The sequence below is a fragment of the Theobroma cacao genome, chromosome 1 (assembly GCF_053813885.1).
Source record: "Theobroma cacao isolate CCN51 chromosome 1, ASM5381388v1, whole genome shotgun sequence".
In the NCBI taxonomy this organism is placed as follows: domain Eukaryota; kingdom Viridiplantae; phylum Streptophyta; class Magnoliopsida; order Malvales; family Malvaceae; genus Theobroma; species Theobroma cacao.
Genome location: NC_142639.1, coordinates 32,086,142 through 32,156,234, shown reverse-complemented (window position 1 = coordinate 32,156,234; position 70,093 = coordinate 32,086,142). Strand labels below are relative to the sequence as shown.

The window sequence follows — 70,093 nt, the reverse complement described above, 5'->3', positions numbered from 1 at the left end:
TTATTCATTGTTTTTTCTTAAAACGAAAATTGATTTTGTAAACGTGCTTCTTAATTTGTGAAAAAAAAAGTCAGTCGTCCTAGACAATGTTTCCATATCCAGTATGTTCAGCTTTGCATGGTTTGTCCTTTAAGTATAAATGGATAGAACATTTGTTATTGCACTCATTTCCATTCTGATAAGAAGAAAAGGTGTTTTTAAACAAATGAGAAATTTAAACCATGCTTCTTTGAGAAAAGGTGTTGCAAGTTAATGCTTAAGTGTAATTTTGGAACACAATTTTATCAAGTTTTGTTTCTAACTTGCACTTCTCTTTTTTTTCTTTGAAATGAAGATGTGATGGTGCTCATTACATGTAAGAATGTGTCATTGTAAAATTGGTGTGAAAAAATTGCTAATCATGGCATTGAATAAGTGATAGGCAGAAACCATTTTTTATTTATTGGACATTTTATATTTTCTAATTTCAAAAGCAATGACCTTGACCTAATTTTTTTTTTCTGCTCCAAATCTCAGGAATCTGTGAAGACCAAGCATCCACAGCTTCATTATGAGTCAAAATTGTATATGCTTCTTCAAGGAGGAAGTAAGTCTCTGTCTCTCCTTTCTCCCCCCTCTGTCTTTCCATAAAAATTATTTTTACTACATCATAATTTGACTAAGTGTAGCCTTTTCCACTGCACTATCACCGTACAAGAAAAAAAGAAGAAGAGAAAAACATGGAAGTTCTGGCCTGACAGAAGCCAGTAATTTTCTTTGATTTATAATTTTATAAATCAGACTTCATTAAATTTGCTATTGGACTTGGTAGCTGCTGGTTTAGAAAGAGAATATCAGGTCTTCCTTTCCTTTCCATAAATCAACTAAGTCTTTAAACAATTTGTTCAATACACAGTGCAAACCTTTCTCTGAACATGTTGGCTGGCAGGTTGATGTTTTATCTTGAATATTCTATCTCTCTTTTTTTGTATAAATTTAATAAAGCACATTATTTTTATCTTTAAATAATGTGATGTGGGTTCTCTTTGATATAGCGGGTATTCCCCACCTCAAGTGGTTTGGAGTTGAGGCAGATTACAATGTCATGGTAATCGACCTTCTTGGACCTAGTCTGGAAGATTTGTTCAACTACTGCAACAGGAAACTCTCATTAAAAACAGTGTTGATGCTTGCTGATCAATTGGTAAGTGTATCTGACTTTTTTGTGGTAAATAATAAGTTTCAGGTTTTTTTTTATTTTTAATTTTCCCCCTTTTCAACTTTTCTTTTCCAGATTAATAGAGTAGAATATATGCATTCAAGAGGTTTCCTTCACCGTGATATAAAGCCTGACAACTTCTTGATGGGCCTAGGACACAAGGCTAATCAGGTACTAGTTATCATGTTGCTTTTGTATTTTATGTTGGTGACTATAATATGTGCAATCTCATTAGACTTTCAATTTTGACTTTTTGTTTAAAATAATATTCCATTTCTGTGAATGACTCCGTTACAACTTTAAGAGTATGAAATATTGCAGTATCATTCTTTCTTTTTAATTTGTTATAACAGGTATATATCATTGACTATGGTCTTGCAAAGAAGTATAGGGATCTTCAGACACATAAGCACATCCCATACAGGTGATTTTTGTCTTGTTGACTTCTTAATACATAAATTCAAACTTGAAGATTTCAATATTGTATAGTTCTCATCATAATAGATGACTGTTGGGTTTAGAAACTAGATAAGAAAGTTACTTTATAGTCCATATACTTCTTTGCAGCTGGGTGTTTGCCTTACTCATGGAGGCAAGGCATGTTGCCTTAGCATTTTGCACAGTGAAGAAAATTATAGTGTTCATTAGCCTTTTGAACTCTTATAAATAAGAAAAACTGCAAAATGTGAGACAATGCTCATATGTCATGCTATCTTTTCTTCTGCAACCATTTTGTTAGTCATTCCACATGCACTGCTGCCTCTGTGGGGTGAGATCTGTCTGACTTGATGGAATAGAATTTGATGCAGATAAAGGTCTCTTTTATTTTGGGTGAATTTCAAATGTGGGTGATTTCTTATTTCTTCATCTTTAAACTTGCTGGCTTTTTATAGATGCTGCATTGCTAGTCAAATTTACTCCTTTTCAATATGCTAATATTTAATTGTTGTTTATGTCATCCTACTTTGCTCTATGATTTAACACATCCAGTCTGATTCTCTCTTGTGTTCTAGTTTCTTTCTTTAATTATTATCTACTCTCTTTGTATCCTATTTTTGTATGTCCACCTATGCAGTAAAGATGTACTGGGTATTTGGTGTCAGCCTACTCCTGGATGCATTTGCTTGCTAAAACTCATCAAATTCTTTGCTGCAGAGAAAACAAGAACCTCACAGGCACAGCTCGTTATGCAAGTGTGAACACTCACCTAGGAGTTGGTGAGTTAATTTACTCTGACACATTTCGAACTAGTAACAGTATATCATTTTTCCTAGATGTAAGTGTATATTTTGTTTTTTCTCTTAACATACATTCTTCTATTTTACTCGCAGAGCAAAGCCGAAGAGATGATTTGGAATCTCTTGGTTATGTGCTTATGTATTTCCTGAGAGGAAGGTTTGGCTGCATGCTTATTTCATTCAATGTTTTGTGCATTTTGAGATAATGTTTGATTTTTACTTGTTAGAATGTTCGTTTTTAGTTTTTTTCTCCCCATTGAATTTGACTCGATTTGCACAAATTTTTTGCTCTAGCCTTCCCTGGCAGGGGTTAAAAGCTGGCACAAAAAAGCAAAAATATGATAAGATTAGTGAAAAGAAGGTATCAACTCCTATAGAGGTATGATCACTTCTGCAATCTTTAGTTCACAAATTGGTTTCCAATAAGAAATGTGGTTGAATTATTAATTTGACTGACATAGGGATTGCCAGTGCTTGCACATGGGCTTGCTCTTCATCTGTGTGCAGGCATGGGTTAGGAGTCAATAGGATGGGCCAGGCCTGCTCCTTGTACTCCCTCCCATATTATGGCATGTTTCGTCAAATGCTATAAATTTTTTATGCAATTTGAATTCTACAATGGCACATTATTCCATGAATTGTTTATTCCAAAATGTTCTTGAAAGGAAAAGACTTCCTATATGTTTGAAGTAAGTGTAATATCAAAAAGGAAGGATTTAGTTCCTTTATTTTTGTTATAATGAAATTTAATGTGGCTTAACAAACAAATGGAGAGTATGACATCAAAGTTTGACAAAGGGAATAAATCTATCAAGGCTAAGCTAGGGTCAAGCATTTCATCCCAAAATTAGTGTTAATTGAACTTATGGTTTTCTGTTTGGGCAAAAAAATAAAAAATAAAAACTTATGGTTATTATTCTTGTTTCCTTGTTCAGTAATAGTGGTGTATGTGTGTTCAACAGGTGCTCTGTAAGTCATATCCATCTGAGTTTGTATCATACTTTCACTACTGTCGATCTTTGCGGTTTGAAGATAAACCAGATTATTCATATTTGAAGAGGCTTTTCCGAGACTTGTTTATAAGAGAAGGTTGGTTATCATCATTATGGCTGCCTTAGTAATGATATATTTATATGTTCTGTTACTTTTACTCTCTTTCTCTATCTCTCACACACACAATGCAACCTGTCTAGTTTATTACTCCATGGAATGTCTAGTCAATTTCTTTTTTTTTTATTTGGTTCTGAAATTGGCATTGCTGCAGGTTATCAGTTTGACTATGTCTTTGACTGGACTGTTTTGAAGTACCCACAGCTTGGTGGCAGCTCGAGAGGGCGGGTGAGTACTTAGAAACTTCTAGCTCTAGGTTACTGTCATGTTGGAAATGTTACTTATCTTTTCCATCTATTGCTCAGCATACCAGTGGAAGAGCAGGTTTAGCTGCAGGACCAGCTATAGAAAGACCAGAAAGAATCTCAGGTCTGCTTTCTTTTAACTGAACTAGATTTCTACTTAGGGTAGTGTAACCATACCCAATTGTTGGAACTTTAATAATTGATCCTTTCAACTATTTGATTTAGAAAATGGTAGTTTAGTAACTTTAATTTAGTCCAACAAACAGGAAAAAAAGACAGGTCATTTATGTAATGCCAAAAATTATATAATTTGGATGAGGACAAATTTTTGCTGTCTTTAAAAAAAAATTTTTATGCCTTTCCAAAGTATGATGTTCTACTAACCTCTCTGCTCTCTATATTTGAAATCCCTTAATAATCAGTGGGTAGAGAGATTCGGGATAGATTCTCTGGTGCAGTTGAAGCATTTTCCAAAAGAAATGTTTCGAATACTAGTCCTCGTCGTGATCATTCTAGACACAAGACTGCTGAGGATGTAACTTTGTCAAAGCATGTGGTGAGTGTTAATTTCCAGCCAAAAATGTTCTTTTGTCTAGCCTATATTTTGTGTGAAAATCTTTCTGAAAATTTGTTGCTTCTATTCTCTAAAAATGATATCTTAATAACCATAAAGGCTATTGGCCACCAATTTGCTTTTCAGCTATGTTATGGCAAAGCTTAGACCCACTCTTTCTCCAATTTTATAAATTTGGAGTTAATTATCACATCATATATCTGCTTTGCCATCCCTCTGATTGTTGATTTCAAGTTCATTTTTCATATCCTTCCATTTCTGTTTTATTTCATATGACGGCCAAGGTTAAGTTGCAAACCCAGTAGCTTTTGCCTGGATTATGTTCAGGTGATCCTGATGGAGTCATGCCAAATACCTTTCCAATCTTTACTGCAATTTCAGTACTATTTGTGATATAACCAAACGACCACCTCTCATTTGCTTGCGGTTGTCACATCTCTGATCTGACAAGTATTTTTTCATCTTTTTGTTTAAATTTTTGTTTAAGTCATACATTTTGGTTAGCATGATACGTCGTATGACCTGTTCTGCCTATTTAACCTTTTCTTTGAGTTGTTTAATTCATCCTTATTCTAACTATTGGTTTTCACCTCATTTCCAACATTCTGATCATTTGTTGGTTTGCAATTTCAGCACCCTGATTCTGATAAAAGACGCAGTTCTTCTCGATATGGTAGCACTTCAAGAAGAGCTGTAGCAGCGAGTAGGCCTAGTTCATCAGGTGAACCCAGTGACATTCAACAGAACAGACTAGTATCGAGTGGTGGTCGCATGTCTACCACACAAAGAATCCAACTCGCCTTTGAGGCCAAAACATCTAGTCGTGCTGCCCCTGTTAGAGGAAGCCGTGATGATCATCCTCTTCGAAGTTTTGAGCTGCTCTCGATTAGGAAATAATGGAGTTTGTAGGCAGATGCTTTTAAGAAGTTCCAATGTCACTGTGTATAATGGGGATATCCACCAGATTGAATGGTGCTACAGCTCGTGACTTCCCTTACCACATTTGCCAATCTTTTTTCCAAGATTATTTGAGCCCCCGAGAGTTTATGGCCATTGTAACGTGTTAAAGGCAGCAGGGAAGAGAACTCATTATTGGGAATCGTATTTGTCAAATGCAACTTGAATAGCTGCAATAAAACACTCTTTTCATCCTTTTTCCCCTTATCCTGAATAATTAAATTTACTAGTTGAACACTTGATAAAGCATTAATATAAACCTTTTGAAGCGGAAGTGTTGGTCAAAGATCTCGGTTCCAACCCTGTTAGTTCCTCCGTTCGGTCCAATCTATGGTGTGAATGAGTCCAATGGACTTGTTGACTACGGAGCTGTTCCACTCGGAAGTGTTCATTCGAGGCTTTTATAGAAAGTCCAAAAAAGAAAAAACGGAAGAGGCTGCGGGCTGTCTAAGCCCAATTCAGCCCAAATCTATTTCACCCTTGGGCTGACTAATTCGACTAGGCCCAGACACCAATTGTGAGGTATAATTTTTTATCTGGCTTATTTTAATTAGTTATTATGCTTTTAATTTAGTTCAATAAAATTTCCTAATTTGTAAAATGAAATGAATAAAAAAATTAATAAATAATGGATAGCAGACATGGTCATTTGGAAAAAGGTTATAGGTTTTTAAGCCAGATTAAAATGACGTCGTTTTAGCCCTCTCGAGGGGAACGCGAAGCACAAAGAAAAAGGATGGAGAACGGGCCGCAAGTGTCTCCGACCCAATAAAATTCGTTCCCAAATTTTCCATCTTAACCCAATTCACTAAATCAAAGCCCATGTCCAATGCAAAAAGTTTATATATATATATATATAGCGAGTGTCATTTTCAACATATTATTATTATTATTATTATTTATATTTCCAATTAAAATTAAGAAAATTATTTACTTTGTTAGATGGATGGATCCATTAATAATTTAGGAATACATCGTAATACTTGCTTGAAACTCTTCAAATTATGGGTTTTAAAGAAATTTTTGATGATATTTTTCCAAGAAATAATTTAATGGGATGTATCCAAGTGTCGGGAGCACCTAACGAGATTGTTATTATTATTATAATGTGACATAATTTTTAATGATCATAAATAATAATGTACAATAAATATAATAGAAATGAAAATATAAATTATGAAATTAGGTAAAACAAATAGTACAAGAGTAAAAAATGTAAAATTAATTAATCAATTAAGTCTTAAAATAACTTTAAATTGCATGTTTACTTTCTAATTGTCTGTATCACACATTTACATTCTAATTACGCAAGTGAATGGAAGCTCACTAATGATTGAATTTTGAAATGTGATTTATGAGTAACTACTTTAATATATTTAAGTTTAATTTTATTTCAGTGTTATTATTATTATTATTAAAAAAATTAAAAAATGCATAAAAGAATATAACTATTTTCAATAATTAAATAATGCGAAGACTCTCCATCCTCCAGTTACCTTTTTCTGTAGCAAGTCCCGACAAAGCACCCAATATTTTCTATCTCTATTCATCACTTCCAACAATATTTGCAGAAATGAAAACCATCCAAAAGGGAATCAAAGTTACATCATGGTAGGGGTTATCTTCTGGAAACATGAATGATCACGTTAAATCTCTACAGCATAAAATTACAAACTGACATCACTCAAAATATTGACCAAGGAAAAAAAATCAGGGTTTCATGCATTTCTAAGAGCTGCCAACCGCTTCTCAAGCTCATCCACACCCGAACTGCAAGGACGACTCCAAAATTAGCAAACACAGATATTATTCATTATCTTTCAAGAAACAAATCAATGTGGTTTATAAGGAATAAATTTAGAATATTTGGGCTGAGTCCAAAAACAAAAACTGAGATTGCATGATAACAGCTTATGTACTATTATAAAAGGCAGAAAACCATAGCCATGCACAGATCCGATCCGATGCCATGGGCACACCTACTCTAAGGCCATACTAAAATAGATTACTACAGCACAAAGTTAAAATCTAAGATGAGGTTCATGCAATACATGGGTCTCATACAACTGCAAAAATCATTCCAATTGAGAATAAACATAGGATAAGAGACAGAAGAATACCTGCCAACACCTTCAGTATTCTTTCCTGCAATCCTACCTTTAGGAGCTGATGACAACTGCAAAAAGTTAGATAGAAATCAGACACTTGCACAATGTTTGATATTGGCTTACAAAAAATCCCAAAATGCAAGGGGGAAAAAAAACCAAAAACCAACCTGTGAGGCAACATCAACACCAATTTCATCTAGAACCTGAAGAAAGGAAAAATTTTTAAAAAAAAAGGTACTATTAGTTCTTTGTTTTGGGGGCATAAGAGTCAAAAAATGGAATAATAATTTATTATCCCACCCAAGAAGGATTGTGCACGCCCATAGAAGCACCCAAAGCCATCTATTCACCAGCATTGTAGTTTACCTCATCAGCCTTTCAACCCACCCCCCCTTTTTTTTTCTCAAAACAAGAAAGGGAATGGAATAAAGCATACCTGATTTGTTAGCTCCTCAGTCTCTTCTTCTGCCTCATCATTGTCAAGGGCACCATCTATGGCATCTGACATCATTTCAGTCTGCAAACATGAATGCTAGACTGTTAAATTCCATGCGTATATACTAAAGACTCAAAGATGAACTTTTCTCATTAATATTTTCTCAAAGCCAAGCATGATCTTACAGTCATATCCATCTGTGCCGACTGCCTCTGAAATTCCTGTATAATTTTTGCTTGTTTTGCAGGGGCCATTTGCTGCAAAGAAATCTCAGTCATAAGTTGCTTAAAAATCAAGGATTATTCTAAAAGTAGAACATAATTGTAAGATCTTACGTTCATACAGATGTGCATAATGCAAACATGTATATATTGTTATATGGATGGATGTCTATATAGGAGATATTTATCAACCAACAATTCACACTATAGGAAGGCTACTTTCCATTCTAAAGCAGAAGTGGTGCAATTTCATAACTTAGTTACTAAGGACAAAGCTAAATATGACTATATCATCATGCATGTTGAATGAAAATTAACATATATATTATGATATCATTACTGACCTTATTCATAGATGACATTGCCTTGGTGGCAGATTTCATGCCAACAGCAACGGAAGATTGAGCATGCATTGCCTATAAAAAGAAACAAGCATGACTAAGGGCACAATGTGACAAGGCCACCTGCAACGTCAAAACATAGATGCAATAGCAAAGAGCAAGAGCTGAGGGGGGGAGGGGGTGATGTGCACCTGTGTATGAGTTGCAATGCCTCTCATTTGAGCTTGACTACTTTGTAACTTAGCTATCTGCTGCCTAAGCCTCACTAGCTGTCGGGCTAGAGTTTTAGTTGCATTCTATTGATATAGAAAAAAAAAAAAAGGCAAAAGATAAGAAACATCAAACAGGTCTAAGCCTTCAAGGTAAATGAACCTGACACACTCAAGTCTCAAGGGACATACACAAATACAAAGAAATTAAGATACAAAAACTACCTCATTCCCGTTTTTAGCAGTTCTTTTGATTTCGGCAACAAGTTTCTTTTCCTGCCATTATGAAAATCACATTAGAACCATCTCAAAAATTCTCAGAAAGACAACCATCCGTTGGTACTTGGAAGTACCTCTAATTGCAGTGTTCCTATTTCCTTCTCTATACCTACACCAAAGGCAAAAGTATATTGAGTTCCAGATCAAAGTAATGTTACAACCCCCAGACAAAAAATGTATAATAATGCAAGAAAAATATCTAGACAAGACGACAGACCATTAACAAAATCCTGCTTTAAATCGACTGATACAGAAACATGATCATCAAATTTATGCTTTTGCAAATGCACGAAAATGAAAAAAGATTGTCAAGTTGTAGAGAAAATAGTCGAGTATTACCTCTAGTAGCATGCACCATTTCTCTCTTACTCTCACGAAGAGCCTCTGCAACACCCAAAAAGAACCAAAAAAAAAAAAAAAGGTTAACAAACTAACTAAGAAAGCATGATCGTTAAGCTTTGACAAGTCAACGCCAATTGTAACCGAAGAGGAAGAGGAAAATCGCCAGAAGCATGCAAAAAATGAAAATTTGATAGTTGCAAAACGTGAATATAATTCAATTAACACTGAAAACAAATTTGCAGGAAAAAAAAATGGGGATTGTGATTAGGGCACCGCATTCGGAATTAAATTACCTTTAGGATTGGGTTTTTTGCTGAAGATGCTCATTTTTATTTCCGGTTTGGTGCTTTCAAATGGCCCTTTCAGTCCTCTGAAGAGGAAGGTTTTGGAGATATCTCAACGGCAATGGTTGGAGAGTTGCAAGTTGGAATAACCAAAACGGCGTTTGCCTCGAATGTGGAGCGAAGTCACCCGGAAGTTTTTCGTCCTTTTCCTTCCTTGTTCATTTAAGTACTATTTTATTGTATTATTATAAATCCGTCAAAATATCTATATATATATATATATATATATATATATATTGTTCAATTTAATTTATGTATATAAAATTAAAATAAATTAATTTTTTTAATTTTAAAAATTACTTCAATTTAATCTCTCTTAATGATACTCAATTTTATCGTTAAAAGGGATTACATCAATGCTGACATCAGCACTAACATAATACCCATATAATGACATGACATGTCATGTGACATCGATATGATGACATGGTAGTACCACGTGGCACTAACATGATGTCGTGGTGATACTAACATGTTAACATATCAACATAATAATGTATAATGATGCAAGAAAAATATTTACACAAGACATAGACCATTAAAAAAATCCTATTTTAAATCGACTAATATAGAAATATGATCATCAAATTTATGTCTTTGCAAATGCACAAAAATGGAAAAAAATTGTCGACTTGTAGAGAAAATAAAGAAGGGAGATATGGAATTAGCAATGATTTTAAAAAAAATTCTTCGTTTTTCGTTATACATTATTATATTGACATTTCAACACGTCAGTGCCACGTTAACATTACCACGTCATCATATTAATGACATATGGTATTGTCACATCATCACGTTAATGCTCATGACATACCACGTCAACATTAATGTCAATGCTGACGTAATCTCTTTTAAAGGTAAAATTGAATATCGTTAGGAGAAAGGACTAAATTGAAACAATTATCTAAATTAAGAGACTAAATTACTTTAATTTTGAGTACAAAGATTAAATTGAACAAAATGCATAGGTACAAGGACTTTGTGGGTATTTTGACCACTATAATTTTAAATTATGCTATAATAGGCACTCACCGAAGCTGTTGTTGTGATGAAGAACCTCTTAATTTCTTCCATTCTAATTTAGGCTTGGTTTGAGTATAAAGCAATAGATTTGAGATTTTAATTACCAAAAGAAAATCAAATCGTTAGTTTAAGTGAAGAAATAAATTTGTTAAGAAGAAGAACAAGGATGCTTACAAGCAACACAAGAGAAAGTGGCATTCAAGAAAGCATCTAAGGTGTCAAAAAAAATTATAGCAAAAAAATCAAGATTAACATGGCAATGACAAGTGTTAGTCTTGCATGGTAAAAGAATCAAGATTAACATCTCAAATAAGATCAAGAATGGAAACAAAGCATGAGCTTTAATGTGGCAATGCATAGTTATAATGGCAACTAAGAATCCAAGAATTGAAGCAAATCGGATGGTAATATTGTGAGGTAAGCCAAGAATTATGGATGTGTTACCACACGGTAACAACGCAAAAAACAATACCTTTTCTTTTTGAAAAGTTGAAAGCGTTTCATTTCATTAGTAAATCAAACAAAGGAGAAATTCGAATCTCCATCCACCAAGAAACAAACCTACAAAAACACAAAAAATAAACTTTGGCAAGGACTAGATCATCTTGCAAACCCTAACAAAGTTTCATTTACAAACCCCCAAAATAATCACAGAGGTTAGCATAACCTCATTCAAACACTTAAAACATCTAGCCAACAAAACAAAACAAAATAAAAAACCCTATGCAGCAAAAATAATTCTTCACAAGTTATACTTAATTAACCCATAGACAAGAACAAGAAAACTCCCTTGTACCTGGAGCCGCCAAATAAAACAATTTTCAGATGCAGCCATCAGCCAAAAAACATATCCATCGAGAAAGCTAGGAAAGCCCCATAAAAAGACCTGCACATAAACACAAACAAGTAGCCACCACCACAACCTCAAAGGACAACCCAGAAGAAGCATGAAAGCATGAATTAGAAAACCTCCTCCTCTTGAGAACTTCCATCACCATCATTTACAAACCATATGAGGTCATCCTTTTTTTCCACACTAGTTTTAGCCAACTGCTCAGCAAACTCATTTGCGATTCTTGAAATTTTCTTGAAGCTCTAACTACATAACTTAGATTTTATATACTTCCTTTTGCATCAAAATACTTTTCATTTTCCACGGGGCTGTTGATAGTTCCTTTACCCACTTCACAGCATTTTTAAAATTGCTCTCAACAATAACACTATTACTGTTAGCCCATCTTGTTGTTGCCATAATTTGAAGGGCTTTTCTAATAGCCAAAATCTCGACCATGTTAACGTTCATAGATCCAACTAATAAAGAGAAACGAATTAGGACTCTACTAGCTTTATCTCTTAAAATTCCCCTGATCCTAGCTTCTTTCGAGTTACTTCTCAATGCCCCGTCCATATTAAACTTAACACGACCTCTTAGAGGGGAATACCAAGATTCAACAACCTTTGCTACTTTTAACTTTGGAGGGACAATAGCCATATTTAACATTCTCTTCAAGTCCATGATAGAAATATTAATGCTAAGCCCCTTTACTTTTGCCCACCAAGCCACTCGAAGTTTCACACTATCATAAACTTGATCATAACCCCGAACTTTGCCTTTAAAAAGGACATCATTCCTTGCCAACCAAATAGACCATACAATTGCCTAAAAAGATATACGCCAAATATCTTCATTACTTATCAATTTAGCAGTCATATTCCACAAAAGGAAACTACCAAGTGAATCATTATGAGTTACCCAATTGAGAATCCAATTTCTAACCAACTAATTTCGTAATTTACAGGTTTAGTCTCAAGAAAAAAATAAATGGCCCATTGATTCTAGCTTTTTTGTACACAACAAGCAATACGTGGAGTGCACTCTAAGCAGTCCTTTCTCAACAACATTTCTTTAACTACAATTTTCCCTTTGACCAACTACCATTCAAAAATCTCAACTTTAAGAAAAACTAAGCCCTTTCACAACTTCCTCCAATAATGATCCACCTCATGGTCATTTTCTAGCACACATCTACAAAAAGATTTGGTGGTGTGCAAACCACTATAAGTTTTCTTCCAAGTAAGTTTATCCTCAAAATTCCTCTTAATCACTTAATCATCCAATAGCTTGTTGAAGTTCAACCATTTCTCCCATTCTTATTCAAAGGGATTTATCCAAAACCCAATCCGCCATTTCCATTGATCCTCAACCCATTCCCCAAAGTTTTCAATATTTCCATTTTTGTTGGTTGCCACAGCAAACATTCTAAGGAAGTTTTCTTTAAAAATTACCCCATCAATCCATTCCTCATTTCAAAAATTAATCTTTTCCCATTCCTAACCAAAAAACTTATACCTTATCAAATCACATTTTCCATGCCATCCTCTAAGTACAAGGGTTTTGTAATATTTTTCCTAATGCTCAATGTCATCCTCTTATTCTCACTAATGGGCAACAAACATTCATTGCCACCTCGCATTTTCTCATCAACTATTCTTCTCCATAAACTCTCCCACTCTCAAACCTCCAAATATATTTGCTTAAAAACGTTTGATTCTTGAGACATAAATTAATAACTCCAAAACCCCCTTATCTTTGTATAAACAAATAGAGGTCCAATCAACATGATGGATTTTCCTCTTGTCTTCCGTTTCCCCCTAAAGCAATTGCCTTTGAATTCTATCTAATCTTTCTTTCACCTCCACCAGAATTTGAAAGATTGACATAAAAAAAATTGAGAGACTTACTAAAACCGACTTCAAAAGTGTTACCTTCCCACCCATAGATAAGGACCTAGCTTTCCACCTTGCAAGTCTTGCTTCAAATTTTTCAACAATTGGCTGCCACAATTTAATTGAATTGACCAAACCTCTTAAAGGCAACCCTAAATATGCAATTGGGAGACTTTCCATTTTACATGTTATTTATTTCTCGATTATATGTTGTTCCATTCCAATTCCAACCAACGAGTTCCTTTAAAAATTTATCTTAAGCCCTGATATAGCCTAAAAACATCTCAAAATCCTTTTAGTATTTAATAAATAAGAAAACTAAGGCTTACAGAGAATTACCATATCATCGGCATATTGTAATTGCGTAATGGAGAGTCCTCTTTTACCTATCTCAACTCCCTCAATCATCCATTCACTTGTTGCTTTATGCATCAACAAACTAAAGACTTTGACAACTAAATTAAAAAGGAATGGTGATAGTGAACAGCCTTGCCAAAACCCCTTCTCATCCAAAATTGTTAAGTAGGTGTCCCATTAACTAGAACCAAAAAAAACACTGTGGATATACATGACATAATCCAAGCTCTCTATTTAGTCCCGAAACCCATGTTCATTATCACCAACTCAAGGAACCCTCAATACATGTTATCATAATTCAAAATTGACATTAATATAATATCTTATTGGACACCTGCAACAGAGGAAAAAATTATAAATTAAAAGAAAGTAACTAATTGAAAAAAAGAAAGAAGATGAAGAGCAAAAGTAACTAAACAAGTGATGAAAACACTAAGTCGGTAGCAAGTAAAAGGTGGCATTTGAAGGCAACACCAAAGTAAAAAAAAAAAAAAAAGGAAAAAGTGCATTAAGATTCAGCATCCAAAATTCATGGGTACCCAAAGTCATTTTTTAAAAAGTTGCATAGCAAGTCACATAAGCAAAAAGGCAAAGGACTATGAAGTTTCTACCAAGGTGTTGATTTTGACACCAAGATGGATAGGTTAATTACTAAGCAACCCCACAAGATGCAATTGTGGTAATAAGAAAAAATGTCTAGAAAAATTTAGTAATGGCAAAAGAATCAAGGTTGAAAACATGTGCTACCATGCAGGAATTTTAACGTGACAAGATGCTTATTATTCTTTAAATAGCAACTAAGAATTAAGGAACCAAAAGGATTGTGATTAGCTAAGCTTTACATGACAAGAACCAAGCAATTTGCTAACAAAGACAATCACCATTCAAGAAATTATTGTTAGTCTTTTTATTTGAGTGTGCAAAAATTTGGCAAAAGGAACTCTTACTTTATAGAGCAAAAAAAAAAAAAAAAAAACAAAACCCTAGTCCTAATTGACTAAAGAGTTAACTACCTGATTTGGAAGAGAATTTTACTCATCAATCAATTAGCATGATTTAAGTTAAATTCAAAGTGCAAGATTGATTCATGGAAGAATTTTAATTAGATGAGACAAAGATATCTTATGGATGAATTCCAATTTTAATGGGTTTTTTTTTATAATTGGGAGAGAGGGGATTTGAGCCATGCTCTTTAGGCAGGGGGATTATGCACCAACTAGTGAGACAAATGCTCTGGTGCAATTTCAATTTTAATGGTTGTCGAAGTAAATCATGCCAAGATCGCATAACACAAAGTTGTCTCATAAATGGACTTTAATTTCAATTGGGGTCGAGACAAACAAAAAAAATGTCAAAATGGCGAGATAAATTATCCCATGGATGGATTGAAATTTCAATTGATACAGAGAAAAAACAATGCCAAGATTGGATGAGACAAAAAGTAATCTTAAGAATGAATTGTAATTTCAATGTGTGCCAAGATAAAATATGCCAAGCTTGTATTGTCTCATGGACGAATTGTAATTTCAATTGTTGTTGAGATTTGATGCGACAAAAGTATGGTTAAAAGGATAGCATATTTTTAGTTGTGTTGGTCCCAAATAAATGTGCTAGAGGGGGTGAATAGTATTTTTTGGCTCTTGGTAAGATGAGGAACTAATTTGATAAGCAATGAAAATAAAAGCAAAGTAGACAATGCACAGGAATTTAGAGTGGTTCAGTCCAAGACCTACATCCACTACCTTGATTATCCAACCAAAGATTTTTCAAACTAATCCACTATGAACCGATGAAATTCACAAGCTTTCACCAAGCTTTACAATGACTTTTACCAGGCTTAGCCAAAACCTTTCACAATGGTTTTTACCGAGATCAACCAAAACCCAAAGTGATTTTTCAAAGGCTCAACCACAACCTTTCATAATGGTTTTTCACAAGTTCAACCAAAACTCAAAGTGATTTTTCAAAGGCTCAACCACAACCTACAATAATGGTTTTTCTTGAGATCAACTAAAACCTAACAACTAACTTTTTTGGGCTAAGTTAGAACCTATACATTCAATCAAGCTAACCCAAACTTGAATAAACCCCTTAGAGTGACTCGCTCACTCTAAGTATTCAATAAGAAAAGAAACAAGAATGTAACATTACTCTTCCATTAACATTGGCAGCAATGAAATAATGCAATATTCTAATTTGTGGACTAGTGATCAAACTAGCATTACTCTTAGAAGAATATTTCTCTTTCTTTCCTGTAATCACTTCCCACAGGGATGAGGGATCATAGTTTTCTGAAAATTCAAACTCACCCTCTTCACATTCAATTTTAAGCAAACTGTCCAAATCAGTAGCAATCATAGTAAATTCTTTTCCAATTAAAAATACATTCAGACCCTCATCAGTATAATCATCTGGTTCCTCCAGTTCATCCTTGTCAACAACAATACTCGAATAAAATTCTTTAACTAAACTAGCATTGTATGATCGATTTCTGAATGTATTAAATTCCTTCAATTTTAATTCCTCAAAATAATCAAACAGGCTTGTCTGAATTTCTGAAATTTCATTAAAACTGTCCCAATCGATGTATTTCCACAAGTGATAGGTGCATTCTCTATTTTTCTAAATCTCTCTTCACGTACCTTATTTCTGAATTTAAAAGATGAGGTAGTATCTTTCTTGAGCGATTTGCCCTTGTCTTTCTTCTTTTCAGATTTGTGGCTTTTTTCTTTCTGCGATTTTCCAGATTTTTTACTCACAGATGCCAACATAATCTTTTTCTTTTTCTTCTGTATTTCTGCTTGCATGCTTTCTTCCAATGGCCGTTTGCCTTTCTTCTTCTCCAGAAGTTCTGGAGATTATATTTATTTCGCCATTTGGTTTGGAAGATTTTCAACACAGGGTTTCGAATGGTTGAGAGGTAAGGGTTTCAGTTTCAAGCGTCGATTTCAGCAGAGAGAAAATAGGTTGAGAGCAATTTAATTAATTTAAAAAAAAAACTGTCTGACTTCCCTTCTTTAAGGATAATTGGTAACTCCCCCTTCAAAATTCAAAACTTGCCTCTTAATTTTTATTTTTGGTTTGAGTGGTTTTCTCCTCTGTTTTATTTCTCAGTAGACATTTTTTATATTATTTTATTCCTTCTGCCTTTAACTTAACTGAGTCTTATTATTTAATGAGACAGAATGCTCTTAGTTGACTAAAACCTCTCTTAGTCGACTAAGTGTCTACTGTCCTTTGTGAAAATTTCATAATCGTTCTTTAAATCTCCTACAAACTAACCATCTCTAAATTTCTCCTAATCTCACAAAATATTTCCTCATTTAGGGGTTTTGTGAATATGTCAGCTAGTTGATGTAGAGTGTTGACAAAATCAATTTTAATGTCACCTTTCATTACATGATCTCTAACAAAGTGGTGTCTAATTTCAATGTGTTTAGTCCTTGAGTGCTGCACATGATTTTTTGAAATATTGATTGCACTTGTATTGTCATAATATACTGGTATGTTATTCATTGACATTCCATAGTCTTTTAGTTGTTGTTTAATCCATAAGATTTGAGCACAACAGCTGCCTAGAGATACATATTCTGTTTCTACTGTAGACAAAGTAACTGATTTTTCTTTTTGCTAGACCATGACACAAGTGTACTACCTAGAAACTAGCAGGCTCCACTGGTGCTATTCCTATCTATTTTGCTGCCAGCAAAATCGGCATCTGAATATCCAACTAAGCTAAAGGATGATTCTCTAGGGTACCATATGCCTAAAGTTTGTGTGTTTATGAGGTATCTAAAAATTCTTTTAACAGCAGTCATGTGTAATTCTTTGGGTTGAGATTGAAAACAAGCACACAAACACACACTGAATTGTATATCAGGCCTACTGGCTGTTAAATAAAGAAGTGATCTGATCATACATCTATAGAGCTTTTGATCAACATTTTTTCCTTTTTCATCTAAATCAAGTCTGGTGGATGGACTCATTGGTGTACAAATTGATTTTATCTTTAGCATATCAAACCTTTTGAGCATGTCTTGAGTGTATTTTTCTTGATTGATGAAGATTCCTTTCTCACTTTGTTTGATTTGAAGCCCAAGAAAATACTTCAGCTCACCCATCATACTCATCTCAAATTCTCCCTGCATTTCTTTAGCAAAATTCTTGCATAAAGCCTCATTAGTTCCACCAAACACAATGTCATCCACATAAATTTGAACAACAATTAAATCATTTAAGTATCTTTTGATAAATAATGTTGTATCAATACTACCTCTAACATAACCTTTTTCAACCAAAAATTTTGAAAGCCTCTCATACCAAGCTCTAGGAGCTTGTTTCAATCCATACAAGGCTTTGTGAAGTTTGAAAACATGATTTGGTTTTTCATAGTCCTCAAACCCAGGGGGTTGCTCAACATAAACTTCTTCTTGGATGAAACCATTTAAGAATGCACTTTTTACATCCATTTGGATTAACTTAAAGTTCATAAAGCAAGCAAATGCAAGCATTAATCTTATAGCTTCTATCCTAGCAACTGGTGCAAATGTTTCATCATAGTCTATTCCTTCCTCTTAGTTATATCCTTGGGCTACCAACCTAGCTTTATTTCTAATTACATTCCTTTGTTCATCTACCTTATTTCTAAACACCCATTTTGTTCCAACAATAGGGTGATTTATAGGCCTAAAGACTAATGACCACACATGATTTCTTTTGAATTGATCAAGTTCCTCTTGCATGGCCAATATCCAGCTCTCATCTTTTTCTGCTTCCTCAAATGTTTTAGGCTCAATTTGAGATATGAAAGCTGAGAACTCACAAGTCTCTCTTGCTGCTCTCCTAGTTTTAACTCCTTGAGAAATGTCACCTATGATTTGTTCTTATGGATGGTCTTTTGCATATCTCCAACTCCTTAAAAGATCAATATGCTGAATTTCTGTTCTTTGTAATTTTCTAGAGGTGGATTTTCATTTTCTCTTCTAGGTTAGCTTTCTTCATTATTCTTATTGTTCTCTAACCTCATTTCTTCCATTTGCTTTTCTAAGATCTCTACATCATCATCATCAGCAGCATGAATTTCCTTTTATAAGGCATTGGACTCATCAAAAACTACATGGATTGATTCTTCAACAGTTAAAGTTATTTTGTTGAAAACTATATAAGCCTTTGAGTTTAATGCATATCCTAAAAATATTACCTCATTACTCTTTGCATCAAACTTACCTAAGGACTGTTTTTCATTATTTAACATAAAACATTTACAACCAAAACTCCTAAGGTGTGAAATATTTGGTTTCCTACCCTTGTAAAGTTCATATGGAGTTTTTGATTTCATGGCTCTTATAGATACTCTATTAAGGATATAAGCTGCTGTATTAACAGCTTCTGCCCAAAAGTATTTTGGTAGATTATTCTCACATAGCATAGTTCGAACCATTTCCTTTAAGGTTCGATTTTTCTTCTCTACAACTCCATTTTGCTGAGGTGTTCTAGGTGCAAAAAAATTATGATCCAGCCCCTTTTCATTAAAAAAATTCTCAAATTCATCTCCTTCAAACTCACCTCCATGATCACTCCTAATACTAACTATAGCTAGTCCTTTTTCATTTTCAACCTTCCTACAATGACTTATAAATGCTAGTAGAGCATCACTTTTATGAGCAAGGAAGTAAACCCAAGTATACCTAGAGTAGTCATCAACTATTACAAAGCCATAAGATTTTTCTCCTATACTAGTTATACTTGTTGGACCAAATAGATCAATGTGCAGCAATTCAAGAAGTCTAGTTGTTGACACAATCTTCTTAGTCTTAAAGGATGTTCTAACTTGTTTTTCTAGTTGGCAAGCATCACATATTTTATTATTTTCAAATTTTATATCCGACAGTCCAACAACAAGATTTTTCTTAATTAATTTTGACATAATATGCATGCTCACATGTCCTAGTCTCCTATGCCATAGCCAGCTATCATTTTCAGCATTTGCCACTAAACACATTTCACAATTCATTTCAAGATCTTCAAGAAATACAACATACATATTCTTTAATCTTTTTTCTATAAATGAGCCTTTGTTAGTGCTTATATCATCACTTCACATTTATTTGAATCAAAGCATACTTTAAATCCTTTATCGCGCAATTGACTAATGCTCAATAAATTATGTTTCAAGTCTTTAAATAATAACACATAACTGATTTGAGTTTGGGAGTTCTTACCAACCATTCCTATACCATGAATTCTACCTTTTGAATTATCACCAAAGAATACGGTTCCTCCCTTTCTTTTGTCCAACTTAGCAAATAACATTTCATCTCCTGTTATGTGCCTTGAGTAGCCATTGTCCATATACCAAGATTGCTTCTTCTTGAGTTAAGCTCTTAAACATGTCTCCTTTACGTGCAGCTCAATCTACAAGACAAATTTTCAGTTTTTCTTGATTGGTACCCATATCTTGATGGGTCTTTGAGAGTTAATAGCAACATAAGATCCTTTTGGAACCCATATTTTTCTTATTTTCAGCACATTTCTTTTTCTATAGGAATCATAGGATAAATGGCCAATTCTATTACAAATATAACACCTAGATGCCGCCTTAACAGAATTTCTCTTGTAGTATGCATTTCTGCTTAAAGTTTCATTTTTCAAACTTTTGAGTGCAATATTTTCTTCACTTACCTTTTGTAAGGCTTCAGTTTTGCTTTCTAATTCCAATTTTAGAGTTTCAAATCTGTTTTTGAATGTTCCAATTTAATTTGCAGAAAATTTCTTTGCTAAAAAACAAAGTTTAAATCATGTCTTATCTTTTGCAAATCAATTTCAAGAGATGCAGTTTTTCTTTTCAAAGTTTTATATTTTGATGCAAGTTTTTCAAACTCATCATAGAGACATTCATATTCTTCTTGAAGCTTATCAATTGAAATATCACAAGGAGATGAAGATACCTCATATTCATCTTCTCTGACCACTAGACATAAATTTGCTCGTTCTTCAGCTTTTTCTTCTTCAACATTCGAGCTTGAAGTATCACTGTTTGACAATGTTGCAGCCACCATTGACTTTTTCGATTTTCTATTTTTCTTTGACTTTTCTTCCTTTTGCATCTTTATTTCTCCATATAACTCTTTTAATTTTTGTCAAATTTCCTTGACACTTTTGCACATGGACACTTTATCATATTCTTTATAATCAAGTGCACAAATTAGAGTGTGCACAGCCTTAGAATTGATTTGTGCTCTCCTCATTTCAACTTTTGTCCATTTATTTCTATCCTTAGGAGTTTTCTTACCATTAACTGAATTTTTAATCATTGGAATGAAAGGACCGTCGGTAATGACATCTCACATCTCATAGTCATAAGCCCTAACATAAATTGACAATCTAATACTCTAATATGGATAGTTAAAGCCATCAAATAGAGGTGGTCTGTTTGTGGATTGTCCCTCAGTAACTACTAATTTTTGTAGAGCTATTTAGATATTCCCAAGGGTGTTAGACCTTAATAACAGGGAACTAGCTCCGATACCACTTGTTGGTCCCAAATAAATATGCTAGAGAGGGGTGAATAGCACTTTTTGGCTCTTGGTAAGATAAAGAATTAATTTGAAAAGCAATGAAAATAAAAACAGAGTAGATAATGCATAGGAATTTAGAGTGGTTTGGTCCAAGACCTACATCCACTACCTTGATTATCCAACCAATGATTTTCTAAACTAATCCACTATGAACCAGTGAAATTCACAAGCTTTCACCAAGCTTTACAATGGCTTTTACTAGGCTTAGCCAAAACCTTTCACAATGGTTTTTACCGGGATCAACCAAAACCTAAAGTGATTTTTCAAAAGCTCAACCACAACCTTTCACAATGGTTTTTCACAGGCTCAACCAAAACCTAAAGTAATTTTTCAAAAGCTCAACCACAACCTATAACAATGGTTTTTCACGGGATCAATCAAAATCCAACAACTAACTTTTCTAAGCTAAGTTAGAACTTATACATTCAATCAAGCTAACCCAAGCTTGAATAAAACCTTTAGAGTGACTCACTCACTCTAAGTATTCAAGAAGAAAAGAAATGAGAATGTACATATGATCACTAGCTTGATCTGAATGGTACCAAGTGAAGTGTCTATCTCAAATATAAAGATTAGAGTGAAGTGCAGAGAATTTTTGCTAGTTTGAGCTCTTTTTGTTCTTAGAAGCCTTCAATTGCATTTCTAGCCATTGGAACCTTCTTTTATACTTGGAAAACTAACTCTGATGTGAGTTAGACAGTTTTTGACTGTTGGAAACAGTTTGATAGAAATTTTGGCCGTTAATCTATCTTCTAGTGCACAATTCAAAATTTCTGGCAGAATGTTTTTAGTCGACTAATCGATATTTTAGTCGATTAAGTCGTCTCTGTCTTCTGTTCCTAGTTTCTGACAGTGTGCACTTAGTCGACTAACTTTTTTCTTGGTTGACTAAGTTGGTTCTGTTTCTCAATACTCTTTAGCCCGTCATTTCTCCAATTTGAATTTTAGCCAACCAATACTCTTCATTATTCAACTAAGGACCTTCTTTTTTGTTGATTAATCATTTTTCTCATTCATGTGATTTTTGATATACACTTTTGACGGATTGATTTATTATTTGCATACAATTTTTGTCCTGCACACTTAAGTAGAAATATTAGACACAAATGAATGAGAATATTTTATTATCATCAAAAACTAATGGAGCCAACAAGTTGTTCATGAATTCTTTTAAACATAATAATAACATGTCTAGTGCATATGTAATAGTTTTTCTCAAGTGAAGAATGCAAGTAAATATGGTACTAAAAAAAATTAAACTTCAAGACTTGATGGGGCATTTGTAGAAAGGAGAAAATTTTTTTTTATCCAATTATAAGATGTCACATGTCCAAATTTGGTAAATTGAAGAAAATTTTTGAAGACGAATCATGTTCCGCCATGTAGACTTGAAGACATCATTGAAGATAGCCATATCATTAATTTATTGACTAATTTATTGACTAAATTTTCTCAAAGACACAAAGTTGGATCAATTAAAATTCACTTTTGATTTATGCATTTATCTCTTGAGATAATTTAGAAATAAAATCCAAAATTGGACCAATTAAAACTTGTCTATTAGTCATCCAATTTATCTATAAATAAATCTAGATAATTTATAGATAATATCTGAATTTGGTCAATTAAAATTTATCCATTGGTCATTTAGTTTATCTTTAAATTAATTAAGATAATTTGGAGATAAAATCAAAGTTTAGTTATTCAATTTATCTTTAAATAAATTAAGATAATTTAAAAATAATATGCAAATTCGAGCAAATCAAAACTCAAAATCTCAAAGTTGGACCAATAAAAAAACTATCTATAAATCATCCTGATTTATTATTAATTAAATTAAAATAATTTAAAGATAAAGTCAAAGAAACTAAAAATGGAAGTCATTTGACAAATACAGTGTTTCTCCAAGCCATTTGACACAATTCAAAAGAATTAAGAATGAGAAGAATTTTGAAAACTTAAAACTTTTCCAAAGTCTCAAGTCTCAAGTAAAGAAATTCTAAAGAAAGCTGATATTGGTCTCAACCCATTAATCAGAAGACATTATTTAAATCAAGTCATTGACCCTTGAAGTGAATTAGAGGACATTGTTCAAGATCAAGTCGTTGACCTTTGAAGCAAAGTGTGAAAGAATTATTCAGATGACATTCTCGATTTTAAAGAATACTAGAAATCCAACTGATAAATAAATTGTTATTTGCCTACAAATTTCCAATTAAAGTTTCAACATGAAATTTGTATACGTTTTTTCCTCTCATATCTTTTCTTCAAAACTCAAATTTCCAAATTGCAGTGGCTTGCAAGAAAAACTTCACCAACAAACTTAACCCTCAAGCATGCTTGAGCAAATCTTGAAGTCTTCTCAAATTCATCATCAAGCACGGATGTCCCAACTCTTTTATAGAGGAGAATGATCCACTTTGGTACAGACTTACTTCGATCTTGATAACTTTCATTGTAGAGTTGTCAATGAGTAAGGTATTTGGTAATTTGAGGTACCTTACTTCGAAACCTATTAATAAGTAAGATAACTCTACAACTACTCAGTTATTTTTTAAATTTCTTACTCGAACCCTAACACCCTACCCACTGCTTGTTAACTACTTGATTGTGTAAACAAAAATATTAACCTCTTCATGATTACTTAATTATTCGAACTTGAACTAGTACTTATAAAAAAAATTATATTTCACAATTCACATTTATACGTTTCCCTTATAATTAAATTTATAAAAGTAAACTACTATTAAAATTAAAATTTAAACAATAAATGATTTTTAAAATAGGTGTAATAAAAGGGATGGGTTGAATTAAACCAGAGTTCGCCTAGATAGAGCAATAGCCAATGAACCATGGTGTGACCTTCTCTCGCACAGCCAAGCACTGATCTTGCCAAGGACTCACTCAGAGCACCACACTATCTTGGTGAGATGTCAAAATACTCAGCAAGAACAGCCTTTGGATAGACAGTTTTGGTTTGAACTGTGTTGGCAATCTCATCCACGATTTAAAGATTTTATCAGGGAGCACTGGAACTTACAAGAAGTAGATATACCAATAGCTCTGAAAGATTTATCAACTGCCTTAAATAAATGAAAACAAGAAAAGTATGGGAACATTTATAATAGGAAAAGCCGGGTTTTAGCAACGCTTAAAGGGATTCAGATTCAACTGGACAAAAATCACAGTGATTTTTTGCAACATTTGGAGCTCATATTGGCGGAGGATACAACTTAATTTTATACCAAGAAGAAACCATGTGGCAACAGAAAGCAAGACTTGATTGGGTGAAATATAGGGATGCAAATACCAAATTCTACCATGTTGTAGTTAAAGGTAAACAAAGGAGAAGCAAGATTTTGGCTTTAAAGAAAGGTGATGACACTTGGTGTTATGACCAAGTCAAAATAAAGAGTAAGGTTTTATCGCGACTTGTTCAAGGATGATGGAGAACAAATATCTCTTCCAAGGAACTCAAACTAGAGGTTGAGGGGAAATAAAATCATGGAAATATCAGAACCTATTTCCTATGAAGAGGTCAAGAGAGCTGTCCTATCAATGAACTCAAACAACAGTTCGGGGTTTGATGGGTTTCCAGCAGCATTTTTTCACAACAATTGGGATACATTAGGTTCGGATATATTTCAAATGGTACAGACTGCTTACCCCGCTGGTACCTTCCTAGTTAAACTGAACCACACATTAATAACGCTTATCCCTAAAATGGAAAATCCAAAAAAGATCACCCAATTTCGACCAATTAGCTTATGCTCGGTCATGATGAAAACAATTAGCAAGGTACTGGTTCGTCGATTGCGACCACTTTTGAGTGACATCATCAGCAAAAATCAAAGTAGCTTCATTCCTGGCATACATGCTACAAACAATATCATTATTGCCCAAGAAGCAATCCATACAATGAGAATGATGAAAAGAACTGAAGGAGCTATAGCAATAAAAAAAGACCTGAAAAAGGCTTATGACAAACTAAAATGGAAGTTTCTACAGGAAGTTTTAAAAGAAATTAGGCTCCCAGATACATGGGTGAGCCTAATAATGTTTACCATCAAAACTCCCACATTCTCCATTTTTTGGAATGGGTAAAAATCAGAACCCTTTTCACCCACTAGGGGCATCCGACAAGGTGATCCACTTTTGCCTTTGTAGGGCATCAGGACAAAGAGTAAGTCTTTCAAAATCAAGACTACTAGTTTCATCAAATATTAGCAGTCCTCAAGCTCACATGCTAAGTAATACTACCAAGATGTCCTTGACCAAAGATTTTGAGAAATACTTTGGAACACCAATGTTGCATGGGAGAACAACAAAGGAAACATATTCTGGGTTGATATCTAGGATCAAGCAACGGTTAGAGATATGGAGCAATAGAAAGTTGTCAATGGCCGGAAGAATAACGTTGGTTCAATCAATAACCAGTACAATGGCCTCCTATTTAATGCAAACTTCTTTTCTACCAGAGGCAACAATCAAAGCATTAGATAGTTTGAATCAAAATTTGGGCCATATGGGAAATACAAGGAAGATTCATGCTATAAACTAGGATACACTTTGCGCAAAAAAAGAAACAGGTGGATTGCAACTCCGTGACTCTCGCAAATTTAACCTAGCACTATTTACTAAACTTGATTGGCAGATCTGGCAACATAAGGAAAGCTTTTAGATAGAGATATTACGAGATAAATATCTTCAGAATGTAGATTTTATGTCAGTCAAGTCTAAACCAACTGACTCACATGTGTGGAAGAGTATTTTAAAAAGTAGGTCAGTACTTGAAAAAGGTTTGGGGAAGAATGTTGGGAATGGTCACCATACATATTTCTGGACAGATAACTGGCTTAACTGCGGACCACTGCTAAACCATGCACTTAAAGGCTTATCTGATGCAAAAATCAACTTACCGGTAGCCAGTTATTGTGACGAGGTGGGGAATTGGGATTTGAAGCAGATGGAACAAGAACTTCCCACAAATATCATACTCACGATTATAGTAGTAATGATCGATCCTACTAGCAATGCAGAGGACACAACCCTCTAGATCCCAACAAGTAATGGACTGTTTTCTGTGAAATCCGCTTATGAGCTACAATTCAGCAACCAAGCTTCACAAAGTAATAACTGGCAACATATCTAGAAAACCGTTAGTTCAAGAAAGGTGAGAGTTTTCATATGGAGGATTCTTCATGATTCATTGTCGACCAAAACGTGGTTGTTAAAAAGGAATATTGGCATATCTAATTCCTGCCCTCGTTGTAATAACCGAGCAGAAACTTTAATTCATGCCCTGAAAGACTGTGTCTCTAGTAGAAGTTTATGGTTGCAGATGGAACCAGAACTCAAAAAAAGTAGCTTCTTCTCTTTGGATTTGCAAAGTTGGTACTGGAAAATATGAAAAGCGAGAAAATGCTTGCGGGATTACCATGGGGAACCATTTTTATACATTCCAAATGGATACTATGGCACTGGAGAAACAGGTCTGTGTTCGATACAACATTTATTTGGCCAAACAATGCATGGAACCAGATTTGGACCCGCTCTAAGGAAGCTTGGGACAATATTATGAGACATCATGATGTTGTGAAAAAAGAGTCCTTAATATCTTGGGAATTACCAAAACATTCCTTTGTAAAGCTCAATGTCGATGGCAGTGCGAGGGGCCAACCAATGTTAGTTGCAGCAGGAGGGGTGATTAGAGATGAAGTTGGAAACTGGCTATAAGGATTTATCTACAAAATAGGTATTTCTTTCTCACTGCAAGTAGAACTATGGGCTCTATACTAGAGTTTAAAGCTCTGTTGGGATAAGGGCTTCAGGAAAGTCCAAGTAGAATCAAACTCCTTGCTCACTTTGCAGAAGACGATCAATCAAAATTTGCAGTTGGATCCGAATATACAAATTAAACGCATTAGGGAGTTACTTCATCGATCTTGGGACTGTACTATACTTCACATTTATCGTGAAGCGAATTAATATGCGGATTGAATGTTCACCCACCATGACAACTTACCTTTGAGATTGCACATATTGGATTCTCCACCATCCAATATAACCACAATTTTGTTTGTTGATAGTATAGGCGTTTTCTGGCCTAAAATGATGTAATAAGCATATTTCCTTTCCCACAAATATAAAAAAAATATTTCAAATAATAATTTAAATAATTAAAAATAAATAAATAAATATTGGATATCGAATATCTACGTGATGATATTTGTATCTTATCCAAATTCGAAATGGATACTAAATTTACTACTCATAATCATCTCAAATTTCAATATAAAAAAATTATATATATGTAGATATCAAATTAAAGAGTATTCATTATCATCTCTACACATCAATGAAAAGTTGAATACGATTGATACCACTTGATAAAGTTAAAGTCAAATCATTTGGAAATGGGTTTCTCCCTTCTTAATCTTAGCATTTATTTTAAATTTGAATATTTGATTAAGATGAAAAAAATTTTGAAAACCGAAATGAACCAGCTAAAACACAAGGACCGCCAACCGGGAAGCGGCAGACGGGAGTCGATGAATAGATAGATGACCGAAAATTATTAAATGTTTACGTCAGCAAAGCGGATAAGGAATGCGGATGACATGACCTTGGGTCAACCCAAGTAAAACCGTATAACTATACGGATACTAGTATTTACCTACAAACACCGAAACACTCCGCTCCACGCGCTTCGCTCTTTTCTTTGCTTTTTTCTTTCTCTCCCCATTCTTCGTAGCGGTTTCCTTTTTCGTTCTTGTCTATCCCCTCTCTCTGTAAGAAAAACCAATAATAATAATAAAAAAAAACTCTGAATTCTCTTATGTTTTTTTTTTTTCTTTTAATCCTTCACTTAAATTCCTCGTTTTATCTCAGATTCACCGCCAATAATTATCCCCTTGGCATCTTTGATTTTGTTTTGGTTTGTTTTTTTTTTTTCATTTTGTTTCCTTTTCCGGACCAAAAGCGAACGGAAATTGTTGGAGGGAAGTATTTTCAGTCTTTACTTCTTGCTTTGAAGCCAAAACAGACAACTCTTCGGCGAGAAGCTTGGGAGAATTTGTATGTCAGTTTATTGTTTCAGTTTCGTAACTCGACAGTTAGGGTTTTGGGGGAAGGGCGTGCTTTGAAGCGGGACGTTTTTCCTTCCAGTGGAAAAAAAGATTTTGTACAGTCACTTTCTTTAACAATTTGTAGTAAAACCTGTCAATTATTTCTACAGTGTTGTCAATTCACCTCAGAAACCATAATTCCGAAGCGCGATTCTTTCATTTTCGTTTACTGAGAGAAATCGCGAAAGTGAAGTGTGGACTGTTACATTTGAAGAATTGAACGAGTCAGGGTTTTAGAGTGTTGACTTTTAGTGTGGTTGATAAGGTCGGCGAGATGTCGTTATTTATAAAAATGGAAGTTGATGCATTGGAGGATGTTGCTTGTTTGGACCCAGAGCTCTTGCAGCTTCCTGAAGTGTCTCCATTTGCACTAAAAACCAGTCCTCAACTTGTCGAGGACTTGTTCTCGCAGTGGCTTTCTCTTCCAGAGACCGGCCATCTGGTAATTTATTTATTTATCTATCTATCAAACTTTTGTTATTATTGATTTGTTAGTCTCTGTTTTAATATTAGATTTTGTTTTTTAACTTTATTTGGCTGCTTACCTTTGGATATAGTGTCTAATGGTATTAATTGTTGTAATGTGAAAGTTATTTCATTTTGAAGTTCACGGGAATTAATAATATGATGCCTTTGAGTTCACCATGATGTTAATCTTATGATCTTTGTAGGTTTCAATGAATGGATGGTCAAAAAGACTTGCACACCAAATAAAAATGATAAGAAAAAGTTGCTAGGATTGGATGACTGTAAAAATTGGTTATTTCTAAGAAGGGACATATGAAACTTAAACATTAAAAAAAAAAAGGACTTGTTTATTAACGATACTTTATGATACTGTGTGTCGGATGGGGCTTACCGTTGTTGATGACGTCACTGTGATTTAAAACACTAAAGAGAGGTACAAATGGCTGCAAACATAGATTCATTTTAATCAAGAGCAATCACTCTGATTCATGGTCATAGGGTACCTTGTTTGGTGGTTTTATGCTCTTAAACGTGATTGCATGATTTTGACTAAATGTTAATGTCGTGATACGTGCTATAATGAAAAGTGAACATGATAATTCTGTGATATAATTTTGGTCTAGTAAGCATGGTGAAAATTGCACTTATATTATGCATCAAGATGGTTATGGAGAGAGATCCTAATCCTGGTGGTTGGAATGCCGCTCTAGGGGCACCTAGGGCGCAGAAAACTAAAAGGATGAGGTCCACAGGCTCTGATCTATCTAAGATATTTGTCAATTCTGAATAATTGTAAATGTGACATTTTGTTTTTGTAAATGATTATTATAATTGTAAATTTTGAATATAAATGTTGAAAAAAAAAATAAAGAATATAAAAAACACTATAAAAAATACTATGAAAAAAAAGAATTAAGTCCATTTGTTTATTATTAATATTTTCTATTTTTATTTGTTATTTTATCATATGTTATTTTTATCTTTTTTTAAACTTATTTTATGTTTTTTTCAAACACAATTACTTCATTTACTCAATTGAATAATTGCTACCTTCTTTTATGACTGAATTTGATAGAATATGGAAAAATCATAAGTTAGAAAATTTTGTGGATTTTAAATTTATTTTCTTTTGTGGTTGCTAGATTTTCCACCATACTAAAGGTTCATCTCAACCAATATATGTTTTGTCATGCAATGAGCTTTCATATCTCACTTTTTAATATGAGTGTAGGTCAAATCTCTGATTGATGATGCAAAGGCAGGGTCCAGTGTTAATGCCTTTGTGAACCTTTCTAATGTAAATGTTGTTGGGAGCAATTCATTGCCTTCCATGTTTCCCAGTGGCAATGCACCTCCACTTTCTCCAAGAAGCTCATCTGGTTCTCCTCGCATGTCGAAGCAGAAGTCCAGCCCTTCAGCTCTTGGCTCTCCGTTGAAATTAGTCAGTGAACCAATGCAAGAAGTCATTCCACAGGTTTGATTTGCTACTGAAAGTCCTCTTGTGGGCTATTTGTTATATATAATTTAAAGCTTTCTTAGATTAGAAATGTTGGTTTTACTACATTTGATTGCTGAAAAATATACTTCTGATAATTGCTTGCAGTTTTATTTCCAAAATGGTCGTCCACCAACAAAGGAATTGAAAGAACAATGTCTTTCTAAAATTAATCACCTTTTTAATAATCCTCTAAATGGATTGCAAATAGATGGTGAGATGTGTATTTGATCTTTATGTCTTCATTTTATATTTTAAGTCATTTTTTCCCCTTAAAACATTCCTATCTTCTAGTGCATAAGGTGAATAGATCCCCTTGAAATTCGAGAGGAATTAATCCTTTTCTCTGGTTATGCAGAGTTTAAAACAGTGACAAAGGAAGTTTGCAAGCTACCATCTTTCCTCTCTTCTGCACTTTTTAGAAAGATAGATGTAGACTGTACTGGAATAGTGACCAGGTAGAGCATCTTTGTAACTGAATAGATGTTTTATGTCTAGGAATTACCCTGATTGCTTAAACATGGGTCTGTTTAAATAAGTGCTTTTATCATGCATTCTTAAGCTTATTGTTTGACTTCAGAGATGCCTTTATTAAGTATTGGGTTGATGGCCACATGCTGACAATGGATATAGCAACTCAAACATTTGAAATTCTTAGGCAGCCAGGCCGCAAGCACCTCACTCAGGTTTGTTTTGCCATCCGCCCAGCTCAGGTTTTCTTTGTGTGTTCGTTCAGAACAAATCATCTTGGTTAGCAGTTTCTTCTGTTAAAATTATCATTTTGAGAGCCTAAAGTTTTTCACATTTTATTCATTTCTTCATAAGTTCATTTGGGACTTGGATGCAGGTTGATTTCAGACCTGTTCTTCGAGAACTTTTGGCAACCCATCCAGGATTAGAATTCCTGAGAAGCACACCTGAGTTTCAAGATAGATATGGTAACTGAAATAACCATCAAGTAGTAAACTTGATTTCCTTTTTTCATGCCTTAATTCTTTAAAAGTGAATTAATGTGCAAAGCTACAACCATACTTGAACATGCAATCTACCGGCTACATTGGCTGCAGTGTATCCCATGGATTGGTTCAATCTCAAGGATGATGATGTAGTTTGGCAGGATTTGTATGCATAGTTCACAGCATATAGTTTTACCCTGTTGACTTGGACTATAATGTAATGCAATTATTCAAAGAGCCCATTGGACAAACGTTAATGAAACCAACAGGATTGTATGCATAGGGTTCTGAATGACTTAGACTGAAATTGCTAATATTATTTGAATCAAACCTGAAGCCTTGCCCAAGCAAGATTGACATGCATTTACAATATCCTGCCAGCCAATTCATGGATTCTGATTTCAGTCTGAAGGCTGAATTTGTTCCTGCAGATTTGATAATTTCTCGGGAAATTCTCACAAAAAGTGGCTTGATAGATTTTGAAGCTGCAATTTTTCACCTACTAACATTTTTCATTTGTTAATTGATGTACTTTCACATTTTATCATCAAAGGCATTGGCTTATGAAACTCTCAGTTTATCGATCTCAAAAAAGAATGCATAAAGAATTATAATAATTTCTTTTAGAAATTGAATACAGTTTTTGTAGGATAGTTGTGTAATCCTGGCTAAGTTAACAAAGATTCTAAACATAGACATCATGGTGGTTGATTGGTAAGAATGCATTTCTGCTTGAGGAGTTTTCATCAAATGATTTTAAAATTAAAGAAGAGAAAGGGTGGGGGGTGACATTTCCTCTACATAATCAAGCTGGAAAAAGATGCTTCAAAAAGAGTTGATTGATTGTTTAAGACATTTGGGGGTTCCATGGATTGTTTCATTTATCTATTTAGTTTTTTGTTACTCCAATCACTGGACATTTAATAGTGAATAACTGATACTGGACAACATAAATTTCTGTGTTAATGTTCCAGCTGAAACTGTCATATACAGAATATTTTATCACATCAATAGATCGGGAAATGGCCGTCTTACTCTCAGGGAGCTGAAACGTGGAAATCTGATTGTGGCCCTGCAACATGCTGATGAGGAAGAGGACATTAACAAAGTCCTTAGGTTAGTATCCAGGTGGACCTTTTTAGAATATATGCTGCTTTTTTTAAAGCAACGACAAACAAATTCTCACAGTCCTTTTGAAGAATAGCCAGAACATTATACTTCCTTCTTTTTCAATCACATATCTGATGCAATATGCAAACTTGGGCTGCAGTCTCTCTCTACTTTTTTAGTTGGTCAGTAAAAGCATGGAAGTTCTTCCTCTTTTTCTTTCTGAATGGTCAGCAAACCTTTGAACATAGCGGAGAGCTTGCATTTTTGCTTCATCTTTTAATGATGTAAATTATAAAATCTCTTTTTGCTTCATCTTCTAGGTACTTCTCATATGAACACTTTTATGTTATATACTGTAAGTTTTGGGAGTTGGACACAGACCACGATTTCTTCATTGACAGAGAAAACCTCATCAGATTCGGCAATCATGCCCTTACCTACAGGATTGTTGATAGAATCTTTTCGCAGGTTGGTTGTTGTGGTCCTTAATTCTCTAAACTTCTGAATCAATTAGTTTCCATTTTCAAGTACAATAAACCTTTTTCCTATATTGAGGTTTACTTTGGCTGAGTTAATACATGAAAATTCCATCTCAGGCTCCACATCAGTTTACTAGTGAGGTGGAAGGGAAGATGGGGTATGAAGACTTTGTTTACTTCATGCTCTCAGAGGAGGACAAATCATCTGAGCCTAGTCTTGAATATTGGTATTTTTTATTTGTTTCCCCTCCCTCATTTTCCAAAATAGATTACCCTACGGAGTTTTACTTATTAAAAGTTGAGTTGATTCTTACATGCACTTTGGCATGCAACACTCCTTGCTATAATTGCAGAACATAAATTTTTAGCATACCCCTGTTTCGTGCCTTATAGCTTGCTTCCCAGCTTGACTACCCTAGCTTTTCTACATATGATTTGTTATTTTTACAGGTTCAAGTGTATAGATTTGGATGGAAATGGTGTGCTCACGCCCAATGAAATGCAATTTTTCTATGAGGAGCAGCTGCATCGTATGAAATGCATGGCCCAAGAACCTGTGCTCTTTGAGGACATATTGTGTCAAATATTCGACATGATTGCACCTGAGGTTAAGACTACTTTCTTACATTTTATTTGCTTGTTACATGTGAAGTGATTTAACTTGTTGATATTTTGCAGAGAGAAGATTGTATCACGCTACAGGACTTGAAAGGGTGCAAACTTTCAGGAAATGTTTTTAACATCCTTTTCAATCTTAACAAGTTTATGGCTTTTGAAACACGTGATCCATTCGTGATTAGGCAGGTTAGTGATTGCGTGATTGGATAGTGGGTACTGAATGAATGCTAGTTTAGTTCTTTGGGTTGACAATAACCTGTTTGGCATTTTTTTGTGTGATCAGGAACGTGAGGATCCAACTTTGACAGAGTGGGATCGCTTTGCACATAGAGAGTATATCAGGCTTTCAATGGAAGAAGATGTTGAAGATGCCTCAAATGGGAGTGCTGAAGTTTGGGATGAGTCCCTTGAAGCTCCATTTTAAGTTTAGTGGGGCGACTTTTATTGGACCTTGTCTAATATATTCGAGGTGAATGAAGAAAGCTTGGCTACATGGAGACACTGCAGATGATGGTGATCTGGAGCTGCAAATTCATCAGCCACAAATATCAAGTTGGGTCATAGAGCTTTTATGCCCTTATTTCACCTGCAGGCTATTTGCAATTATGCTGTGCTGCACTCAAGTTCCACAGTGAAATCTCCAGTCAGGAAAGCTAATTGCTTCTTTAGGGAGGGAGGGAGGGATGATCTCTATCCTTAATTAATCATCACCCAGGTATCAAATCAACAGTCTGCAACTGTTTTAAAAGTCGTTTTGTTAATTGGTTAAGACAGCCATTTGCTTTTATCGTTGCCTTTGAGCCCCGGATGGAGAGGTGGATAGCATGCTTGCCTAGTTAACGTGTTGTGGGCCTATTCGCGGCTAGACAGAACCTCCCCCCTTCCCTACCCATAAGGTACTTGTTCTTTTTTAGATTCATAGTGGGAGAAGGGAGGGGGAAAAAAACACAGTAAAGCACTGAAATTTCAACATTGCAGGAAGGATACTGAAATCCTATATTCTTTCATTCATCACCATGTGAAAATGATCAGGTTTTTCTTCCACTGGCTTTCAGGACTTGAAAAAATATTTCACTTAAATTTTTACATATCAACTTACAGAGGGGTTGGGAAGGGTTGAAGGGTCTCATCGAAGAGGTTCGCTGGAAGCCATCGGTTTGTTAGTAGGTTTTCAAAGCACCCATCTTTTTCTTAACCCAAAACATGGTACACAACAGTCGGGTAAGCTAATGATTGAGATAATTATAATTCGAGTTAAATCTTTGTCATCAGTCCAACAAACGTTAGTAAGTAATATTCTATGGGCATGGGGCTTTGATCAAAAAGGTCAAAAAAAAAAAAGGCAACATCCAGTCAGGAGAGACATTTAATAAAGCAACAGTCATGATAACAATAACGCAAAAAATCAACTTGGTAGGTTTGCAATTGGTGCATTGATGCAATCTAATAAAAACTGGAAAAGTATAACAAGATTGAAAGGCTTAAATAGAAGAAAGTTTAGGCCGCAGTCTCCTTTTTAAGTTTCGCCATCTCCTGTCTGAGAATGCCGGCCCTCTGCAGTTAAAATTTGCAGTGTTCATCAGGATCACCAAATTACAAAATCAAGCAACAATTTCTAGAGTTGAAACAAAATTTTTACAACTATGATTGATGTGTATTAGCGCAATATTCAAGAGCTTAAGATATCATGTCTTGGTTCCCAATCTTTAAACCATTAAATCTCAACCTACTATCAGTGCACTTTACAGCAAGAAAAGTGTACTAAATTAACTTCAACTTCTTTTCCATTCAAAAGTTAAAGCACATGCTTTCATTCATAGAGAAGCCCTAACAGGACTGGACTAGCTACATATCTAGAGGTCAATGCCAGATTAAACACTTGAACAAGGATTATGGAATGAGTGCCCTGGACACTGCAAATTCTTGAAGCAGTGCTTACTATCCATGGCAGCTGTAGAATCAGCTTTGTGTACTTAGAATTATGCCAATCTCACATCCATTAAGTACTAAAGTAAACACAACAAAATTCAAAGGACCGCAAAAACCAGGTAAGCATAGCATGGGAAAAGTGCAATGTAAAAAACTTGAATGATTTTGCTGACCTTAATCTTTGCCAACATGAGCTTGAACCTATCAAAGTCATTAAGGGATGCCCGTCTTTTCTGCACGATCAGCTTCCTGCCCCATGAACTCTTCTCCCACTTGTTCTTCACATCTGCACCATTATAAAGCAAGTTTCAGGCAACAAAAAAGAAAAAAGAAAAAAGAAAAAAGAAAAGACCACCCTTTTTCCTATAAGTTTTACGGATTTAACACCCACCAGCTTTCTCCATTGCATCAATCAAAGTCTTCTTCTTAGGAACCCTATTGATATCAATCTTAATATCGGTCAGAGTTAGCCTTTTAAAGTTCATTTGGCTTCTTACCATATCAGGAGCATCAACTAGAGCCTACAACCACATTAACAAAGCCATTAATACAGCTTATTTCATAACAAAAAAAACCATTTCAATCACACTTTTCTACCACCTAAATCTAAGCTAAATTACAGTACTAAAACCCATTAACACCCAAAAATATAAAATAATAATAATAATAATAATTTGTACCCTGTTTTGATCAACGACGTCGACAATGACAACCAGCTTGCCATAGTCCTTGCCGTAGTTAACCAGAGCCACTCTTCCAATCTCTACATACCTCTTGAACGGCTGCACAAACAAATTCAAAGATAAAATAATATTTATTATCATTATATTCATATGGAAAATCATGGTATGATTTTCTCTCTTTGTTGTTTGGATGCTGAGAAAAAAACAACAAGAGATGTAAAAAGTAAAGGGATTTTTAATTCTGTAGCAAGCTTACCATTTTGAGAGAACTGGGGAAGGGCTTTGGCGCGGAAGAGGCAAAGAGGAAGGGCGAGGTAGGGTTTCTGACGAACGCCTGTCCAATATATGTACCTTTGACTTTCTACTTTCTAGCGTTTTAGAGAGCCAATACGGGTTTATTGGGCTTCAGTCCTTAGAAAATGATGGCGACTCTAAAGCCCAGTGAGTGATAAAATAATTTGAGTAAAACACGTTGTCTTACTAATTTTTAGTTATAATTTTACACGAAATTATTAATATTCAAAATGATCTATTAATATGAAAAGAATATTTGTTACTATACAGGTAAATCCAGTTATTTGTCAAACGTTAATGTTTTCATTTAATTTTATGACATGGTAATATTTTTCAAATATTTTTATTTTTTATTAATTTTAAAAATTATCAAATTATATAAATTAAAAGTTTTCATTTTTTAAAGTTTTTTTCTCTTTTATTGAAAACAAAATTCTCTTTATCCTACCTCTCACCGACTAACCACCCTATGATCGAATCTGGCTAGAAAGCGTTGTGCTCCCCAAGGGAGCACCAAATCTAGGGTGCGTGACTAGATCGTGTTCCCTTGGAGAGATCTAACCGGATCTAGCATTCCACTGTCAGATCCAATCATGAGGTGGCCAACTAGTGTAAAGAAGGTGAAAAAGAGTAAAGAAATAAGAAATGTATTTTAGATATTTCACGTTTTCTTATTAACTCTGTTTACACGTAGATAGGAAGTCAAGGTATTTTTCTCAAATAATTTTTTTGACCAAGTAACGAACTTTAGTGGAAGGGATATTAATAGATGAAGTACTTGTTATTTTTTATTATTTGATCGAATCTTATAAATATTAAATTAATTTTTTGAATTACTATCCAAATATGTATCCAAATATCTTACTTGTTAAATATTCATACTCTTTAATAAACCAATTAAAATAAATTTAAAATATTTTTTATGTATGAATAAAAACATAAATTAAAATTAGTCCATTAAAATTTAAAATCATATTTAGAACAATTAATGAATTTTAGTAAATACTATATTATTTATAAAAATTTTACAAATAAAAAATAATATATAAAAAATTAAGACATAATATTCAAATAAGCTCTTAAACTATTCAAAAATATTCAAATAATCATATTTATTACATTTGATCAAGCTCGTATTTTTATTTAGGGTCAAATAAGGCTTTATGATTAATGATTGACTAATTACATTAGAAAAAATGTTACTTGTTATTTTATATCCATATAACATTAACATGACATTAATATGAAGAATACAAAATATTACATAATTATGTTATCATGTCAAATTAACATGTCACATAATCATCAAATATGATATATCAGCATGTCACATTATCATCAATTATGATAATTTAGTAGATCATATCAGCATCACGCGACATAAAATAACAAATGACATTTTGACTAAATCAATCATTAGTCACAAGGGTTTATTTGACTCAAAAAAATTATAAGGGTTATTTGGTTCAAAATAAAAGTATAAGAACTTAATTGAATGCAATAAAAGTATAAAGATTTATTTAAATTTTCATAAATAGTTTAAGAGCTTTTTTATACATTATGTCAAAAATTAAAATTTAATATTAAAATTTTATTATTTATAATTTAATTTCAATAAGGAATACTTAAAAGATCACTATCTGTACTATCTAAATTGGATTATAAAGACCACTATCAGAGCATGTGACAAATAGTAATTTTATTATTCAAACCTAATTACAAGATATTTTTAATTTTAATTAGTGGAGTCAGGTCTAATTACAAACAAGTGATCGAGGTCCAAGGCAGTGGTAAAGAAGAGTATTGATGAGAAATTGGCATGGGAAATGAAAGATGGGAAAGTGGCTAGAATTAAGGTTGGTGTCAAAATCAGACATTTGCCGCTTTGGGACAAAGGAAAAGAAAAAGCATAGTTGCCAGTTGCCCGCTGCCCCCCCACCCCATGGACAGGACAACAAAAGTTTACCGTTTAAAATAAAGAAACCTTTTTTCTTGTCTTACCAATAATTCCTCTGCGTCGTTCTTCATTGCCTTGTCTCCGAGAAAAAGAATAAAAGAAAGCTTCCATGAAGGAATTATTGTAGTGTATCCAGTCCGTTCCCAGCAATATAAAGTTGGCTCCTTGTATTTGTATTCATCACTCTACATGTAAGTTCTATATAGCAATTAAATAAAATGTAAAGATGCAATGTTGAGCGTATCTCCTATTTCAGAATTCAGTTTTGGTTTCCTTGTATTGGTATGTGGATCTTCTATGACAGGGGCGGAGAGGAAGAGTTTGTTCTAAAATGGGTGGTGGGTTGTTTAGGATTTGAGGAATATTTGAATCTACAATTGATGGTGTGGTGATGATTCAAAGGAGAGGTATCTGGGTGTTTAAGGGTATGAATCAATGAAAACTGATTTGACATTCAAATGAGAAAGTCATGAATTTACGGATGCCAACATGTTTTTCTTTTTTATTTTTGTGATGATCTTTTTCACCATTTCATCCTTTCTATTTGTCACTGGCAATGACATAATGATTGTATTCACAGTTCTCTATATTTTGAGTATCGTTAAATGTCTTTAGTTTGATTGTGTTTAATGGGCAGTAAATGATCAGGGTCACTGATTTAAATGGTTGGTTGGGAGGCAATAGCTGGGATGTTTGGCAAAAATGCTGGAACAGAGGATTTGGAGGCCTTCTATCCCGTAAGACCAGAATGCAAAGCCGACATTCCAAAGACCCGCTTTAGGCCCAGAGTGTGCATCTTTTACTTACCGCTTCTCTTACTCAAGTTGCAGTTCAATTCTGTTTGTATGCCTTTTTTTACTAGACGTATATCATTGTATGGGTCATGCACTTCCAGTACTTACCTATTTTCTCAGGCAGGGAAAACTCTCAGTGCAAGAAGATGGCATGCTGCATTCTCTGAAGATGGTCACCTGGATATAGCAAAAGTTCTTAGACGGATCCAACGAGGGGTATGCTTCTTTCTAGTTCTATTTATAATTATGTTGCTTGACTGCATTTATTTATATATGCAATTTGAACCAAAGAAAAGACACAGACTATTGGAAATTGAATTAGGATTAGTAATTTAACAAAAACCCTAGGTTATAGATAAGATTTTCTAACATGTGACTCATATTCAATCATAACTTTATTGGAATTCTGGAATTTTGCTCAATATGAGATCACCTCTATGAGTATGTTATGTTAGCACCCAAAAAAAATCAGTACAAAATTTCTTTAAGCTTGTGAAAACCTCAAGAATTTATGGAGAAGTAAATAAGCTTTCAGATGAATGCAAAGTAAGTTTGATGTGGATAGGGTTCAATTTAGTGAATTACTCTTTCATCATGTATTAGCATATATGTGGGTAAGTTTAGGTGTTTAACACAAAAATATAATAACGTTAAACTTTGCAATTTTTAAATTTATATGTAGCTCAAACCTATGAATTATAAAGGAATAGAAATGCAATCTTATTACTCTTCCTCTTTTTGCCAAACTAATTACAGGCATATGTCTACATGAATGCATATACATGTGTATGCACATGTAGTTGTCTCTTTTTCATGACTGTTCTTGGACTGGTCTTCTGCTTTTTGTTATTTTGAAGTTGTTAACCATCTGTACTACCTGAGTAATAACTGATATCTACTTGTGCTGTTTACACTGGTGTGATTTCAGTATACTTGTATGTTTATATCTGTTGAAAGGTAAACAACTTATATTGAATATTGAGAATTTATTATTGTTAGTTTTACTTGATTTGTTATGCTAGGGTATTCACCCTTCAATCAAAGGGTTGGTGTGGGAGTTTCTGTTAGGTTGCTTTGATCCTAATAGTAGCTTTGAAGATCGAAATCAGCTTAGACAGCAAAGGAGGTAAAAACTTTACATTACAATTCAGTATGTAGAACTAGTAAATTGACTTTAGCATCTCAAGAAGTATAAATTCTTCATGATTTCAATGTGTCCTTTCTTTTTTCACTTCTAAATTTTAGTAGCACTCCAGATCTTGACTTGATTAAAGTTTCCATATCCCTGGAACTGTTGATTGGGCCTCTAAGTGTCCTAAAGTACTGAATTCACATGGTATATTTTGGTTCAAATAGTTCACTATATAGATATTTAACTGGTCTTAAATTCAGTATGTAGAACTAGTAAGTTTATTCAACTGGTCTTTTTCTATCTGTTATTTTGAAGTTGTTAACCATCTCTACCACCTGAGGAGTAACTGATATCTACTTGTGTATGTTTACATTGGTGTAGTTTGCTTATACTTGTGTGTTTGTATCTGTTGAAAGTTAAACTGCTTATATCAAACATCAAGAATTTATTATACTTGTATGTTTATATCTGTTAAAATAGTTCACTAAATGAATATTTATGCCTGAGCCAGCTTCTTAAATTAGCTTCCTTTCCATTGACCATGCAGTCTTATTTTTGAGGTAATTTTGTTTATGAAGAAGCATTTAGGTATTTAGCCATGTTAAAGTATGAGTTATTTTGAACCATTTAGTGTTTTTTTCATTCAATAATGCTGACCTTTTTCTTTCTCATATCATCCATTTTTTACATTTCCTAAGTTGGACATTTTGACTCGATTTATCACACTAACCATCCTAGGGAGAGGTATGGCATGTGGAAGACTGAATGTCAGAATATGGTTCCTGTTATTGGTAGTGGAAAGTTCATTACGACACCAATCATCACTGATGATGGCCAACCAATCGAAGATGGAGGTTGGCATGTAACCAGTGCTGTTGCAGACAAGAAAGTGGCTCAGTGGATGCTTTCCTTGCACCAAATCGGTACGTATGGTGCATAATTTAATGCTCAAGTGATGGATTTTCCATGTACTTTATGTTGATTCTTGTGATACTCCTCAACCTTTTTCAGTACTTTTATTACAACAATAAGTTCGGTAGATATCCTTTAAGGCTTTAACTAGGCCTGGCTCATACTTGGTTGTAACCTTTTCTTTTTAGGATACCATTTTTCTGGCCTTGATACTTGTAAATTTCTACCATAGATGCTTATTGATATTTTATGTTGTAAGTTGTGTTAATCATAAGAAAAACTTTATTGAGGAAGCATGCTTGTTATAAAGTGCTCCTTTTGTGGTTTTAGATCATGTATGCATCTATCTGATAAATATTATTGTAGCTCTGTTAAAATTTCAACGGTCCTTAATTGCTTGATGTATTTGGCTTGTAGGTTTGGATGTTGTTCGAACTGATCGAGCACTTACCTTTTATGAGAATGAAACTAATCAGGCAAAACTTTGGGATGTTCTTGCTATCTATTCTTGGGTAGACGATGATATTGGTTATGTACAAGGTGAGTAGTAGCTTTTGATTGCATTAATTATTACCGAGCCCAAGTTTTCTTGTTCTGCAACATTTATGTCTGATTCTTTCATGAGCAGGAATGAATGACATATGCTCTCCAATGGTAATTCTTCTTGAAAATGAAGCAGATGCATTTTGGTGTTTTGAGCGTGCAATGCGGAAACTGGTATACTTTTATTTCTTGCAGGATTGTTGATTGAATAATTGAATCAATGATACTCCATCTTTTAGTATTTTATTTTCTTGGAATTAGTTTGTATGGTTTATGAATCATTATTCTGTTCAAATGGCTTTTTATGATTGGTTAATTTAGTTGAAAGAATTGATTGCTTATAGTTCATCATTTTGGATAACGAAGGTCTTGTTTTTTTACAATGGTTTGGATGTAGTGTGCTCTGTGCTTATGTCAGGGGTATGGTGATTAAAACAGTATGCAGTACATGCTTACTCAAACTGCTGCAGATTTTTGTTCTAGATGGTGATTTGAATGTAGATAATCCATTAGTTCAGTAAAACATTAACATTATTTAAAGGGGGAAGATTCATTTAATTTTGTGTCTTTTATTTGCTATGTGGTAATACTTGTTGTATAAAATACACACACTATTTTATGGGGGAAGAGTCAGGTAAAACTTTGGCTTTCATGATTGCTTATATAATGCTTATGGTTTATATCTACTAAAGTATAAGTCAGACTTCTGATTTTGTTTTTGTAACAGAGAGAAAACTTTAGGTGCAGTACAAATTCAATAGGAGTGCAATCCCAGCTGAGTACACTTTCACAAGTAATTAGAACTGTTGACCCTAAGCTTCATCAACACCTTGGTATGCATTCCTTTGCCCCATTATTTTTCTAAATTAGCTCTATTTATAGTATACTCCATATTGACGTAGGCCTTTGTTTATTTTAAACTTTTTCTGAGAATTCACACCATTAGAGAAAGCCAGCTAACAGAGTCAGTTGTTAAATATTTATGTTTTAATACTAGAGAGAGCAATTCTGACATGTAGGGGGCCCCCACCAAACTGTTTTTTATGCCTTTTGAACAGTGAGATTAGAGAAGCCTGACTACAGCTTGGAAACTTGCTAGGGTCACTCTACTTAGTGGATTAAAAACTCTGATGAATAACTTATTCCCTACCCAGCTAAGAAAAGAAAGAAAATTAGAACAAAAAGACTATGCTTTAGGTAGACATCAATAGTACCCAGAACACAACACTCTGCTATTATAAATGCGAATGGATTAAAGTAAACATTTCTCTGTTTTAAATTTTTTTCTTGCCATTCTCATACTTTATATTGTTATTTTCTTCAACTGAAATCTCATTTAATTTTGTGTGACAGAGGACCTAGATGGTGGGGAGTATTTGTTTGCATTTCGCATGCTGATGGTACTTTTCCGGAGAGAATTCTCCTTTATTGATGCGTTGTATCTTTGGGAGGTGAGAGGAAAGAACTGTATTGATTGGGTCTCTCTTAGAAATGGGCTCTATTTTGTTAGAAAATTCAGTTTTGGCCTTTTCTTTTTGTGCTTATCCTAAGACACAGATTGGTTCCAGGTGATGTGGGCAATGGAGTACAACCCTAATATCTTCTCATCCTATGAGCTGCCGAGTACAGCTTCAGATAGCAACAGTGCACAAACATTTGATCAGAAGCTGCTAAAGCAGTATGGGAAGTTTGAAAGAATAAATGTGAAGAATGGACATACTGATAAAAACAGTGCACTTGCTGTTTATCTTGCTGCAAGTGTTCTTGAGTCCAAGAATAAAGTAATTTTAAAGGAGGCAAAGGGTTTGGATGATGTTGTCAAGGTACTGTACTCTCTCTCCATTTCTCTTTTGTGCACAGGGTGCAGTAACAGTAACATTTCTCTGATGATGGAAGCCTTTTCCCAGATAATGGGTGATATTACTGGAAATTTGGATGCTAAGAAAGCATGTAAAGAGGCATTGAAGATTCAAGACAAGTACTTGAAGAAGGTAGGCTTTGTACCAACTTTCTTTCTTTACATCAGAATATTTAGTTAGATGGATACACTGATTCTGACATTTGCCTTCGTGCATGCAGGCCAAGAAGTCATAGTTGGAGCTTATCAAACATCAATTTCTATACTCGGATTTTTTTTTTAAGATTTTAATGTATTCTGGGTATGTTTTTGTCTTTTAAGTCACATTCATTTCTCTCTCTCTCTCTCTCTCTCTCTCTCCACCTTGTTCATATATGTTAATTCATGCCATTTTTGAAAGCTGTATAAGATTTTGATGACATGATTCTGTGGAATTATGAGCCTTCATGTTTCAATTTTATCTTTATAGAAGTCAAGATTATTAAATAATAAAAGTTGCAATTAACATAAAAAAATTTTATTTTATTTTTAATCATATCGTCTATGTTTATAAAGAAATTTAACTTGTGTATGTTATAGAAATGAATTATTTATATAAAATTAATTTTATTCAATTTAACTCTATCTAGTCTAGTTATTAATATTGTAATATAATTCTAACGGGGATAATTTATATAATTATTATCTTAACATGCCTATCTAAAATGCTGACAGTTACAAATAACAAAATTCTTTTGCCAATGAGAAACTTGAGGGTATATGCTATAAACGACAGGAATTTTTCTTTCTTTTTTTTTTTTTTCTAATTTTTTGGTGTCTGGGTGAATGAAAAATATGAATGTAAAGCTTGTGAATTTATTTCTCAGGAAGTAGTATGATTTGGAATCAGAAATCCTGTCTAATACTCATAGGGTAACAAATAGAAACAAAATAAATAATTAAGTTTGTTCGACTAATAAGCCCTCCTCTTTGAAAACGATAGTAACAAATTTATGAGCAGAGATGATTAGTATCATGGGATCACACTTTCTAATATTACAGATAAACTATGATGCATGAAATGAAATGGATAATTACCACACGAAATTCACTTGAATTTACGGAATAATACGGATTAATATGTTGTATCGTATAAATTAAGCAAACATAAAAAAATTTAATAATTGGACAATTTGTTAACAACCTTTCTAAATTTAGTATTTGGACAAAAGGAAATCTCTCGTCTCATGGTGCCAAAATTTTCGATAAACTTTTGGTTTAGATTGACGAGTCTTAACTATGAATGATGCACCACCATTGAATTAACGCAAGTTTTGCTTTAAACAGAATTTGTCTTGCTAATTCTCACCTTTTCTCCTCACCACAACCCTAATTACACCTCTGTCAAAAGCAATCAAATGTTTTTGATCTAATTTCCTTTTTTTCCCTCTGAATTCCACTTCTTCCTCTATCCTCTGCTTCAAGGAACAAAATAAATGTTCCCATTTCTTTAAATATTTTTAATTTTCTCGAAAAAATAATTAACCTCCCTGGTGCACTTGGTTGCATCATAAAATGTTTACTTGTCTTCGCAAGGTGGGATAAATGTTATACTGCTAAGAGAGAAATTATATGTTGGATACCAGGAAAGTTTACACGGGTTTTTACCTCTTGTTTCAGATTTGAAGCTTGACTTTATTCCACCTCCATTAGAAGCTGCTTTAGTTTAGATCAAAGCCAGAGCAGCAAACTACGATGTCATCAAACAATAAGATGAAGGGCCTGCTCAAAGGCCTTAGATACATTTCTCAAATTTTTGGTACGTAATTGCATGGTTGGTTTGGTTTTTCTTGCTAGTAATGACACAAGGTCAAACTTGTTTTTGCAGATAATGAAAAAGAGCCTGAAATGCAGATTGGTTTCCCGACGGATGTAAAGCATGTGGCTCATATAGGATGGGATGGCCCATCTGTAAATTCTGCACCTAGCTGGGTAAATTGAACTACTATTTCTATGATTATACAAGTTTTCATCTTGTCATACATTGTCACATTGATTAGAGATAACATGATTGATATGGAGCATATATTATGGCTGTTGTCATGTGCAGATGAATGAGTTTAAATCACCACCAGGATTTGCATCAGCACCTTTAGCCAACGAGGGAGTAGTTCGGGAGGAAGATAATGTCAAATGGGTGTCTCAAGGTACCATATCGATATTGGTTTCCAAACTGAAGCAGAACAACTTTGTGCATCATTTCTCATTTCTGGTACGTAACTCCGTTTTGATTAGTATTGGTATAATTGTACAGATTCAAGCAGCCGAAAAGGTTCACGGGGTCAAACTTCTTCATCAAGAGACATGCCAGAACTGCCGAAATCATCGAGGCGCAGTTCATCCACAAATGGTACAGGAGAGTCTTCAATAAAGGAAAGATCAGATAAACCTAGGCAATCAAGGAAGCCTTCCAGAAACTCTTCCAAGGATACTTCAGATACTACCAAGTCTAAAAAACCCAAGGATCCAAACCATGCCACTGACTCAACCTCGCAAGACCTCCCTGCCATCCCAAAGAAAAGCCGGCGGAAAAAGTCTAAAGACTCGTCTGTCGGCGGATCCTCCTCCAGGCGGTCTAGAACCCATGAATTGGATACTGGATCAGAGTCAGGGTCTGCATCTAATGCCCGAGAGGAACGGCTTAGTAATGCCTCAGGTTTTGACGAAGGGGAAGGAAACGGACACAATGGGGTTTCCTGAGAAAATGTTGGTGGCATTGTTTTTGTTCGGTCAACAGTGGTAGCTACTAGCTAGACTCTCTTTTGCTTTAGTATTAACGAAGAAAGAGTTACATTCTTTTGTTTTTTTGTTGGTTTTCTATTCATTTTTCCCCAACCTAGGGAAACCTTTTATGGTAAAAAAAATCCATGAAATTAATTGTTGGAATTTGGAACTGATTCAGTTTTCAATGAAGGAAAATTTTCAAAGCCTAGGTATTAATTTTGCATCATCATTCAATTATTCGGTAATTTAATTAGTCAGACTCTAACTATCATGATCAGAAGATGGGTTGCCAATGGTGATCAAACTGATCATGCATGGCTAGATGATTATTTTCTCTTTTTCTTTTCGGATGGTTGATAATGAATTGTTCATGTCTACGTCAATTGCAATGCGACTCTAGCTGCCTTTTGTCCCTGTAACATTGTTAATGTTTCATGAATCATGATTAATGCTCAAAAACAGCAGCTTTTTCTCCGGAGTTACATCAGTCGACGCTTTCTCTCAGTATGTCTTACTGGCTTGAACCAGAATCTAGTTAGGAGGGAATTCCACAATGAGGCAACGGACCCAAAATATTGACAGTTACCTTATCGAGTCCTGCTGCCAAAGGACCGTAGTGCCAAATCTGATATCTCCTCTCCCTCCAGAGACATAAAACCAAAACTAAAATTGAAGAGAAGGGTTAATTGAAGCCAATCTCACACCAAAAATATGTTGAAAAGAGTTGTTTATCTTTCCTAAATATCTAATCAATTGCCAAGCTGATCCATAACTAAAACCTGCCGCCTATCTCTTTCCCCTCCATAGTTTCATCTCTAAAATAGAATGGTGACTTGAAGACTATCTGAAACTAATACTTCACCACAAGAGACTCCAAATCTGCAAAATTATATAAAAATATATATAAAGAACATAAAGGAAGTGGGTGATTGGCAACCGAATAAGTTTATCTATCTGTTCATTTTCATTGACTCATGACCAAAACAAACAAGTAATTACATAATTTTACCCACTGCACTACAGTGCCAATAAATCCCAGAAGTCCCTATTAATTCAAGTCAGTATAACTTGTTTGTGTAAAATCTGTCAGTGTTTGTCCATGCTCTTTGATGATAAACATATCAAAGCAGAAGTGCCGAGACTCCCCAAAACAGCAACAAAACATGAAAGGAAGATGATAACGGCCCTGAATGATGAGAACCCCCAATGAAGAGGACAGGATTGGGAATGTCTGGTTTGCTGCATTTCTTCAATTCCCTCAAGCTGCTGCCAATGCTTTTACCACGGCTCAACTTCTCATCAACACACAGTTCCGGATTACCTTTTAACCTTAACTTATCACCAACCTTAGCAGTAAATTTAGCAGAGAAAGGAACTCTCCCACTCAGATTGTTTTTTTCTAAATTGATTTCACTAACAAACTCCAAGGACCCAAACTCCTCAGGCACTTTCCCTTCGAGCTTGTTATTGTCAAGTCCTAAATAACACAAGTTTCTCAAATGCACCCCCATGGAAGCTGGAATTCCCCCAACCAGTCCCATACCAGAAAATCCTATCCCCAAAATACCCCCTAGTTTCTCCCATATTTCTGGTATATCCCCTCCAAGTAAATTTCCACTCAAATACACCTCCTTTAATCTGGGCATTTCAGCAAGGAACAAAGGAACCCCGTAGTTACCAAAACGGTTAAAACTCAAATCCAAGAACTCCAAACATTGTAAGTTACTCAAGCTCCCTGGGATTTTACCAGAAAACGCATTTGAACTCAAGTCTAGCTTCAAAAGCTGAGTGAGATTACCAACTGAACAAGGGACATTTCCATCAAAGTCATTGCCACTTAAGTCAAGAACTTTCAGCTTCTTCAACTTAGCTAAACTAACAGAAACCTGTCCACTAAGCTTGTTTCTTGACAGTGCAATCTCTTCAACGTTTATTAAATCACCCATCCCATCTGGGATACTCCCATAAATTCCATTTCCAATCAAAACCACCCTCCTCAAACTTGTGAAATTACGGATAATGCCGCTGAGAGGACCAACAAAAGCTGGGTTATTTATAAAGACAAGCTCTTCAAGAGAGGACCCGAAGCTTGTCGGAATCTCAGGGACAAAAACTTGGGTTCCAGTGAAGCATTGGTAGAAGAAAAGCTTGCGGAGATGTTTGAAGGAAGTGAAGAGGAGAGGGCTGAAAGTGGAGTTTTGAGAGCAAGCTGGGTTCGGTGTATAATCCGAAACGTAGCCGAAACTTAGTTCTGTGATGTGAACCGTAATGTTGTTTGTGGTGGGGTCCGAAAAATAATCACAGACGACGCCATGTGGAGGGTAGGAGCAGAGGTCGTCAGGGAAGAGAGTCCGCCAGGGGATGGCTGAGTTGATGGAGGAGAGAACTTGATAAACTGAGTCCTGCTCAGCCGAGTTGAGGACAGGTTGCTCCTGTTGCAATGAAATAGTAACTGCAGCGGACATGAGAGTGAAGAGAAAGACGAGCTTGAAAATGGGAAAACAAGAAGTAGATAGAACAGCCATTTTCTTCTTGGTTTAGTGGGTTATCTTGAGAGCGAAAAGAGAAGAGAAAACCACAGTACTGCTATTTTGTTGTGGGAAGTGTTAGGTTGGGAGGATCAAAGCAAAGAGTGGGTGATTTTGTTCTGCTGGGCTGGCGCTTGGTTGTGGCGTGCAGATATTGTGAATTTACCCCAATGGACATGCCTTGGACTGTAGTGCAGACTGAGACTGGCTCTGCCAAGACGACCTAGCTCTGACCCTCTGACCAACCCTCTACAAAATTTCTTCCTTATCTTGTGTAACTTGAACCCCAATCCCCATTCGTGCTCGAGTAAACAGCAAAGAGAAAAACAAAGCCTCGGCAGTTTATGCAAATTTGTTAAGTGCTTGAACGAAATGCACAAGAAGAAAAATTTAGGGAGAAGAGATATGCGGGTAAATTCAGCAAGAGGGACTTCATAAATCCTGGTTCTACATATAGCTTCACCAATTGTTTGTAAAAACACAAAACTTGGGACTTGGTACCAGAACCAATTATCTTATTGCCAGAGGAGGCCCAGAGACATAACGATTTGAACCCTCCATAAACTACCAATCATCTAACCACTCAAGCACCCGGGCAACCCAAAGGCGTTCGAGTTCACCCCGCGACGCAACAAAAAGCTGGACCTTTGGTTTTTAAGTTTTAACTTGGGTAACAGTGAAAAAGAAAAAAGGTTAGCCGAAGAGGAGCCGACAGAAGAACCTGCGGAAAAAAGGTATCCGCGGGAAGCCGACAGTGACGCGCCGCAGCCGCCGACTTACTGTCTCAATGTCCCATGAAAGGGACATTTAACTGACCAGTTAGGAGGCCTGTATGCTGAAACGTGTCGAGATTATACTGGTAGACATATGACACGTGTATTTTGTACGGAAGATCGTTTCCGGAAATGACAGTGCATGCGAAGTCCATTGACAGTGCGGTTTCGCTCCCGGTTCTGCAACCCCCAGCCAGTGGCCGGTGGGGTCCGTTTTCTGGTTTTTAACTTTTGTAACTTTTTGCTGTCGCGTTTAGTCACTACTTCTTGGAGTGGAGAAATTTTACTGTTTTTCTTTTCTTTTCTTTTCATATCTCGAGGTAAGCAGAAGAGGGCGATGGTAGGCACAGTAGTATTAATAATTTCATTTTGTTTCTTATTTCTTCTTGGGGTGATGGCTGGCTCGTGTGGGAGTGGGACAAAATGAGCGACGGATGGTGATCAATTTTCCACGTTTGTGTTGTGAAAGAAGGATTTATTGATTAGACGGAAGAGACGACAGTTTCCTGCTAGAGTTGTAAAATTTTGTTAATAATAGCTGTCTTTATCTCCCTCCCAGAAAGGTATCCACTGTAGTGCGGATCTTTGCCCTGCAATCCTTGGTGGGCTGCCGCTGACGAAATATATTTATCTTATTAAAGTTTGTAATTACTTCTCTTAAATTAAAAAGGAAAAGAAGAAAAGCTGACAATTTTAATTTTGTTTATTAAAAAGAAATTCAAAAAAATCAGAAAGAAGAGGAAAGAGAATGTAAGTGTTATCAATATCTTTGTTTAGTATTTAAAAGTAGTCAAAAGTGCTTTCTCGTTTTAACAAACCCATTTTATTGCAATTAATTAAATAATCAATTACTACACCAATTTTATATTATCTGTGGCTTACCCTTAATGGTATTGGTTTGTTATTTTTTTTTTATTGTTCTTTTTGCTCAATGTTTTTTCTTAAGTGTTGTTTCTATGAAAATGTGCTTGAAATTTTTATAGAATCAAATACATAAATAAGTATGAATTAAGTATTATCTAGATTAATTATTAATAGGTAATAGGCTTTGCATCTTTCAAAAAAAAAAAGGTAAGTGTCGTAACGTGCGGATCCGAGAACTCGTCCGCCAGACGCGTGGTGTAAAAAATAAATCCGTGTGGGAGTCGTCACCAATCTTTTTTATCTAAGGTGTGATTGGTCACCTATTAACCCGATTCTAATCGATGAAATCCTAAATTAATTTTAAGTCCGTCGAAAGAACGAGAACTGGTCTACGTTTTTAGAGATAGGTTCGGGAGTACGATTACGCACGGAGAAGGGTTAGCACCTCCGTGGCGTCCGCTTCACGAACGGTATCATTTAATCTCAAGTTATCTTAATATAGCATTCTCCTAATTTAATCCCTATTTTATTAATTAATTTTTTATTAAATCGACAGACTGAGAGTTTTTATTTGGTTTTACGTATGCACATGACGCAAGCGTAAAATGATGTCATGACTGGTTTATTTTAAATAATGGGATCGGTAATCTTTTATTGAAAAATCATTCGAAGACCATCCCAACGCTTTGGTGAAGTCTCGAAATTCTCCTCACCTAGAGATATCCCCGGAAGAACTCGTCTCTACGAGCTCCTCGGGGAAATCCCATCATCGGGATTCCCGCACCATTTGTAAAATAAGAGTGGCATGCAATGACAGTATAAAAATGATGATATCTACATGCACACGTTTATTGTTTTTAGGTGTTTAAAAAATTTTGGATTATTTATTTTGGATTATTTATTTTTATTTTTATGTATATTTTATTTTTTGGTTTTCTATTTAAATCCGTATTTGTTATTGGCCAATTTTTTTACTTGATTACAAAGCTTATCTAATAAATAATTAATTAATTTTTAAACGATTGGATTAACTTTATTTAGTAATATTTATTTAAATTAATTCGAATGTAACAAAATTTTCTTACATATATTATTTTTTAACAATGACTATTTGACTTAATGGGTTTTGAAATCTAGAGTTCAGATTTATCCCGACGCTTTGGTGAAAATCCGTCTCGAACTTCGCACCCGAAAAACGTCCACCCGGAAGAGGCAACTCTTTGCCCTTTTTAGGTGGTAATACTCAAATATTTATTTCGATTATATTATTTATTGTTATTATTTATTATTATTTATTTATTTTTCATTTATTATTATTTTTTGATTTTTTAATATTAAATATAAGTATTCATATTATATAAATATTTATTTCCTAAAAAAAATAAATGCATTTTAATTAAAATGGGCTAGACCCAACACTAACTAACAGACCCAAGCAAAAAAAGAAAAGGGTTATACCTTGTTGGGCTGTGATTGGCCCAATTCGGTGGCCTGCAGAAGCCCAAATCTACTACACCCGGCCTGCTTCTGGAAGCCCACGAGGTAGGACTCAAAACGCACCGTTTGGTGCCTGCAAAGCCACTCAAAACGACGCCGCTTTTACACTATCCCTTTTTTAAAGTTCTGACTCCAAAACGGGACCGTTTTGAAACCCGATCCCTAGGTATTTAACCCCTTTTTCTCTCTTTCTCTTTTCATTTTCATTCCTCACTTTCTCTCTCTAGCTGCGGCACTCTCTGCCTTCTCTTTAGCTCCAGTCGCCGGTCAACTCCCTCTCTTCTCCTTTTCTTTCTCCGACGCCCCTCCTACACTCTCCTTACTGTCGAAGATCGGCGAAACCAGATCCCGAATCCCCCTTTCTCTATCACAAACCGGCCGATCTAAACCTCCAAGAATCTCCCTTTTTGTTCTGCCGACCACCCACTACCCTTCTCTCCTGTCGCCGGCTGCCTACCGTACCCGCCAAATCACGATTTTTCACTACTCCTAAACTCTTCTCTCCCTCCTTTTTCAGATCTAACTCCTTTTTCTTTTTTGCTTCGTGTTTGTTTTTGCTTTTTGTATCTGTGGCTGGGTATTTTTTGCTGTTAGATCTAGGATTTTTTTTTCGTTTTTGTTGTTCCCCCCCTCCTTTTGCAGGTTGCAGGTGGACTTTAAGGAGCCGGGTTGTCCAAAAATTTGGACAACCGGTGATGGGGTTCTGGCACCCCTTGGAGTTGGTGGCCAGAACCTTCATCATGCGTAGTGGGTGGGGGAAGGGATGGCTGGGCGTACGCCCAGCCATCCCCCTTTTTTTTTAATTTTATATTATTATTTTTTATATTTTAGTTTGTTTTATTATAATTTTAATTTTTTTTTATTTATTATTTTTCTTTTTCAGGTGTCTACAGTTGCCTCTCTTTGTACATTCTTGAGAATCAAGGATAGTGCAAAGACGTAGACACCACATTTGGCTTATCTCGAAGCCAGTTGGTTTAATCAAATCGATCTAGACTCGACTTATCTCAAAATAAGTTCGATTTAAACAAAAATGAGATTTCTAGACTTGATCTGGGCTTGACCCATGTTAGAACAACTTCAATTAAAATTTCTTGGTTTAATCTAGGCTCGACCTATCTCACAACAGGTTCGATCTAAAAATTGAAATTCCTAGACTTAATCTAGGTTCGACCTATCTCACAACAGGTTCGATTTAAAAATTGAAATTCCTAAACTTAATTTAGGCTCGACCTATCTCACAACAGGTTCGATCTAAAAATTGAAGTTCCTAGACTTAATCTAGGCTTGACCTATCTCACAACAGGTTCGATTTAAAAATTGAAATTCCTAAACTTAATTTAGGCTCGACCTATCTCACAACAGGTTCGATCTAAAAATTGAAATTCCTAGACTTAATCTAGGCTCGACCTATCTCACAACAGGTTCGATTTAAAAATTGAAATTCCTAAACTTAATTTAGGCTCGACCTATCTCACAACAGTTTCGATCTAAAAATTGAAATTCCTAGACTTAATCTAGGCTCGACCTATCTCACAACAGGTTCGATTTAAAAATTAAAATTCCTAAACTTAATTTAGGTTCGACCTATCTCACAACAAGTTCGATTTAAAAAATTAAAATTCTTAAACTTAATTTAGGCTCGACCTATCTCACAACAGGTTCGATTTAAATTCTTTAATCCTAACTTAATTGGATTAACATAAAATGAAAAGACTCAAATCCTTCCATTGAAATTTTACAATCTCAACATTTTAGGTCGAGTGAATTTCGACCCTCAGAGCTTGGGACATGAATTAATTTTGATTCTTGTCGAGTGCATGGCTAGGCATGTATGCATGATTGACATGATGAAACGCTTTTCATGTTTATGATTCATTAAGGTTCCAAAACCTTTCTCTTGCTTCATCCGATTTTTCACTGCGACTTTCGATCTTATTTGCCTGTTTTCTTTCCTCCTGTAGAATTCAGGTAACTCTAAATTTTCTCTTAAGTACCCTTTCTTTTGACATCTGACTTTGCCTTTGTTTCAGGGCTTTGCCATTCCTTTTTTCATCCTTAAGTCTTTTGCTGAACAATGAGTGTAATTTCTTGCTTAATTAGTTTATTTCTTTTACCAATTATCATTCATTTCTATGACAATCACTATGTGAATCATGGGATGGTAAATAACGAAAGAGTTAAAATAAAGAGGAGAAGAAGAACTTCATATATGAGGAATCAAATAGTTCAAGGTAAACATAATTTACAGGGCAAACATTAGATCTTTAAATAATGAACACTCAGACCACTAAGAGAAAACAATCCGATATTCGACTTCAAGAATTGTCCTTGATTGATGCTTTGAGCAAATCTGTAGGTTGCAGGCTTCTTAACTTTCCCTACTTTGCGAAATTGTGGAAATCCATTCACGGTGTATTTCTACCTCAATCTTGTGTTCCCTTTAGGTTGACATCCTCAAATTCCATTCTAACTTCCTGCTTTTCAGCCTCAAGCCGCCCTTTTCAGGTTTTCAGCATGAGCCTCCTCCTTTAGGTACGAGCTGCCCTTTTCGGGTTTTTAGCACGAACCCCTTTTGTTTTTTTTTTTTAAGCATAGTACTTTTTCACTGCATCTGCATTTATCGGATTAGGCAAATCTCCCCCATCCATGTCAGCCAAGATCAAAGCTCCTCCTGAAAAAGCCTTCTTTACCATGTATGGCCCTTCCCAATTCGGCATCCACTTTTCCAGAAAATCAGTTTGATTAGGGAGTATTCTCTTGAGAACCAACTCTCCTTCTCGGAACTGCTTGGGATGAACTTTTTTCTCGTATGCTCGCATCATCCTTCGTTGGTACATCTGACCATGACAAAGAGCCGCGAGCCTTTTCTCCTCAATCAGATTCAACTGTTCATAGCGGGAGCGGACCCACTCAGCATCTTTCAATTCTGTTTCCATCAACACCCTCAATGATGGGATATCTACTTCAACAGGTAGAACTGCTTCTGCACCGTATACTAATGAGTACGGAGTTGCCCCGGTGGAGGTACGCACAGAAGTTCGATATGCATGTAAGGCAAAAGGAAGTTTCTCATGCCAGTCTTTATAAACTTCAGTCATCTTTTCGACAATCTTTTTGATGTTTTTGTTGGCTGCCTCTACTGCTCCATTCATCTTCGGACGGTAAGTTGTCGAGTTATGATGTTTGATCTTGAATTTAGCACAAACATCCTTCACCATCGCACCATTCAAATTGCTTGCGTTATCCGTAATGATCCTTTCTAGAAGCCCATACCGACATATGATCTCCTTTTGGATGAACCTGCACACCACCTTTTGTGTCACATTGGCATAGGAAGCTGCTTCTACCCATTTCGTGAAATAATCAGTGGCCACCAATATGAATCGATGTCCATTAGAAGCTTTTGGCGTAATAAGTCCAATCACATTCATTCCCCACATTGAAAATGACCAAGGTGCTGTGAAAACATGCAATGGGGCTGGTGGAGCATGGATCCTATCAGCGTATACTTGACACTTGTGGCATTTTCGAGCAAAGTTTATACAGTCTGATTCCAATGTCAACCAATAATAACCAGCTCTCATAATTTGTCTAGCCAACATATGTTCATTAGCATGAGCTCCACAAGTTCCTTCGTGGACTTCTTTCATTATTTTGTTGGCTTCCATAACATCCACACATCTCAAGAGTACTTGATCTCGACTCCTTTTGTAGAGCACTTCTCTGCTAAGGAAGAAATCCATTGCTAATCTTCTAAGAGTTCGCTTGTCATTATCCGTGACATTCTCAGGATATGCCTGGTGCTTGATGTATTGCATGATATCATGATACCACGGCTTACCATCAACCTTTTCTTCAACATTCAAGCAGTGTGCGGAGACTTCACAGACTTCTAAATCAAAAGGGCGTACATCGGCTGCCTCTTTTATTTTGAACATCGCTACGAGGGTGGCCAAAGCATCAGCAATCTGATTCTCTTCTCGAGGCAAATGGTTGAAGTTGATTTCTTTGAACTGTTTGCTTAATCTTGTAACCAGCTTTTTATATGAAACTAGTTTAGAATCTCTAGTTTCCCATTCACCTCTCATTTGACATATCACTAAAGCCGAATCTCCGTAAACATCTATCGCGTCAGCCTTCCTCTCAATTGCTGCTTGTAATCCCATTACCAACGCCTCATACTCCGCCATATTGTTAGTACAATTGAAATTCAACCTCGCCGTGGCTGGATAGTACTTTCCATTCGGAGAAATCAACACTGCCCCAATTCCGTGCCCCAAAGCATTGGATGCTCCATCCAAATACACCTTCCATGGATTAAGTTCATTGGGACCAACCTCTTCTACATGCAAGACGGCCATCAAATCTTCATCTGGAAAATCGAAACTTACAGATTCATAATCTTCATTAGCTCGATCTGCAAGGAAATCGACGATGGCGCTCCCTTTGATTGACTTTTGGGACACATACACAATGTCATACTCAGACAATAGCACTTGCCATCGAGCTATTCTTCCGGACAGGCAGGGTTTTTCAAAAATATACTTGATGGGATCTAATTTCGCCACCAACCATGTTGTGTGATACAACATATACTGTCGGAGCCTCTGGGCGGTCCATGCTAGAGCACAACACATTTTTTCGAGCGCAGAATATTTGGACTCATACTCCATGAATTTCTTACTCAAGTAATATACGGCTTGTTCTTTCTTCCCAGTTTCATCATGTTGTCCCAATACACATCCCATAGAATTCTTGTTCACAGTCAAATACAAAATAAGAGGTTTTTCGACCGTCGGTGGCACCAACACCGGTGGATTTGTGAGATATTCTTTGATTTTATCAAAGGCTATTTGACATTCTTCATTCCACTCTCCTGGGTCTCGTTTTCGAAGCAGCTTGAAGATCGGATCGCATTTGCAGGTGAGCTGGGATATAAATCGAGCAATGTAATTCAACCTCCCTAAAAATCCTCTCACTTCTTTTTGCGTTTTGGGAGGTGGTAGCTCTTGAATAGCTCGTATTTTATCCGGGTCCACTTCAATTCCTTTTTCACTGACTATGAACCCCAATAATTTCCCAGAGGTTACACCGAAAGTGCATTTTGCAGGATTCAACTTGAGTTGGAACTTTCGCAATCTCTCGAACAGTTTCTTGAGATTGACAGTATGATCCCTTTCTGTATGAGATTTTGCAATCATGTCATCCACATATACCTCTATCTCTTTATGCATCATATCGTGGAACAAAGCTACCATTGCCCTTTGGTAGGTGGCGCCCGCATTCTTCAATCCAAATGGCATTACTTTGTAACAAAACGTTCCCCACATGGTTACGAACGTTGTTTTTCCATATCTTCGGGTGCCATCTTAATCTGATTGTAACCAGAAAAACCATCCATAAATGAGAACAAAGCATGTTTTGCTGTGTTGTCCACAAGAGTATCAATATGTGGCAAAGGGAAGCTATCCTTCGGACTCGCTCTGTTCAAATCCCTATAATCGACGCACATTCGAACTTTTCCATCCTTCTTAGGAACTGGAACTATATTAGCTACCCGTTCAGGGTACTTAGCCACCTCTAAAAATCCAGCATCGAATTGCTTTTTTACTTCCTCTTTAATCTTCAGCAACATTTCTGGCTTCATCCTTCTCAACTTCTGTTTAATAGGCTTGCAATCTGGTTCCAAAGGTAACTTGTGAATAACCATGTCAGTATTAAGACCTGACATGTCCTGATATGACCAAGCAAACACGTCCACATATTCACGGAGCAATTCTTCTAGCTTCTGCCGTTCATCGGATGACAGCGAGGTGCCGGTCTTAACCTCTTTCTTCTCTTCCCCATTTCCGAGGTTAATCATTTCTGTGAGTTCCTGATGAAGTAAAATCTCCTTTTCCTCCTGTTCCAACATTCTCGACAAATCAGGGGGTAAGCTATAGTCATCCACCTCCTCTTCATTTTTCAATTCATCAATGTTCGGAATCATCTCAAAATCGATATTCAAATCGTTGTCTAGATTGTCTTCGTGTTCATTATTTAAAGACCTGCAAACAGGTAAAGTTGGACGCGTGTATGAGCAAGTATTTATTGGCTAAAAGAATAGATGAAAGGAAATATGCAAAAAGATTGATGAATTATGAAACACATTATGCATTGTCATTTATTCAAATTATGAAGGTAACAGAAAGCCCTACTTAAACAGGAAATTACTCTTAACACCCTTGGGCATAGGCATTTAGATAAAATTGTTCATTACATTTCGGAAGACTTAAAGATGATGGGCAATTCCGTGGCTGTCCAATTGCTTAGCTCCTCTCTTGGCAGTACTGGATACACCACAGGGATCTTCTCGTGAGGTTCTTTATCTCTGATCATATGGATTGATAGCTCATCAAATATCCGTAGAACCTGATTGACCTTTGGTGGTGCTTCGGGATGAATGAAACCTGCAGAGCGAAAAGTCTCATATAGGTGTGGGATTGTCCGTTCCCCGAATTCTTCTTCCTTTCCCTCAAGTTGAGCCATCCTTTTAATCTTCTTTTGAGCTGTCAGTTTCCTTCTCTCTTCTTTGGTAGGCTTGTACCCCAAACCAAACCTTTCTTCATTCTTCATTGGAGTCAGAGGACGGTTAATTCCTTGTAAATTCTTTCCTAACCCCAAACCGGCACGACATCCTTTACCCACAGTCTGCTTAACTCCCATTTTAGTGGCTACTGACAAACGAGGGGTCGGTATCACTTTTCTTTCCCCCACATAAGTAGCATTAACAAATTCAAAAGATCTGAAAGAGCATTCTGGGACTTCTTCTGTTGCCTCTACATAGAGAGCAGACGATGGTTGAATAGCCAGTATGTCTTCCTCTGCATAAACACTTATCAGTTGGCCTTCAGCTATGAATTTAATTTTTTGATGAAGGGAAGATGGTATGGCTCCAGCCATATGAATCCATGGACGCCTTAATAAGCAATTGTATGACGGGACGATGTCCATGACTTGAAATTGGACCTCAAAAATGCAAGGGCCAATTTTTATCGATAGTTCAATGTCCCCTACCACCTCCCTTGTGGTCCCGTCGAAGGCCCTTACAACCATGCGGCTGGTTCTCATATACGACACATCTACTGGCAACTTGGTTAAAGTAGAGCGAGGCATGACATTTAAAGCTGAACCATTATCGACCAAGACCCTAGGTACGGCATGGTCCTTGCATTTGATGGTAATGTGTAGCGTTTTGTTACTTCCTCGACCACCCGATGGTATTTCTTCATCATTAAAGGCAATGAAGTTCCCCACTGTAATGTTCCCCACGATGTGGTCTAACTTTTCCACTAATATATCTTGTGCCACATAAGCTTGGTTCAAGACTTTGAGCAGTGCGTTCCTGTGTGCTTCTGAATTCAACAGTAGGGACAACAACGAGATGCGAGCGGGTATCTTGGTTAATTGTTCTACCACGCTGTATTCACTGTGTTTGATAAACTTGAGAAATTCACCCGCTTCTTTCTCGGTAACAGGATTTTTGACCTCATTGTTCGGAGCAACTACAGATTCGTCAACTTGGTCCTTGGAAAAGACATCTGCTTTCTTTGGGCCTCCCTCTCCCTGTGCTGGTTTCCCTTTTCCAACTCTTTCCGCTATCTCAGGGGAATAACATCGCCCACTTCGCGTTATACCCCCCACACCAGTTAGATCTTCAGAAGATGCTTGTGGAGCGGATGAAGCTGTGCCCAAAATATTACACTCATAATTTCATGGGATAGCCTTATCGCTCTTGTAAGGGAATGGGCTGGGGACTTCGATGGTAATACCACTTCTGATCATAGTAGGGGATGTATCATTCATCGGGCTTCTATTTTCTTCATAGAAGATGGTGAGAGGTTTAGGTTTGTTTGCCCCGAATGAACTTGATGCCACTTCAGCTGAGGTGTCTCCATTTATGGTTCCGACCAAATTCTCTTCGGCTTCTTCATAAAACTCAATTACCGATGAATCCATCAATTCTTGCAACTTACGACGAAAGCTATCACAATTTTGAATGGAATGCCCAATTGCCCCCATATGAAATTTGCAAGAACAAGCGAGACCATGCCCCAATTCTTTTGTGTCGATGGGTTCTGGAGTGATGGCATTTATCTTGGACAACGCCTCAAACACTTTATCCATTGGCGTTTGAATCTCATCAATACCCTTTTTCACCCTTCGAATCATCCCTTCATGTATGGCATTCACAGTCGGTCTTCCATGATTAGGTAACGGGTTCCCATCAACACTCGAACTGTCTTTTTTAGAAAAATTTAGAAGTCCTGTCTTAATGAGCGCTTGAACTTTATGTTTTAAAGTAGTACAATTCTCGGTGGAGTGCCCTTGAATTCCAAAATGATAATCATAATGCGCATTCGGGTCATACCATTTCGAAAAAGGTGGTCGGAGTGGTTCTAAAGGGGTTCGAGCAAGGAGTTAATTTTCTATGAGCTGTGGCAGCAAGGTAGTGTAAGGGACTGGAATAGGATCAAACTTTGGTTTTTCTAGGGTAGTTCTAGGTCCTCTTTGACCATGACCAGGATTATTGGTTGAAGCTACCGGTCTTGGTGGTGGAGTTTGTGGAAGAACATTGGTTTGAAATATTGGTTGCGGGGCAGGTTGGTACACATATGGGTTTTGTGTGATGTTGCCTATGTTCGGATAGAAGCGTTGGTATGGGGGGTACGGGTAATGCGGGTTAAAGTTGTGGGCTTGTTGGCTGTCGTGAGCGACTGCTTGCACATCCCCTTCTTTTTTCTTGGGCGTATTCCCTCTCTTTGAGCTGGCAACTTCATGCCCTTCAATTTTGCCACTTTTGATAGCTCATTCTATTATTTCTCCCGATAAGACCAAATCTGCAAAGTTTTTTGTGGCATTGTCGATCAAGCGCTCATAGAATGGAGCTCGGAGTGTGTTTATGAACAAAACAGTCATCTCCTTATCAGTGAGAGGTGGCTGAACTTGCGCTGCTGTATCTCTCCATCTTTGGGCATATTCCTTGAAGTTCTCGCTTTGCTTCTTTTCCATAGTCTGCAATGACAAGCGATTAGGGGCTAATTCAGTCACATGCTTGTATTGGGCTATGAAGGCTCTTGCTAGATCTTTCTAAGTTTTAATATGATTTTGATCTAGCTGTACGTACCACCGAGCAGCTGACCCAGTCAAGCTATCTTGGAAAAAATGGATCAATAACTTATCATCGTGAGACTGTGCAGCCATCTTCCGACAATACATGGTAATATGTGCCATGGGACATTTTGTTCCGTCATATTTTTCAAATTTCGGAACCTTGAACTTGGCAGGGATCAATACATCTGGCACTAAGCATAGCTCGGTTGCGTCCATGGTACCAAACCTATCAACTCATTCGATAGCACGAATACGTTCTTCCAACAGATCATACTTTTTCTGGTCTTTTTCATTTTCTCCTGTTTGTGACGAGTCCTTTCTTAGTTTTTCTTGCTCTTTTGGATCGTCTAAATCTGGGACATGTATTGGTTCAGCAGGATTTATCCCAGAATATGGCCCAAATTGCTCGTGAGTCGGTTGATGGCCTAGCAGGGGTGGTGCATTGTAATAAACGGATGGCATCACTTGAGGGTGGACCTTTTGAGAGGTTTAGGCATGTGGTGGAGTGAACCCTGGGGGATAGGATGGATCATCCCTTTGGTTTCCACTGTCTTGTGCTGGTGGGTTTTCTGACGGAGCTGGCTCCTCGATCGCTCTTTTTCCTTTACTGAGACTCATCATCAATTCCATCATCTTTGCTAATTGTTCTCTCATTTCTTCCGGAGCTCTTTCCATTCTGTCCATTCGCTCTCTTTGTTCTTTTTCCATGATCCTTGCTCGCTGACGCGTATTATGAACACGTTGGTCACTTGGCTTAGGTGGTCGAGCTATTTTGGAACCTTATTATTGATCATAAACATGAATTAGATGCGTATTTAATGCATGAATGAACCCATTATCTTTATTTTTAGATGCAAATACTCATTGTCATGAAATGATGATTTATGCATGTATGAATGATTATGTACTAAAAGTATTCGTCACATGACACCCAACAACAAAGTCATCCATTGCATAAGATATTTGTCTTTGATTACAACTCAGAAGCCATCTAGAAATATTCGCCAATCTTATTGTAATGGCTATACACCTCATCTAAATGCTTGATCAACTGTTGCTCTTGTTTTCCAATTGGAAATATCTGGCTTCTTAATATGTCCGTCTTCCAACCCATGCTTCTCGCCTTGTAAGCCACCTCCCTCATTTGCCAAACCAAGTAATCCATCTGGTCGTATTTCTCTGTATAAGCTTGTTTGTAAGATTCACCCCATTCTTGAATTCTGGTGGTCTGTTGCTTGAGGCGTTCATATTCCTGTTGATAAGTCGTCATGACCCCTTCAAGCTCTTCATACTCCTGTCTTAGTAATTGGATGGACTCTTGTTGGAATCGCACTTGTCTTCTTAGCCCATCATTGTGCGTTTGAAGTTCATTGCCTTGATTTTCTTTCACCTGTATTTCCCTTTGAAGTTCACTAGTTGTGGCCAAAAACTTATCATTCAGGCTCTCATACTTCCCTTCCATTTTTCGGACTTTCTTTCTTTGCTCACTTACTTCTCTTTTCATTTTCTCACACTCTTTTTGGAGGTCTTCATACCGTTGCTTCCAACTGGCATTTTCAGCTTCGGACTTCTTTCGAGCCAACTCACTTTCGAGCAAAGCGTCTCGTGGTTCTAGATCAACTAGGCCACATAGTGCATCTTCTTTCGGATATACCACATCCTTAACTCGTTGGTCATGCCATATTTGATATCCGGTAGTCACTTCATCGGTGTACCTCCCTTGATCAACTCGGCTAGTCTTCTTCCAGGCTTGCGCAATCTCCTCTATCTTTTTCAAAAAACCCGACTCTCCAAAGGTAAACTCCAAAGTATTAAGTCGGTGTGTCATCGGCACAAACTGCTCTGACCCAAATTGTCTTCTCACCATAATTGGGGCGTAACTGATGGCTCCCCATGGCCCCATTAACGGTACCCAAGGTTCATTTCCGCATTTGTACAAGACCGGGTGATGCGACATCCACGGGGCTCTCCATGTTACTTCCACACTCATGAGTTCCCGAAGTCTAGAGATCCATTGTTCCTTAATCCTATTTTCTGGCCATTCACTCTCACAAAATTCTCTGATAGAGGCGGTTTGCGGATGAAATGGCTTTCTGAACTTATCGACCTTGCATTCAAAGTGGCTCACTATCCAGATGGAAAGAAACTGTGCACATCCCACAAATCGTCCCTCACCTTTTCTTCGACAGTAATTCAGTTATCTGAGAGTTTTCGCTAGAATAGAGGGCGAAGGATTGGCCTTGTTGATGACTTGCTCAAAAAAGTCTATAATTCCGACTTCTATATGTCCCAAGACCTTGGGAAATATCACTAGCCCGTAAATTCCCAAGGCCATCACAAGCTGTCTTTGCTCGGTGTCCCGATGCTTCATGATATAGCTACGTAGAAAACTCCACATGATACATTCATTGTCCCCTTTTTTCCTTAGATTCTGATCAACTTCCGCCGGGTAATACCCATCATTTTGGCTAACTTTCGCCTGTGTCCGGTCTTCTGTCTTCTCCAATATATCTTGTCCGGATTATCAAGATTGATTTGTAGGAGAGCCGAGTACTCTTCGATTGTGGGAACCATATCCACTTTATTGAACACGAAGCATCGATACGACGGATCCCAAAATTGTACAATGGCCTTCAACAACTGTTCATCTATCTGGACCTTAAGGAGTCGAGCTATGTGGCCATATTTCCTATCAAAATTCGCCCGAGTGGTAGACCCCCACTTATCCCATATGTTGAGCAAATCGGTGAAGTCGTTCTGTTTGAGATCAAGGTGGACCCTATCAGGTAGTGATGAGAAGTGATCCTTTGACAAGCAATCTCCTTCACTTTGTTGGACACTCGCCATATGCTGAGTCACTTGATAAATTCCATCGTAACTTGAGGATGGCCATGATGGCTCCATGTATGCAACTGGATCTACTCTGTTAATGGTTGTCAGGTGACAAATACTTTTCCTATTATGATGCAAATATGCATATGACAAAAAATTCAAGTTAGCAATATAGACAAGAATTCCAAATATGAACGACAATACCTTTATTACTCGCGGAGAAGAACTTAGAACAAGGGGATTATAAAAATTCCTTCATGTGTACCTAGTCAAAAGGTATATTCTCACGGGTGAAGCTCTACCTAAGCAAAGGCGACTCTCGATTTTCTACATGCTGAGTTTGGGTTGAAAATGGAGCTAAAGGTTCCCAAATCGCTCCTCACTGTCGTCCACACGGACTAGTAAGGCACCCCGGTCCTCACCCATTACAGGCTTCAAACGGACTAGGTTCGATTTGAGTGGGAGTCTTCACTAGCCTATGCGGAGGTTATCACCTCACGAGAGCGTAGCTACTTAACTCTCTCCTAATTAAGGACAAAGCCCGGGTGGAAGGCTTATGCATGAATGCAAGATGTGTACTGTGTGAGAAGGAATATACCGACCTTGGACCAATAATTTCACATTCCCCTTATCCTAAATTTCCCGCAATTATTAAAAACAATGAAGTAGTAATAGCAAAATAACTGAATGCATTAAACAAAAATATGCAAAATTGATGCTAGGGAAAACAACAAATTATTTAAGGCTTAAGATAACTTATGATTAATTAATGGCTTGACTCTCGAAGTCCCTAGTGGAGTCGCCATTTGTCGTAACGTGCGGGTCCGGGAACCCGTCCGTCAGACGCGTGGTGTAAAAAATAAATCCGTGTGGGAGTCGCCACCAATCTTTTTTATCTAAGGTGTGATTGGTCACCTATTAACCCGATTCTAATCGATGAAATCCTAAATTAATTTTAGGTTCGTTGAAAGAACGAGAACTGGTATACGTTTTTAGAGATGGGTTCGGGAGTACGGTTACGCACGGAGAAGGGTTAGCACCTCTGTGGCGCCCGTTCCACGAACGGTACCATTTAATCTCAAGTTATCTTAATATAGCCTTCTCCTAATTTAATCCTTACTTTATTAATTAAATTTTTATTAAATCAACAGACTGAGAGTTTTTATTTGGTTTTACGTATGCACATGACGCAAGCGTAAAATGATGTCATGACTGGTTTATTTTAAATAATGGGATCGGTAATCTTTTATTGGAAAATCATTCGAAGACCATCCCAACGCTTTGGTGAAGTCTCGAAATTCTCCTCACCTAGAGATATCCCCGGAAGAACTCGTCTCTACGAGCTCCTCGGGGAAATCCCATCATCGGGATTCCCGCACCATTTGCAAAATAAGAGTGGCATGCAATGACAGTATAAAAATGATGATATCTACATGCACACGTTTATTGTTTTTAGGTGTTTAAAAAATTTTGGATTATTTATTATTTATTATTATTTTTATATATATTTTATTTTTTGGTTTTCTATTTAAATCCGTATTTGTTATTGGCCAATTTTTTTACTTGATTACAAAGCTTATCTAATAAATAATTAATTAATTTTTAAACTATTGGATTAACTTTATTTAGTAATATTTATTTAAATTAATTCGAATGTAACAAAATTTTCTTACATATATTATTTTTTAACAATGACTATTTGACTTAATGGGTTTTGAAATCTAGAGTTCAGATTTATCCCGACGCTTCGGTGAAAATCCGTCTCGAACTTCGCACCCGAAAAACGTCCATCCGAAAGAGGCAACTCTTTGCCCTTTTTAGGTGGTAATACTCAAATATTTATTCCGATTATATTATTTATTATTATTATTTATTTATTTTTCATTTATTATTATTATTTGATTTTTTAATATTAAATATAAGTATTCATATTATATAAATATTTCTTTCTTAAAAAAAATAAATGCATTTTAATTAAAATGGGCTAGACCCAACACTAACTAACAGACCCAAGCAAAAAAAGAAAAGGGTTATACCTTGTTGGGCTGTGATTGGCCCAATTCGGTGGCCTGCAGAAGCCCAAATCTACTACACCCGGCCTGCTTCTGGAAGCCCACGAGGTAGGACTCAAAACGCACCGTTTGGTGCCTACAAAGCCACTCAAAACGACGCCGTTTTGACACTATCCCCTTTTTAAAGTTCTGACTCCAAAACGGGACCGTTTTGAAACCCGATCCCTAGGTTTTTAACCCCTTTTTCTCTCTTTCTCTTTTCATTTTCATTCCTCACTTTCTCTCTCTAGCGGCGGCACTCTCCACCTTCTCTCTAGCTCCAGCCGCCGGTTAACTCCCTCTCTTCTCCTTTTCTTTCTCCGACGCCCTTCCTACACTCTCCTTACTGCCGAAGATCGGCGAAACCAGATCCCGAATCCCCCTTTCTCTGTCACAAACAGGCCGATCTAAACCTCCAAGAATCTCCCTTTTTGTTCTGCCGACCACCCACTACCCTTCTCTCTTGTCGCCGGCTGCCTACCGTACCCACCAAATCACGATTTTTCACTACTCCTAAACTCCTCTCTCCCTCCTTTTTCAGATCTAACTCCTTTTTCTTTTTTGCTTCGTGTTTGTTTTTGCTTTTTGTATCTGTGGCTGGGTATTTTTTGCTGTTAGATCTAGGATTTTTTTTTCGTTTTTGTTGTTCCCCCTTCCTTTTGCAGGTTGCAGGTGGACTTTAAGGAGCCGGGTTGTCCAAAAATTTGGACAACCCGGTGATGGGGTTCTGGCATCCCCTGGAGTTGGTGGCCAGAACCCCCATCATGGGTAGTGGGTGGGCCCCCTTTTTTTAATTTTATATTATTATTTTTTATATTTTAGTTTGTTTTATTATAATTTTAAAATTTTTATTTATTTATTATTTTTCTTTTTCAGGTGTCTACAGTAAGAGGCTTTGTATTTTACACTTTTTACTACTAAAGTTGTACATCTCGTATAATTCTATGACAATCTGTGATCAAAATTTGTACTTAGCCCTTGTATTCTATTAAAATATTAAATTTAATTTATTCACAATCATTCATATATTGTAAAATTTATTAATATCAGTTAAATCGTTAATATTATTAAAATTTTTCTGTTAAAGCGAGCAGAATGACATTTAATTAAGTTGACATGATATTAACTAGAACTACAGGTTGTTGATTAATACTGACGTAGCATTGATAGATGTTGACATAAAATTTTTAATATTTTTAAAAATTAAACAAATGATTAATTTATTAGGCCATGATTAAAGTAATAAAATTGGACTGACCTGCTTGAAAGCTCAATCTATTTACAAATTAAAATACAACATAAACTTAAGAACTGACTCCCATTTGATGGATCAATTGAGGAGCGTAAACACTTGTAACCCAGGGATACAATTGCAAGAATGCCAGCCCACAACTCATCAGCTAAATTTGATATTATATAAACTGTGTAGGAGTGTGAAGTGTTTCTCACTTTTAATACTGCAACAGACCACTTGCAAGACTCCTGTTTTCAACTCAAAACAAGGCAGCATGTCTAATAGCTTCACATATGCCATGCCAACAGAACAAAAATCCCAAAAACAATATTCTGGTGTCTAAGAACAAAAATGGGAATGCCAGGTGAAATTCAAAACTACAATTATGGTAGTACAGTAGTAAACAAAAAGATTCTTAATTGTTACTAGTAATTAATTTGTAGTTATGCATGACCTAAACCGCATGATTCCCCTGCTGATACTCATTTCATCAAACCTTCTAAGCTTTTTGAACGAATTATATAAAGTTAATATAAAATTTCAAAAAATAAATTTTATTTACGTTGAGTGTAGATATTTTAGTGTCACGATCTTTAGAATAAACCAATCCTTTATTGATGTGGCCATGCTTTCCTCTTTTGCAAGTCTCCACAGTAAAGAGCTAATATATTTTGGTATATGTTTTTTCTTTTTCATTTTTTTTTCTTTCTGTGAAGTTAAGTAGTCAACTCCCATCCGTTATTTTTTTTATTACATATAATACATTTTGAATTATCATTTATAAATTTATAATTCATAACTAGATCCTTATTCTTGAATGAGGGTGCAAAATGAAGCTATTAAAAATATTAATTTATATTTATGTTTGATAACTTTATAATATAAAGTTATTTTGTCGCATTTTGATTATTTAAAATAACTAAATTCTTGTGTTTTTAAGTAATTTTAGGTACTTTTTATGCTTTTCATTATTAATTTTAATACATGTTGAAATATTTTAATTTTAGTAATTTTAACTCATTTTGATGTTAAAAGTCCAAATTTAAGCCATCACTAATTTAGTCTTTATTTTGAAAGTATGGAAGTGTATAAAACTTCATTGAGGTGAACTGAGTAAGGATAATTAAGTATAGAATTTTTTAAATATGTTGCGGTATTTTGATCATAACTCTATCTAAAAAAACTCCAAATGAGGTGATTCTTAGACTACTAAAAAAATAAGCGGAAGGGTTGCAACTTTGATATTCATCACTTTGCCCAGTTCTAAATGGATCTTGGTCTAGTCTGCACATACTGAATATGATGCAGTATTTTGAGCAGATATTTCACTCCAAAAGTCCAATCGGCATGATTATTGAACCATTAGAAAGTTAAGAGATAATGCTACAACTTTCATGTTAATCAATTTGCTCAATTCGAACAAGATCATAGAGAAAAATCGTCAAAAAGCCAATGTTACAGCACTAGAAAAATGACACTGCATAGTTTTCCAAAAATAAAACTCTTGACAAGTATTTTGGAAATTAAGTTCTTTGGAGCAAGGATCTTTTTCAAAAGTTGACACTGCATAGTTTTCCAAAAATAAAACTCTTGACAAGAATTTTAGAAATTAAGTTATTTTGAGCAAGGATCTTTTTCAAAAGTTTAAAAGAGGAGGCAACAAGTAATTTTTTTGGAGAAAAAGAGTCAAGAAAGTAAGAGAATTTGAAGGAGAATCAAGATTAAAGCTTCAACTATTAGTTTTCTCTCTCTACTCTTGTGTTTTTTTTTTAATTTTCTTGAGTTGGATTAATGGTTAATTTTCTTTGGATGAAGTTGTTAGTAGATATTATGAGCTAAACTATTTTTTTAGAATTGTGGTAGATTTCAACATGCAATTTGAATATTTGTTTCTCTTTTATTTATTATGAATATGTATAGTTTTGCTTATTCAAATTTACTTTTAATATTTTTGATTGTCTGGTCAATAATTAACTGATTTATGAATCTAATTGAGACTTGATAAAAATATTTTAAATTAGACTAAGATTTGAATAATATATGTTCACGTCATTTAGCTAATCTAATTCGTAATCCGGGTAGACATAAGCTAATTGTCATACATAACCAAATTAAAACGCTAGAACTTTATATAATTGATTATTATAAACATATAGTGACCCAATTAAATTAGGTATTTGTGCAAGCATATCGATGGAGACTTGTATATAACTTCAAATTACTAAAACCACCAATGAATGTAAATAATAGGAGAAACTGGTATCAGATGAAATGTTGAATGAACTCATAATCTTAGGTTTTAATATATTGCCTTTCTCAAATATTTTTAATATCTATATTACTTATTCAATACGTATATTTGCGTGTGTAAAATCGATAACAATTTCTATAGATTATAAAAGTACAAAAGTTAGGTAAAATTTTTTATTGATAAAAACAAGCATGTTTATTAGTATATTTCTAAATTTTCATTTAATATTTTTATTATAAATATTAATAAAATTTATCCCATTTATAAATAACACTTGTACTTACATTGAATGAAATTTATTAAGATATGTTTTTTCTTAATTCTGATACTAATAAATAATTTATAAATTAATATTATAAAATTTCAATTATTAATATTTAAAAATCTATACTTTAGAACTATTTGTATTTATATATTCCATAATTATTGCTTAAAAAAAATAATTCGCACATTATAACAAATATACTAAATAAGAAAGTAATAAAAAGAATCTTAATTAGTCA

At 35.5% G+C, this 70,093-nt stretch overlaps 7 protein-coding genes across 9 annotated transcripts in view; 4 read left to right on the top strand and 3 right to left on the bottom strand.

The window, feature by feature from the left end:
- The window catches only part of LOC18613109 (casein kinase 1-like protein 9), a 6,915-nt gene extending 1,386 nt beyond the window's left edge, over positions 1 to 5,529 (top strand). The window contains exons 3-14 of the mRNA XM_018113816.2: positions 517 to 586; positions 1,035 to 1,183; positions 1,274 to 1,369; positions 1,552 to 1,622; positions 2,354 to 2,415; positions 2,530 to 2,593; positions 2,731 to 2,815; positions 3,399 to 3,525; positions 3,701 to 3,774; positions 3,852 to 3,915; positions 4,214 to 4,347; positions 4,999 to 5,529. Of these exons, the coding sequence (XP_017969305.1) occupies positions 517 to 586; positions 1,035 to 1,183; positions 1,274 to 1,369; positions 1,552 to 1,622; positions 2,354 to 2,415; positions 2,530 to 2,593; positions 2,731 to 2,815; positions 3,399 to 3,525; positions 3,701 to 3,774; positions 3,852 to 3,915; positions 4,214 to 4,347; positions 4,999 to 5,262 (1,260 nt within the window). The 3' untranslated portion in view covers positions 5,263 to 5,529. The remainder of the gene's footprint in view (positions 1 to 516; positions 587 to 1,034; positions 1,184 to 1,273; positions 1,370 to 1,551; positions 1,623 to 2,353; positions 2,416 to 2,529; positions 2,594 to 2,730; positions 2,816 to 3,398; positions 3,526 to 3,700; positions 3,775 to 3,851; positions 3,916 to 4,213; positions 4,348 to 4,998) is intronic.
- Positions 5,530 to 6,753: 1,224 nt separating this feature from the next.
- On the bottom strand, positions 6,754 to 9,780 carry VPS2.3 (vacuolar protein sorting-associated protein 2.3). The gene is made up of 11 exons (XM_018114398.2): positions 9,552 to 9,780; positions 9,256 to 9,300; positions 8,991 to 9,025; positions 8,863 to 8,913; positions 8,620 to 8,724; positions 8,432 to 8,503; positions 8,052 to 8,123; positions 7,867 to 7,947; positions 7,598 to 7,633; positions 7,443 to 7,498; positions 6,754 to 7,092 (listed from the first exon to the last, which is right to left on the bottom strand). Exons 1-11 carry the CDS (start codon positions 9,583 to 9,585, stop codon positions 7,041 to 7,043), a joined length of 639 nt encoding a protein of 212 aa, XP_017969887.2. The 5' UTR covers positions 9,586 to 9,780; the 3' UTR covers positions 6,754 to 7,040.
- Positions 9,781 to 27,970: 18,190 nt separating this feature from the next.
- On the top strand, positions 27,971 to 34,583 carry LOC18613107 (serine/threonine protein phosphatase 2A regulatory subunit B''alpha). Its single transcript, XM_018128429.2, has 12 exons — positions 27,971 to 28,855; positions 30,113 to 30,355; positions 30,485 to 30,590; positions 30,735 to 30,834; positions 30,957 to 31,062; positions 31,224 to 31,314; positions 32,307 to 32,448; positions 32,763 to 32,910; positions 33,039 to 33,148; positions 33,372 to 33,528; positions 33,600 to 33,725; positions 33,823 to 34,583. The coding sequence occupies exons 1-12, from the start codon at positions 28,688 to 28,690 to the stop codon at positions 33,961 to 33,963; spliced, it is 1,638 nt and encodes a 545-aa protein (XP_017983918.2). The 5' UTR covers positions 27,971 to 28,687; the 3' UTR covers positions 33,964 to 34,583.
- Positions 34,584 to 34,877: 294 nt separating this feature from the next.
- On the bottom strand, positions 34,878 to 36,549 carry LOC18613106 (Ribosomal protein L14). Its single transcript, XM_007050171.3, has 5 exons — positions 36,408 to 36,549; positions 36,149 to 36,250; positions 35,860 to 35,989; positions 35,642 to 35,754; positions 34,878 to 35,093 (listed from the first exon to the last, which is right to left on the bottom strand). The coding sequence occupies exons 1-5, from the start codon at positions 36,408 to 36,410 to the stop codon at positions 35,037 to 35,039; spliced, it is 405 nt and encodes a 134-aa protein (XP_007050233.1). The 5' UTR covers positions 36,411 to 36,549; the 3' UTR covers positions 34,878 to 35,036.
- A 1,809-nt stretch (positions 36,550 to 38,358) lies between these two features.
- On the top strand, positions 38,359 to 44,070 carry LOC18613105 (uncharacterized). 3 transcript variants are annotated; one of them, XM_018125992.2, is made up of 12 exons: positions 38,359 to 38,593; positions 39,040 to 39,190; positions 39,317 to 39,412; positions 40,219 to 40,322; positions 41,124 to 41,251; positions 41,658 to 41,780; positions 41,869 to 41,957; positions 42,511 to 42,616; positions 43,137 to 43,234; positions 43,352 to 43,606; positions 43,691 to 43,774; positions 43,863 to 44,070. In XM_018125992.2, the coding sequence occupies exons 2-12, from the start codon at positions 39,065 to 39,067 to the stop codon at positions 43,875 to 43,877; spliced, it is 1,224 nt and encodes a 407-aa protein (XP_017981481.2). In that variant the 5' UTR covers positions 38,359 to 38,593; positions 39,040 to 39,064; the 3' UTR covers positions 43,878 to 44,070. The 3 variants fall into 3 exon arrangements, with proteins under 3 accessions (XP_017981481.2, XP_017981359.2, XP_007050227.3); XM_018125870.2 differs by having other exon boundaries at positions 38,363 to 38,593; positions 39,051 to 39,190; positions 41,067 to 41,251; XM_007050165.3 differs by having other exon boundaries at positions 38,364 to 38,593; positions 41,067 to 41,251.
- A 1,299-nt stretch (positions 44,071 to 45,369) lies between these two features.
- Positions 45,370 to 46,402, top strand: LOC18613104 (PAK-box/P21-Rho-binding family protein). The gene is made up of 4 exons (XM_007050164.3): positions 45,370 to 45,439; positions 45,509 to 45,612; positions 45,731 to 45,827; positions 45,935 to 46,402. Exons 1-4 carry the CDS (start codon positions 45,376 to 45,378, stop codon positions 46,378 to 46,380), a joined length of 711 nt encoding a protein of 236 aa, XP_007050226.1. The 5' UTR covers positions 45,370 to 45,375; the 3' UTR covers positions 46,381 to 46,402.
- A 945-nt stretch (positions 46,403 to 47,347) lies between these two features.
- LOC18613103 (ROP-interactive CRIB motif-containing protein 7) lies at positions 47,348 to 49,092 on the bottom strand. Its single transcript, XM_007050163.3, has one exon. It carries the CDS (start codon positions 48,927 to 48,929, stop codon positions 47,526 to 47,528), a length of 1,404 nt encoding a protein of 467 aa, XP_007050225.3. The 5' UTR covers positions 48,930 to 49,092; the 3' UTR covers positions 47,348 to 47,525.
- Between the last annotated feature and the right edge of the window lie 21,001 nt (positions 49,093 to 70,093).

Bases quoted from the DNA above. Each gene is read 5' to 3' on its own strand.
- VPS2.3 (XM_018114398.2), bottom strand. From the start codon at position 9,585: ATGAGCATCTTCAGCAAAAAACCCAATCCTAAAG. The intron at 9,301-9,551 runs GTAATTTAATTC...TGGGTGTTGCAG, and splicing joins CAAAAAACCCAATCCTAAAG to AGGCTCTTCGTGAGAGTAAG. The intron at 8,124-8,431 runs GTCAGTAATGAT...ATTTCTTTGCAG, and splicing joins CAATGTCATCTATGAATAAG to CAAATGGCCCCTGCAAAACA.
- LOC18613107 (XM_018128429.2), top strand. From the start codon at position 28,688: ATGTCGTTATTTATAAAAATGGAAGTTGATGCATTGGAGGATGTTGCT. The intron at 32,449-32,762 runs GTTAGTATCCAG...TTCATCTTCTAG, and splicing joins GACATTAACAAAGTCCTTAG to GTACTTCTCATATGAACACT. The intron at 32,911-33,038 runs GTTGGTTGTTGT...ATTCCATCTCAG, and splicing joins TTGATAGAATCTTTTCGCAG to GCTCCACATCAGTTTACTAG.
- LOC18613106 (XM_007050171.3), bottom strand. The intron at 35,990-36,148 runs GTACAAATTATT...ATGTGGTTGTAG, and splicing joins ACGTCGTTGATCAAAACAGG to GCTCTAGTTGATGCTCCTGA. The intron at 35,094-35,641 runs GTCAGCAAAATC...TTTTAACTGCAG, and splicing joins TCATGTTGGCAAAGATTAAG to AGGGCCGGCATTCTCAGACA.
- LOC18613105 (XM_018125870.2), top strand. From the start codon at position 39,065: ATGGTTGGTTGGGAGGCAATAGCTGGGATGTTTGGCAAAAATGCTGGA. The intron at 40,323-41,066 runs GTAAAAACTTTA...TAACCATCCTAG, and splicing joins CAGCTTAGACAGCAAAGGAG to GGAGAGGTATGGCATGTGGA. The intron at 42,617-43,136 runs GTATGCATTCCT...TTTGTGTGACAG, and splicing joins TAAGCTTCATCAACACCTTG to AGGACCTAGATGGTGGGGAG.
- LOC18613104 (XM_007050164.3), top strand. From the start codon at position 45,376: ATGTCATCAAACAATAAGATGAAGGGCCTGCTCAAAGGCCTTAGATAC. The intron at 45,613-45,730 runs GTAAATTGAACT...TGTCATGTGCAG, and splicing joins TAAATTCTGCACCTAGCTGG to ATGAATGAGTTTAAATCACC. The intron at 45,828-45,934 runs GTACCATATCGA...ATAATTGTACAG, and splicing joins TGTCAAATGGGTGTCTCAAG to ATTCAAGCAGCCGAAAAGGT.
- LOC18613103 (XM_007050163.3), bottom strand. From the start codon at position 48,929: ATGGCTGTTCTATCTACTTCTTGTTTTCCCATTTTCAAGCTCGTCTTT.